Source organism: Daphnia magna, linkage group LG9 (genome assembly GCF_020631705.1).
Source record: "Daphnia magna isolate NIES linkage group LG9, ASM2063170v1.1, whole genome shotgun sequence".
NCBI classification, from domain to species: Eukaryota; Metazoa; Arthropoda; class Branchiopoda; order Diplostraca; family Daphniidae; genus Daphnia; species Daphnia magna.
The window spans coordinates 5,954,904-6,026,670 of NC_059190.1; the positions used below are offsets into that span (position 1 = coordinate 5,954,904).

The following is a 71,767-nucleotide window of genomic DNA, read 5'->3' on the forward strand; positions in this document are numbered from 1 at the left end:
TGTATGTAGACAATTCATTTGCCTGCAATACAAGACAAAAAAAAATTTTAAGTTGTAAGGTTAAGTTTTAAAAAAATTGGAAAGAGGTGGGGATTTTGGGGTTGCTTTGGACAATTTGTGGGGTAAAAATGGACAAGAAAGGGGCGTGGAGGAGAAGTTTTTCACTTTTTTCAACCTGAAAACAAACCATATGGTCTTTAGTTTACTTGTCATTGCAAAAAATAAAAGAAAAAAGGCAATAAATATGAAATATTGTAACAGTAAGTTGTATTGACGGTTCACAAGACTAAGACTGGGGGCCGATACACGACCACGGGGGGACTATATATGGGGGGGGGGAAACACTGACGTCACACGTCCGGTAGCATTGCATACCGGATCACATAACGTGGTCATTGACAACGTGACATCCCCCCCTCTAGCTGCATTCGTCCCCGAATGCCTTACTAAAAAAAAAAAACACAAAAAAAGATATAAACCGAAAGAAAACCGGGAACATTGGTACATGATATAGGCCACATGACACCCCTCCAAAAAAAAACATCGTCCTTTTTTTTTTCGGCGGTACTCCACCGCCGCGCACGTTGCTTCTTAGCTTCTTCTTCTACGAACTCCTCCACTATCCGTAGGCGTTCCCGAAGGTCGGCCCTATTAACGTCTCCTTTTCTCCCGCGGCACCACTGGATGCTGAACACAGCCACACTGGCCATAAACAACGCTGCTCCCACACCCCATAGCTCGAATGGGTATGTATGATGTTCCGCAGCTCGTTTTTCCTTCTCCGAGTCGTCTACTGAGTCGTCTACCGACCGAAGTTGAGTAGATGGGAAAAGTTCCCCCATCCGCGGTCCTAGTAGTCCTAGCAGAAGGAGAAGAGCCCCCACTGCCACCTGCGGCATTTGTCCGTATCGTACCGGTGGCATCCGGACTCGTGTCGATCGACGCACCTGATCGTCCACCCTTTCATTTCGAGCTTCTTGCACCTCCTCGTCCAGGGGTATAGTCTCTCTAGTTTCAGCCTCTCGGTCACGGATGTCCTTTCCCCTGGCCTCTATTGTCTGCCCTGCTGCCGTACGCAGTCCTAGTTGGTCTCCGGGCCACGAAAAATAGTCGCCATATTCGACTAACACTTCAGGGATCTTTTCTCTGTCTGTCGGCATTAATCCTTCTCCAATCCTGCTGTCAAATTTGTGCTCCCGACGCGCTTTCTTCTCTGCCCCTGCTGTCGCGACGGCTACTGGCGTGTCTCCATCCTTGATTTCGGTCACTGGCTCGATTATTCCTAACACCATCCCCTCTTCGATCTATTGTTTGTGGTCCGATAAGTGGGTTATCGCCATCTGTCCGATTGTTCCCACGCCGCTAACTAGGACCTTACCCGTCGACACCCTTTTCGTCGTCTGCAATGCTTGGGATGGTTCCACCAGTGCACCTTCGCCAAACCCATTCAAATCTAGTGGTTGAGTTGCGACCACTTTCCTCGATCGGGGTGGGACCCCGCATTCATTCTGGACTACTAGTTTCGGTGCTTCCTCCGTCATCTCTTCCACCGGTGCTCCCGTGGCAGTGTCTCCAATGAAGATCTCCGGTAGCGCCCCAATCTTCATCCGCGTTCCAAATTTTTCCAACATGTCCTTCCCCAGAAGTAAGTCGATGTCGCCGTCCAGAACCAAAGCCTCCCCCTCGACGGTCATCCTCCCATCTGATACTGACAGCATTGCGGCTCCTCCCGGTTGAATCTCCTTGCCGTCAACTGATACTAGACGATTTGCGCGCCATGGTGTCACTGTTATCCCTAGTTCTCTTACTAATTTGGGCGAACACACGGACACTCCCGCCCCTGTATCTATCACGGCAGCCACCCGTTTTCCCCAGAACCACACATCCAGTACTACCATCCTCTGGATGTCGATTTTCAGAATTGGCCATGCTAGCACCTCCGGGTCTACATGCTGTGTCCCTACTAGACCAATTACTTGCCTACCCTCTCCAGCGAATCGCACCTGCCGTTGCTGTTGTGGTGCCCCTCCTTCTCGCTGGGAGGTCGGGCAGTCGCGACGTATGTGTCCTATCCCTTCACACCCGTAGCATACGACCTGTCCGTCCGGCGTCCGACCCCTCAGGCCTCCCTGACCGTTTGTTCTTGTTGGACACTCTCTCCCGATGTGTCCCTCCGTTTTACATCTGCTGCAGATAGGTTCCCCATCCGAAGTCCATTTCAGTATCGATCGGTTATCCGACCGATACTGTTGACTCTCCGCTCTTTCTCCTTGCTGTGCGGCTGCCCCTGATGCGTTCCTTAATGCAACGGCTCCCATCAGTCCCTCTAGCAATTTTTCTATTCGATCCATTCTCTCACTTCCCGCCGGGGGTGTTTGTTTTCCGATCACGCCCATCGCCCATTCCTCGTGTCTTGCCCGGGAAGTCATTTCCTGATACCACTTAATTTCTTGATGGAATTCGTCACATGAGTTGGGTTTCAAACTCCAGAGTTTCTCTAGTAAACTTGGCTTGAGTCCTCTCCATAGGTGCGCCAATTTCGTAGCTTCGGACATATTCGGGTCTACTCTGCGGCATAAATCCAGGATGTCATAAAAATACTCGATCGTGGATTCCTCGATTCCTTGTTTGCGTTCTCTCAGATTCGCTTCATTGAATCGATTCTGATTGACTGGCTTGAATTGCTCCAACAGCTGTGTTTTAACTCCTGGTTCAATTGGCGGTCCTGCAACATCGTCCCATTCGGCTGCTAGTTGTCCCGCGACCTCTTTGTATGAGTACCACTTCTGCGCTGCTCCGGACAGCGACAGCTCCACGTGGTCGCGAAGTTCTTCATCTCCCCATCGATTATATCTCCCGATTCTTTCGTATCGATGCATCCACTGCACGACGTATTCCCCGTCCTTCCCCCCGAAGGTGGGTGGGAATTGGAATTTTATCTGTGCGGCCATCGCGTGCCTTGCGCCCACTTGCTGTTGAGCGGCTCTGAATCCCCGGATGTCGCTACTGATATTCGATGATCTTCTTCTCAAATCCGTGAAATCCCACTCTGGCTGCTCTTCTTCGTGTTCTCCCGATCCTTCTTCCTCTTCGGCGTCCTCCCACCGCTCAGTTTCCTCCTCACTGAATGTGAGATGATACTCCTGCCGAACGGATGCCGGTCGCTGCTCCTGTTGGGGTTCGTTAGCCCCGTCCTCTATTTCTCCTCGCTCTTCCGTTCCGCTTTCCCTCAGCGGTCGACTGCGCGTCCTCGCCCGCCCCCGGGATGCACTCCCGATCTCGGGTATCCCCCAACTACCCCGTGCAACGAACCGTCCCCGAGCGTCTCGGATTCTCTCCCCGCTCCTTACGTCCTCCTCTCCTATCATCTACTTCCCGCAATCCTCGCACCGCTTGTTTCTTGCCGAACTTTTCGGCTCCCGGTTCACTTCCCCGCTTCTTGCCGTAAACTTCGGCTCACGGTTCACTTCCCCGATTCTTGCCGAACACTTCGGCTCACGGTGACTTCTCCGCTTCTTGCCGAAATCTTCGGCTCACGGTTCACTGCCCCGATTCTTGCCGAACACTTCGGCTCACGGTCACTTCTCCGCTTCTTGCCGAACTCTTCGGTTCACGGTTCACTGCCCCGATTCTTGCCGAATACTTCGACTCACGGTTACTTCTCCGCTTCTTGCCGAATTCTTCGGCTCACGGTTCACTGCCCCGATTCTTGCCTACCACTTCGGCTCACGGTTTCCGCTATCCACGTTCCCTCAATGTACCCGTCTGCCCCGCCTTAGCCCTTTCCACCGTTTTCCCCCAGGCGTCTCTCCTTCGTTATGCTTCCCCCCATTGCCCTACGGTCGGAGCCGTGACCCCGTACCCCAACAATTTAAGGTGCTAAAACCAGTTGGGTCGTCGACTCTCAGGGGTCCCTGACAGCCACCGCCTCCGCAGCACAGAATCGAACAGAAACACAACCACAAAAGAGACTTACCGGAGGTTCTGCATCTCCACCATGTAACAGTAAGTTGTATTGACGGTTCACAAGACTAAGACTGGGGGCCGATACACGACCACGGGGGGACTATATATGGGGGGGGGGAACACTGACGTCACACGTCCAGTAGCATTGCATACCGGATCACATAACGTGGTCATTGACCACGTGACAATATTTATTCTCGATTTATCTCTTACCTCACCCTCTATCTTGTCATTATCTTAAATTAAATTTTTTTTCCTTATAAGAAATTTTCTTTATTTTTAGGTGATATTTACTAAATTTTGATTTTGTAATTCTTTCCACTATCTTTACCCCCCGAAAAATGTTTTTTAAGTTTTGGTCCATCCAATCCTTCCGTAAATTCCCCTTTTAACCTGGTAAATTCGCCTGTCCAAGGTAACCCCGGGTCGGACAAGAAAGATCGAAACATTCGAATCGTAATGATTATTATATCTGTTGTTAATAAAGCCATAAAAAAATCAGAGGTGGTAGGGAATAGAATAAAGAAACATTTGTTTAAAAAATAATAATTTCTGTATGGGGATAAGAGTTAAAATTGAAGAACTAAAAATGTCCAATATGGGTCCTCCCCTACTGATGCATCTGAGGCATCGATAATTTTTTAAAATGAGAAAATCACATTATCGGGATTCCAGATTAGGGAACTGTAGACCACTGCATTAATACTGCAACTTATTGCCAGAGTTGGGAGTAGCTCACTGATTTGAGAGCGCACTCAGAGCTTTCCGCTCAGTGCTGAAAAGTGAGCGTAGCTCAGCTCTCACTCGCAAAAAAAAAGTGAGTGCGCTCTCGCTCGCGCTCGCGCTCATCGCTCACGTACAAAAAATGCCATATGAAATCTGTATATTTCCGTTTTCATTTTGGCATTACAACTGCATTACAACTTACTTAGAAGATGAATCCGACGGGTTCTTACTGGAATTCCCGGTTTTTTTCAAAAAAACTAATTTGTCAAGAGTGCTGTCCTTTAAGTTTGTACGTTTGGGAACGAAAATTAGTCCCGCCGTGCTAAACAGTCGCTCGTATGCGGCGGACGATGGCAGTGCGCTGTTGTATTCCCTAATAAACATGAAAGAAAACCAAAAATTAGGAAGTACACATCATTTTATCAATTAGCTAGCACGGAAAATGTTACACTTACAGAAATATTTGCTTTATAGTTGGGAAACGATGGACACCGTCGTTCCAGGGAACCGCCGACACCGTCGTTCCAGGGAACCGCCGACACCGTCGTTAAAGTAGCGTTCTACTTCGCTAACATCGGTCGAGGCCCTCTTTTTCAATCCTTCCAAGAATCTATTTCTCTTCGGTTTCTTTCCTTTCGGCGGCGAAAAATCACTGCAACTTCCTTCGTCATGGCTGCTTTGAGTTCTACTGAAGAAATAAAATAAAAATTAAAAAAAATGACCATACAAGCATGGTGAAATAATTGCATTGAGTTCTGTTCTAATTAGTGCTTACATAGCTTCTTAGTCCTTACTCAAGTGTAGCATTCCCACGTCTTTTAACTTCTCGCTTCAGGAGGTGGGTGTCGTACGCTTTTTTTTCTACAGAATTCCAAGTCAACTTAAAGTGTGGGTCGCTGATCACTGCAAGACGCATAAAGTCGTCATCAAATAACTTGCAAAATCTTCTTTCAACACCATCGATCAAGCAAGTGATTAGAGGCACGCAATGAGTAAAACTTCTGTCTTCTTGAATACCAATGACTTTTTCTTTTAAAAGAGTTAGAACCGGCAAAACGCACCCAACAGACATTTTTAATTCACGTTGGAAAACATCGAGAGCATCAGAGATTGGTTTCATCACTTTGATGAATTCTTTGAGAAAATCCATTTCCGCTGTTGTCATCCTTTTAACTTTAAAATGATCAAAAACCATTTGAAATTCTTCAAATGTGTGAGTCACGAAATGTTGAACTTTACGTAATGCATCATAGTAAGAGTTCCAGCGTGTAGCATTATGAATCACGAACAGTTCTCCCAAGATCTTTTTAATGTTTTTAATGCGTCCGACCACGCCAATGAGCTACGGCTTTGTCTATTCCAGATGGAAGATAGTTTAGCATGTAGTTGTTTCTTCAATTTTGAAAATCGTTGATTCACGATGTTTTTAACGTCGGTCGTGGCTATCAGATTTATAGTGTGACACGTACAGCGGAAATGACGTGGAAGACGGATCTGACTTTCTTCGTTGTCACTGTTTACATCGTCCTCTCCTATATTTTCTTTTCCAATTGATATGTTTTGCTCGTGTTCTTCATCACATTCCATCTGCAGCTGATTTTGTCCATGATTTAGAATTTCGCCGATTTCAATATAAACAACATCTTCCTCATCATCTTCTTCGTCATTAAACTCATATTCTTCATATTCATCACCATCGGATCTTCGAGACAAATTATCTTTATCTTGGGGTGTTACACTTGAAAACATTTTGAATGCTTTAAGAAAGTTGGAGCCGTTATCGGTAATTGTACAGTTCACTTTGTAGGAAATATGAAATTCCGCTTGAACATCTGAAATTGCCTTAGCAATGACATCATGAGTATGGCATCCGTAAATCCTTCGTACTCCAAGGCAAGCACTTCGACGTACGATTTCTTTCGAATCTTTGTCTTCTGAATGCCAGTGGGCCGTCATTCCCAACAAGCTTCGCTTGTGAGCTGCCAGCAGTCTGCAGTAGTACATACGTACTCTGCTTTCTGAAGCTCGGCAATCAAATTATCTTTGGTGGATTGATATTTCTTGTTCAGCAGTTCCATCATAGAACGCCAACTTTTAATGACAAAAGAGCCAATTAAACCACCAATGAGCTCTTTATATCCCTCTTTCTCAATTTCACTTAGCGGCAGAAGATCTGAGATGATGTGATTCTGTATAAGAAAGAGAATTATAGTCAATTTTGAATCGTCATCTAACTCATCTTTCAAGTTTGAATGCAAAATTCTTACCAGTATCATATCGTCAAGCTGTTTTTGTGTTTTTATTGGCTTAGATTTAGAAGCACTGGAACTCAAGTGCTGATCTAGCTTACTTTGAAAGACATTCCCTTTTCCAGCACCAGCAATACTAGCATTACCATTAGTATTGTTTCCATCTTTGATTTTCTTTTTACATAATCGTTCAAAATCAGCAAGACTCTCAGGATGTTTTACCTGGAAGTTGAACGACAAAGATAAAATGGTTTAAAAGTCTGAAGGTTCTGTTACATTCAATATTGTTTACCTTCATATGCCTTTTTGCATTGTATGCAGAGTTGTTAGTTATTGGTAGGTACTCTGGTTGTCCATTAGAGGCATACTTTGTCTTAAACTGATGACACAATAGGCACTTGACTTTGAACCCCTTTCCGTTCTTCACATCTTCTATAAAAGTAAAGTAATTTGCTGGTAGTTGGATTCTTTTACTCGTACAATGGGTTTCAGCACTAGCAATGACTTCCATCTCAACGACTTCCTTATTCATCCTAGAAAAAGTATGATAGATTAGAACTGACAGTACATAAATATTAAAACCAACGTTATTTTGTTACTTCCAACGTGTGCGAAACATCAGAATGATCAGACGATTGAGAATTACAGTCTGTTTCAATTTCATTAAAATCTCTTTCACCTGTCTTGTTACTTCTCTGATTGGAAGCCATGGATAAATAAAATGCCTGTTTGGGCTGCTTCTGAATTACTTGATTGGCAAATTTGGCACAAGCACAGAACGAGATGATGAATATGATTTGGAAATATTCCGTCATCCAATTAGTTTTAAATATTGACCGCTAGATTGCGTTGCAGTCATTGAGCTTCCGCTTAGGAGGTCTTCGCTCGTGCTACCGCTCACGTTTTCCCAGTTTGAGCGACTTCGCTCGTCGCGCTCTCGAAAAGAGCGCGCTCCCCCCAACTCTGCGTATTGCTAAACACTCAGATAGCATATTTACGATTTATGTGCATGTTTCTCATTTAAAAACTTAATCGAAAAATGAGCTTAAAATGCGTATAAATCGCCGTATTAATTTTTCAATAGATATTTTTTTGGGACTGCCTTTTTTCATTTTGTCCTATACCAGTTTATTCAATTTGAAAAATAATAGCCACAAAGTATTTATCTCATAGAAAAAATTGATTAAATTTCTATTAGAAAAAATGTTAAATACTGAATATATTTTACATCTTATCTATTTCATTGAATGGGATAGAATTAAATTCGAAAATCAGGGAAAATGTGAAATATTTTCAGTGGTTCAAAAAACTTGAAATGTATAGTATGAAGTTATAGCTAAGGTAGTTTAATGTTTAATAAACATGACTATTACGTTTTTAGTGTTAAAATTTATTTAAATTTTTCAAATGCGCTGACTTTTGTCATTTTTCTTCTGGAAGTCATAAGCTTTATATGAACAGTAGTTTAAAATTAATGAACCGAGGCAATAAAAGTATAGTCTATACTGCTTCTGTGTTGACGAATAATTGTTTTTAAAACTTACATCATCAGTGTCATCAATGTTTAGAATTCCGGTCATCTTCATCAGCATGATCGCAATAAAACTCAAATTCATTTGCTGTTGATGCCGGAAATTATCCTAACTGAAATACTGAAATAAGAGAAAAACAAACTTTTAGAAAATGTTCCATTAAAGCAGGATTTTTACTTATTGTTAACTGACCACAGAGTCATTTGTTGATCCATGATAATTTGTATGTACAGCCCTTTCTGATGAATAAGCTCGATTACAACTTCCGCTATTTGTGGTGTTTCATACTAGCATATATAAAATATAGTATGACAGCAGTTCTTATCCAGCTAGTAACTGCTAGCTTGTTGCATCGCTTTTTTTGAAATTCTGAAGGATCCATAGGGGCTCGCAACCAGGTAAGATTTCAAATTCTTCCAGGACAAAGCTATCAGAAGGTGAAAATTTTCGACTGAAATGAATGGCAATGATCGTCAAAACAGACTGTTTTACATGGAATTACTGCAAAATATAATACTCTCTGTTTGACGGCCATATTATGAACACGTTTAAATTAAGGAAAACCGCTGTCTGCTTTGTAACTTTAATAAAGCTAAATGACGGATCCTGTGCTATACTCCCTCCCCTTGAATTTAACCCATTTGAGGACATAAAAATCGCCATGAGACTTATCATATTTTGCAATTGTAATGAGCTACTCGTTAGATATATTGTGGTAGGCTTCAAAACGCTTACACCAATATCGCAACGATGGACCATTCTCCCTTATAACGACTGGATAATGTACTAAATGATGGAATTTGTTTGCGGTGAATTCAGTCAAATAGTAATTATCTGCAGGTTTAATGCAAATTTTTATTTATTTTTTGTTTGTTTTAAGAGGGCTTGGTAAAACTTGTTGATACGAATCCCTTTATACAAAAATAATCCTGACACGTTTAACGGATGTCGAGCGCTGGTGATCAAACCTCTTTTTACATTTTTAGCGGTATAGATTTAGGGGAGGCGTCGATTTTTTTGTAACAAAGTAAAAAAACGGCTTCTGTTCGTGGCAAAGTGGCAATTAAATTTAATTCCAGTGAGATGGGTTTGACTAGCCGTTTTTTAAATCTGGCTTTCTCCCAGCAAATTCACAATTACATTTACTGCTGCATTTTCAAATCCTGAAAATGACCTCATTTTCTATACTTCTTCCATGCTAAAAAAAAATGAAGTTTACAAAATGAATGAAAAAACAAACAATTTGTGAATGCCCTTTGTGTCGCTGCTAACAGAGGAAATTGAAATATGGATCTGAAATCCTAGTATTTTTGCAATATCTAATAAAATCCCTTCTCTAGATCCAAGAATTTTGATTTATTTATATAATTCGTAAATGATAAATTTATATTCACTATCTTTCAAATCTTTACTAAGCATACCGCAAAAGTATGAATGATTGCAAAACGCGAATTTTCTAGTGGAGTAAAATTTCCGATTTGAAGGTCAAACATATTTAACTTATGTTATTTTACTTCCAAATAGATTTGTTACTTTATTTTCTTTTTTTAATTGAAAGTGAACTACAAAGGGAAAACTTTTAAAAAAGAAAAATTTAAAAATTTTTGTTGTCCCGATGGCTTCTAATAAAACCACCTTCACTAGTTATTTATTTTTTAATATTACGATTTTGGAAACACTACGTTGTATTCAAGAACAGTAAGAGGAAGACTGAATGCAATAGATGATTACATGGCGACTATATATGGGTAGATCTGACGTCTTACGGCCGGTTATATTAAATACCAGCCGGATCGCAAAGCATGGTCATTGACCACGTGACATCCCCCTTTCTAGCTGCAACCGTCCTGGAACGCAACAAAAAAACAAAAAACAAGAAAAACATACTATATGACGTACACATTTCCTCTTAAATGGTAGTTAACAATAGACCAAAAATTTAATTTTAAATTCACTAGAATACCGCTGCATAATGTAGGGAGCAAAAAAAAAGGAAAATGCGGAAGTGCCTTGTTAGGTATGGTTCTTTGAGATCGCCTTTTCCCCACTTTTTTTCTGCTTCTCCTGTATCCATTGCTGTCGTGAGGAAGTCCATGACACGTTCTTCATCGTGACGGACCCCTTAGTCCTTCTTTCATTTTTTCAATCCAGTCTAATTGCCCTGTTTTTGTTGCTGGTGCCACCTTCCCACCCCTCCCATCGCCCATTTTTCTCCTTGTGTTCGGGAGGTCATTTACTGATACCACTTGATTTCCTGTAAGAATTAATCATAAGAGTTGGGTTTCAAACTTCAAAATTTTTCCATTAAATTCGGCTTGAGTCCTTTCCATAGGTGCGCCAGTTTTGTAGCTTCTGTCATATGGGGATCTAATCTACGGAATAAATCCAGGACAACGTAGCAATATTCAATCGTGGACTTTTCGATCACTTTTTACGGTTTACCAGTTTCCTTTCGTTGAATTGATTCTGATTGACCGACTTGAATTGCTTCTAATCCTGGCACAATTGGAGGTCCTGCTACATCCTGCTATTCAGCTCCCAGTTGTCTCGCGGTCTCCGGGTATACGTACCACTTCTGTGTTGCCCCTGTCAGTGACAGACGTGATCACGAAGTTCATAATTTCCCCGTCGATTATTTCGAGGAAAACTGCCTTTTTTTTCTCCAAAGTAACTTGGTAAACGCGAGAACAACGAAATACTTGATATGTGTTAGTTAAGATAAGCAAATTTCAGAGAAGACGGAAACATCAATTTCGAAAAACAGAAGACTTCAGTTAAACTTAAGATTCTTTGTTAAAGAAACAAACCGTACTGTCCAGAAAAGGTAAGAACCGAGCACTGCGAAATGATGCGAATAAAAAATGAACATGAAATTCAACAAAATGATGGAACAAGATGAAGAATGAACTGAATTCTGTTCCGCTAGATGCTGCCTCAGTTTTCCCTTCGTCTTTCAGTGTAGGGAAACTCAATAAAAGCAACGAAAACATTTTTGGATCGGCTTTCCGAGCGACGCAAAGAACCAAAAGTTTGAGAAAATTGAAGTATGGGTCCTCGAAATCGCACCTTGCTCGGATTGGATTTATGGCCGTTCTATAAGAATTCCTGCAATCTAATCTAATCCGATTTATCTGCTCAGAAGAAATTTCGTCCGATGATACAGTTTCTTCAGCCAGGATGACTATCAAAAGTAAAAGAATGAGGTTAAGCCAAAAAGAAATGCTATGGACTTAAACTTACCAAGGTAAATATGTTCAACCACAAGATAATGCTCCTCCTCCGATGGGTCAAGTTCCAGTGGATCAATGTCGCGTACGAATTCCACTTCCATAAAATTACTTGCAAAATCACGGATGAGGTCAGCGACTCTGTTCTTCAAAGTATACAAGAGCGGGGATTCGGCTTGAAAAACCGTATTGAACTCGTTCAGGCATTGAAGCGCATATGACAGGAATTTCAGATAGAGCTTTGTCGAAGGGTTGTTTAGAATTTCTCTTATTTCCATGAACTGCGAAACTTCTTCGTCATCTTTTCGTCGGTGTCGGTGAGATAAATTTGTGATGCTGTATATTGTTCAATGTACGGCTTACAGCCGCCTTCAAAGACAACCAGCGCGTGGTAGCACTTGATACCATAGAATGAGGTTTGACTCTGGCAATCAATTGGAACTCAGCGAATGGCTTCCTTCTACCAGAGCTTCTTGAAAAATTGTTAAAGATCGATTTTAAAGCCAGTTGAAGTAATTTGGGTATAGTGCCGGTCCACTTATACGACCGCCTACTCATACAACCAACCCGGTTATACGACCACCCTTCTGCTTGCACCACTTTTTGACGCGAACAGCCCCTGTTCAAACTTTTATGCCGCTAAATGTACCGACAGTTGGATTATTTTAATCCCTTTTTGAGGTCTATTTTTTTTAATTATTATTGACCTTAATTAAGGTGAGAGGGCTGGACTTTTTTGAACAAAAGTGCATTACGTCAGCCAGTGTTCTGTTGTAAGTGGATCAGAACGCATAGCTATTGTACTCGTGAAGAATGGGAAAAGCAAAAGAAAATGTAGATCCGCGTAACAAGACTCTTAGTGCTAGACAACATAACGGTTTTAAAGTTAAGAGATTAAGAGCTCCACTAACTGTTAAAGATAAACTGAAGGTGATTGACATGTTAAAGAGTGGTAATTCCCAACGCAAAATTGCGATCGAGTTCGACATTTCAAAATCCCAAGTGGAGCAGATAGGAATAAACCAAGATGAAATTTTAAAGTGTAGATAGTGGTGATTTAAAATTGTCGGCTAAGGTCCGAAAACAAAGAACTCGACGATGCAGTTTACTCCTGGTTTACAGAGATGCGCAATCCAAAATTTCAATGCAAACCCTTGTCGATTTCACGTGCACACATTCCAGCTCGTTCGTTACGTGAAGCTGAAATCCGTGTTGTTTCTGGGTTTTCAGCATCTGATGGTTGGTGATACGGTACGCTGGGGTACGGTACACTTCCCCGCCAGACACATGGGGAAGCTACGGTAAATAAATATTTTCAAAGAGGATTTACTACCTCAAGACATCATTTGCACCCACATAAACTAGGTATGGTTAAATTCGTCTAATTAAGACGAATCTTTCGATGCTAATTATAAGTTTCTATCTAAAAGTTCGGGATATTAGGATACTGCCCAGTAATAGAAAGTGGTTGAATAATGAACGGGGCAAACAGTTATGAAATAAGACGACCCCTACATAGAAGAAAATGACTCTGTGTTCTGACGATTCCCAATATGGAAGTTCTTTAATACTACGAGGTTGAAGGGTAAATACTGATAGAGAAATAAATGGCTAGATCATTTCAAGAAATCTAACAATCTGCTCAACGTCCACAGGGGTCAATGTCACACCTCGAATTCTTTTACGTGAATCAAGACCACACAAGATCGTTATTATTTTTTTTGTACATTGAGATCGAAAAGATGAATCGGATCTAAAGGCAGATCTTGGATCATGTCCACATCGTCAAAAATTTTCTTATATCGATCGACAGTGATGGTGATCTACACAATTTTTTTTTCCTGAAAGAATCATTGGTTCTTAATTCCCCCAGAATAACACCAAATCCTGAACATCTAGCGCAGCCATAACGGTCTGATGAGTGGCTTTTTACGCAAGCTATCATTGCTTGTGCGGGAGCATCTCAAATGAAGGCTTCAATTTTCAATTTGTAGCAGTTGCCACGATAACTAAATCCTGTTGTGTACAGATGCTGCGCTTCCTCCACTAATTCTTTAAAAAAGTTGTTTGATTATTTTGGTTTAGTTTGGCCATGGTTAACACCAATAAAGAAAGGCACAGAGTCTTTAATAAAAGGTAAATAGCCAACGAATTACCCAGAATTCGCTCCTTGAACTTTTTGTTAAAGGTACGCCGTCAATACCAATAAAAATTTCAACAGGGTCATCAAGAATGAAGCCTCCTACAGAGGTCAAGATGGACAACAACCTTTTCTCGATTTTAAAATGACAGTAAATACCATGGTTAACGTATCTAACTAGAACTTTTTGGAACGGAGTACTCAATAACGTTTTCGCGGGTTTAGGCAATTCTGGGTGATGTTTACGAAGAATATCTAACAGCTCTCTTCAACTTGGTTAATTGGAACGTAAAATTGGTTTTCCAGCCTCTTAAATCGGCTGCAAGTGAATTTTGCTCATCACACATGGAATCACCAGTGCCATCCCCATAACACCCTTCGTCCTCACTGTCAATTTCAGTCTTCCAAGGAAGCACATGTTGATGAATATTCAGGATCCCCATCACTTGACATGCAAATGTAAGATTCAACATCAACTACAGCCAAATTAAATTCGGCCATCTATTACATAAAAAAAGCAGGTCACTATGTATATAACTTAACACTCTTAGTACAATTCAGTTACTTATATTTATATATATAATAGTTATTATAGTTATATATGTAATAGTTATATATATAACAGTTATATATATAATAAATATTATATTATACACAATAAGAATCATACAGTGTAATGTCGAAGGCTTCCACAACCCCTCGTGAAATAAATAATGAAATGACTATATTTACGTCAATGATTTCTACCGATTGTCCCATGAAACTGTGCCCAGTCTTATCGCCATCTGAAGATTCATCGGTCGAATCATATAGGCGATTTACATGTTCAACGTCAATGACAACTAGGGGCGCGTTGTTTTTCTACTTGAAAATCATGCAAATTTAGGTAGCCTTTGTTTCCAATTGCGTGAAATCTCACAAAGAATGGCTCATACCCGCGCCCCTAGTTGCCGCATGTAGAACTATTTTGCTGACGGGAAAAAATAAGAAAATTACACATCTTAAACAGCACGCTGACGTCTTTTAAAGGATATTTATTCATCCTAACGGCACTAATAGGATTTCTTTATTCTGTCCTGAAATCCTACAATGACGACTTAAATACGATTTTAGTAGGTTTTGAGGACCGGCAAAAACTGCTCTAATGCACGTATTTTTCTGGTCAACAAAGCTCTCATTTTGGCGTTCACTGGGACGACTTTTTGCTCTAAAAAAATTTGCAATAAGTAGCTTTTTACAATGGGATTCGTACACGAATATCCCGCATGGCAGTCGAGTAGTCTACCGTTTTCGCAACATTCATTTACATTCAGATAATTTTAGACTAAAACATATTACAGTGAAATAGTTTTGGCTTCCATTATTAAGAAATGAATTTTTGAATAAAATTTTAGCATTTAATAAATCTACACCTTGCGCTCTTTGACCAAAGTTTCGATCATTGGACTCCCGCATCCTAGACTGAGCTTCTTCTTGTTAACCAATCACTACGTATTGAAAAAGCAATTCTGGATTATTATTTATTTGATGTGGTGTACGTTATTCTTACAAAGTTGAACCCCAACGTTACACTGTTAAATGTGGAAACGTGGCTTTTAAAGAAAAGGATCAAAATAAGACGTCTTCAGAGGGACGTGATTTATTTTTTAAATGGACCTTGGTTTAAGTGCGTCCTTATAACGTCCTTTGGCAGTCCAGTACTGCACGTCCTAGTAAGACAGATTTAGCATGAGTTCCTACCATAATTAGTTATGTGGGGTAAGAGTAATCAATATTTAAATCTTGAATGTGATTTAATTACCGTGATTCTCTTCGGGCCGTCAATAATAACAAGTTGGAAAAGATTGGCGACGCAGCTGGAACCAAGACGAGAGATGATAGAGTATTCTTCTTCAGTGTCATGTAAGTCGGATTCGGCCTAAGGTATTGCTTCATCTAGTCCTAACTGATCATCTTCAGTCTCCAATTCATCATTTCAATCTTCATTAGTCACACTTATCACGTCTATTCCAACTTCCGAGAGAATGCGCCACATGGGATTGTTTTGTGTGAGGTTAATATCCACGCTCTGATCCACTTCGATGTCGTAATGTACGTCAGACGAAGTGTTTGGACTTGGAGAGACGGAAAAAGATCCAGCTTCTTGATCTGAGACGGGATCATCGGTGTTTATCCAGCCAGGAATGACTGTCAGAAAGGTGTTGGCCACCATGTAACTTCATCAGTTTTCACCATAAAACCCTTTCAACAACAAATGTTAGGCACACAATATCTTTATTTAGTTTAAAGCAAATTACTTTATTATTCAGAATTTTGCAATCCAAAAAACTTCTTCATATTCAGCAAGAATGATTGTCGCTGTGTGTCGATCTATCATCTGTTTCACACACAGAAAAATATGAAACTTTTCAAACTCTTTGTTGGTTCAAATGACTTCAAATCCATTGAATCCCATCATGCTCTTAGATGACCAAATGTCCAACACGATTGTGAAAAAGGTACAAGCACTTATTATTTGATTCACCTTTTCTTTTGCCTTGAAACCAATTTCTAGAAACAGAGAATTTCTCATTCTATCACTACTAGGTAGCTTATACCCCACCATTCCATCCTGAAAAATGCAAATTTTAAATAAAAAATAGGACGAAAAAAGGTTTCCTCTTAAGTTTTCTTACATGAATCCATTTCCGAAAATGAGGGTGACGCAGAAGGTTTAATGGAATGTTATAAATCGCCAGACACAACGTTAGCACAGGTTAGTGTCCAGCTCTTTCTGCTGATTTTTGGTCACTGACGTTGGGCGCACAAATGTGTTCATTGTCTTCTGGGAAGGGATGGCTTCAGTATTAATGCTTTGATTTTCTTTTAATTCAATTCATAAATCTTTGTGGCTGCATAATGGGTGTTTTGTAAAGTTGGTGAACGATGAAGATGCACCAGTAAAGTAATGGGGATTTTTTTGATTAGCACAGTCTTCAGTTTTGCAACGAGCCCAGACTTTGCTTTGGCAGGATCTGTGACGTTTTGCTTAAATCTCCAATCAGTGAAGAAATTTCTCCTCCATGCTGCCTTCCAGCTAGAGACTGTAAATTTTGCTATGGGTTCAACCGTTGGAGACTGCCTCTGTGACTGTGGGAGGCTTTCCATTTCAGAGTCACAGTATGATTGGGGTTGTTCTTCCTCCTAAACATGATAATTGGTACTACTATCACTTCTTTGTGATACATTAACCACAGTTTCAGAAATATCTTCATCACAAATTTCTAGTGACACATTGCATAGATTGGCTTGACTAGCTGGTCTTTGACTATATGGTGTTTGATAGCTTGATGGCTAATCGGTTTCTTAATAAGGAAGCTCCTCGAATACCTCGACTGCTTCTGCGTTTTCTTTTCCGTCCACCTGGCATTGTGAGTTTATGACTAGTTCTAAGGATAATTGATAAAGTTTTAATAAAGTAAGGATGAACGATTTTGACGTTTGCACTTACCTTGTAAAACGAGAAATTTTTACACGAGAAATTCTTTGGGAGGTTGCACTTCGCGGGACGCTTTCAAGCGTGCATGGTATAAAGTTTTTTCTATCAAGGTTATGGCTTCGATGAATTAGGAGGGAAAAGCGAAGCAAGGCTCATTGCTAAAACGAGGCCTTAAAGATTCGATTATTACAAAAGCAGTTTTTGGTATGTATTTCATGAGTATTATTCAAATAATATTTTTTGCGCTCTAAATTATTTGTAGAAGGTGTCCGAACCCCATCACGCAAGCCAGATAATTTTGAATTGGAGTCAATTACAAAAAAGATTTTGAAGGGGATGCCTGAAAAATACCGCAACAGATGTGCGGCAGAAAATACAATCATCGATGATCGTGGTATTGTAGATCTGCCACAATGTTTTGGTGGCGCTGTGTAATATCTTAATTGGTAAGGAACTCTATTTTTTTTTCTTTATTACTTTGTCATTAATTTATTACAGTTCGTTACCGTTTCGTTTTTCAGGGCTTAAACGGGAATAGGAGAGAATCAGCTCCCATTCTCTTTTTTTTTCAATTTTGAGTAAATTCCGTTTGTTGGACCCAACGTCCATAATTTCAGAAATGAAATAATCCATATTTATTCTAATTGAACTCGGAAGTTTGAAAAGAAAAACACAGAAGTTTAAAAAGAAAAACACAAAAATTGAAGGAATCGTCAGGGACCGCAGCTACAGGTTTTTAAAATGTTCTTATTCCATTTCTTGCTCTATATAAACGAATTATCGATGGAAATAGGATCTGGGAATAGCTGGGATGAGAAATATAGCCCCAAATTCTGGAAACGAACCGAATGTGGCTTTAACAAACGATCCCCAGAAATATAAGCTAATCACGCAGCCACTTGTACGCTTACTTCATTTTCACAAGTGCTAGCGAAGTGAGAATCAAGCCAATGGAGAGGTAATTTCATGAAGTATCCTTCCCACTTCCATTTTTTATTCTTAATATTGGCTTTTTGGGATTCTGATATGGTCTAATGTTCAACAGTGCCCTCTTCGAAACACTGCCGGGCGACGAAGAACGTTTTGAGGATGCCTATGCCGTTATTACCACCACAACAGCAGCAGAATTCAATAGTTCCCTTTGCATCGTCCTGGTAACTGGCAATAATTCTTCGTCAGCCATTTCCACAAGTGATTGACCTGTTCTTCCTGGTGCCATAAACCGTTGCCCGAATCAATAACCAGTATTGCAATCTGTAATTATGTATGTTGGTATTAGTAAAAATTAAAGGTGTTTCCGAAAATCATTTTCGATTTATATTTATTTCTTATACTAGCATCCATTGCCAGTATGTGTACATTTTTGAAACAATATAGTTGACACAAAAAAAACCTTATTTTAACATTAAATGTCATATTAACGTTTAATTTGGGACGGCCGATGGATGTCATGTTTGGATGTCCAACGGAGAGGACATTAGTACCGTCAATAAACTGACGGCGGGCGTTCGCATTGGATGTCCAGTTCGGAAGATTTGGACCCATTTAGAACACCCATGGGACGTAAGTGTGTTAGTAGGGCCAGTAATAGGCATGTGGAGCACATTAAGAAGACTGTCTTAAGATATCTTTAAGACGTGCAGAAGACAACCGATTTTAGTCTTTGAAATTCACTGGTAAAGTCGTCCAAAGGTGCTCTGGTCTAGGCATCTTAAAGACATCGTTAGGCCATCCTATAGACATCTAAAACACATAAAGAAGACCTCCTAAAGATATCTTTAGGACGTCTAGAAGACACAAGGTAGTCCTAAGAGGACACCTTTAAGACGTCCTGTTTTTAGTCTTCGATAGCATTGTTCTAATGTAGTCCTGAGAGAATATCTTTAAGAAATCTTGTTTTTCGCCTTCGATAGCTTTATCCAAAGGAAGTCCTGGGCAGACATCTTAAAGACGTCTTGTTCTAGTCTTCCGTTGCCTTGTCCAAAAGTATCCCTGACAGGACATCTTAAAGGCTCCTTTTTGTAGTCCGAGGAGGCTTTGTCCAAAAGTATTGTCGATAGGACATCTTAAAGATACATTTTTTTGGTCTGTGGAAGTGGGAACGGGCGGAGCGAGAACCAAAAAGACCCCTCCAGTCTTCTTTTGTTAAAACTGCAAAGGGGAATTCAAACCCTTTAAAACATCTTTGCGGAAAAAGGAAGGTCCGCTGGGAACTGCAGCTTGTTAATATAAACAAGTTAACTGCGCAACTTCTTGTTATTATACTAGATTTTGTTCTTACCTAAAGAAACCTTTGAAGTATAACGAAGGTCTACAAATACATTTACTTATGATACCCACATTTTATTCTATTATGTTTAGTCTCCCTTGGTATATAATGATGTTCAAATTTTACTCTCGCATATTTACTCTTATCTTGCATATTATTAGAATATTGCATTCCGCATAGCAGCCATTAGTCATCGACATCTTAGCGTTGACCCAATTGAAACCCTATGTCTGACTTACACGTGCGATACAATAACGCCACTAAACAAACATCCGTTGATTGGTAACACGTCCGACGCACATCACACAATTAAATAAATGTCCGTTTGAGTGGTCGCACGCCCGACGCCAACCAATCCATTAAAAAACACCTTCTGATTGGCTGCACGCACAACATAGCGACGCGTCAACAGCATCACGCCACTTTGACGACATGCGAGGTTTCATGGTGAACCCACAAATCTGGGAAAGATCAAACAACTATCAGCTTGCGAAGTTTCAGTTACCTTCAGTAAAACTAGTTCTCCTCCTAACTTGCCTTAGTTTTTTCTCTTGGGACAAGTGTTTCACCGCCTACTTGCTTTCTATAGGTGGCTATCCGAGTTGTATTTCCTATCGCCTCTTTCTGTCTTTAATTTTCATCCGAATCGCTCACGCTACTAAGATTAGACCAAATTACGTTGTCTCCATTTCCACTTTTGTTTCCCTTATTGTCCTCATATTCTTGTCCCCTTGTAGTTAAGTGAAGGCCCCGTATATTTTATGGCCTAGTCTATTAATTAACAGTCTTCATTGTGGGTAAACGCCTCTGAGTTCCATGTTAATATAAATTTGAATTAATCCGTAAAGTCGTCGACCAGAGAGGGAGGTTGCATTAGACAAGTAAAATGAAAAATATGACGAATACTATCCAGTTTTACTTTTTCTATTGGCTCGGCTACATCTCTCCGTTAAAAATGCCTAAGAAGTGCAAAGAAAATCTACCAGAAAATTTTACTCCCTCCGGGGACTTATGTCGAAGGGGTCTGAAGTGTAAGGTACCTTTCTAGCAATCTTTATGATCTTCTTTTCAACTCAAATACGAACTCTAATGTATTTAAATCAGAGCCATTGTATGAAATGTGAAAGCGAAATACAATGTTTTAAAATGAATTTAAAGGGGATGCAATCTATTTTAGCAAATCCTTGACGGTGAATAAAAACTTCGTTTTGATTTTCACCACCGTGTTGCGTGATAGGAGGGTTTATTACGTCATGAACGTTTGATCCCAATATCATCGTCATCCAATGGCTGATTCCGACAAAAACCTATATTATATAAAAGATTGCAAGCTATTATTATTACGCTGTAGAACAAAATCGTTGCTTTCACAAAAGGTTAATCTAAAACACTATTTTTACAAATATACCTAGAAGCTCTACTAGGAGTTAGCCGGAGTTCAACATGTAGACAATAAAATCTTTTTTTCCAAACTCCTGAAGTACGTTTTATCGTACAGTATCCTGCACAAAAATCCGAACACCGATTTAATTTTATAAAGCCACCTATTAGGCGGGATAATGGGTTTTTGTTTGTTTTTCTTTAAGAGGGAGGGTAGACGGGGTGATGGACACATAGGGCAGGGTTGGGTAAGTCTAAACCTTAAAAAAAATGCCTTAAGGTATTACGCTTTAAGGCAAGTTACAGGTCAGGACATTTTTGCAACCCCCAGGGTGGTGTGTTTTTTTTACGACAGTTGGAAATTTAGGGCTTGGGCTTGGAAATGTTGCTTACCGAAACAATTTAGCTTATGCTCCAGCTGCCTGTAAATGTTTGTGTCGTTGTCAATGGCGTAGGTGTAGTCTTTCTGAATGTGATGCTGGAGATCGGTGTTCGATTCCACATAAGGTGATGAATAATTGTGGTTACCTTCTCGTTCATATATAAAACAAGTTTTTATCGAGTGTTGCAATCTTCTCAGCCGACGAGCGGATTCGACTAATCAGATTGGTTAAATTACACGAATAAATAAGTACACGACAAATAAATTAGGGTGCTTACACGAATATATTAAACACAAGAAACACAATGCACGCGAAGGAGCCAGGTATTGGCCAAAGCTCTCTCTTAAACTTGCTTACGACAGTAAGACTTACGGACTCAACTGCTACGCCAGGTCTAACTGTCCTACTCGTGCGCCGGCCGGCTTACGTCACAGTCACGCCAACTGACGGTCACAAGGGACAATCACAAGGGCCCTCAGGGCACCCAAACAATACAGAAAGGGACTCATAGGTGGAGTAAGGAGACAGACGGGGCCGTCTGCAACACGAGCAATATGTGCTTTTTTTGTTTATTAAATAACTTAAAAAAATGATAATTCACTTCGTTCTAAAAAATTTAATCAATCATCAGCATATTCGAATGAAGATCAGAGTTGCCGCGATCGATTTAATGATCAAGATCAATTGATCGATCGATCGAGATTTTTACGATCGAGATCAATCGATTGATCAAACCGATTTATCAGGATCGAGATCGAGATCGAAAGGGGTTGAACGAAATCGATCTCGACTGTGGTGACACCTAGTGGTGGATGCAGAAAGTTTTTAAAACATTCATTAATCAAACGACATAAAACTTTTTTAAGATTTCAGATAGTACACAAACTTCACGTGTTGTTTTTTTTCTATTCCTAATTCTTGCTCATTTATACATTATTAATTTATATTTAAATTTCCATTAGGAAGTATAATAGTGGTCTTCCTTCTTCAGCAGCTAGTGAGAGATTATTCGGCAGGCTTAATTTTCACTTCTAAGAGATGCAAGCTATCTGATTTGAATTTCAATATGTTGCTGTTTTTGAAGTTAAATGGGTCCTGCTGTCGTGAGTGGGAAAAAACCCTCAAAAACGTCTGGTAACCCCACTAAATAATGCTGTTTATTGCTGTGTAATTGCTGGAAAGATTCAAACAGAAATACAATGATAAAAATTTAACGTGATCGATTCGATGGATTTCGATCATCGATCGATCATTTCATTTTTGATCAATCGAAACGATCGAAACGATCAAAATTTTTTTGATCGAGATCAATCGATCGTGAACTAGTGATCGAACGGCAAGTCTGATAATAATCTTTAATGAAGATTATTGTAAAGATACGAAATGTTTCGCAATTCTTTATCGGGAATCGAACACTGACCTACGGCGTCACATCCAGAGGCTCTACACATATGCCATCGGTATCGATATCATTGTGCACAGGCAGCTCTCTAATTTATTTTGGGTAAGGAATATTACACAGCCTAAATCCAACATTTCCAACTGTCGTTTTTAAAAAGCACATCACCCTGGGGGTTGCAAAAATGTTCCGACTTGTTACTTGCATCAAAGCGTAAAACCTTGAGGCATAAAAAAAAATTCTAGACTTACCCAACCCTGCCCTATGTGTCCATCACCAGATCTACCCTCCCTCTTAAAGAAAAACAAACAAAAACCCTTTACCCCGCCAATAGGTGGCTTTAAAAAATTAAATCGGTGTTCGGATTTTTGTGCAGGATACTGTACTTCGGGTTGCCTTGTATGCTCGACTGGGAGCTGCGGTAAAACTTAATACTAACACAAGAGATACCTGTCAATGTTGTTTATTGTCATATATGTACAAATGAACATGTAGACTGCAAATATGAGAGACTCAAGAAGGGAATAAAACATCTGATGTTTTGAACATAATTTTTTCGTCTTCTGGTCTTACTGTGTAGCTGGATTGGTAGGCAGTTAATTCAACAAGAATGGCCTAGCTGCCATCTTTCCTCGTCTTTCCTTCATGCTTAATGGTGTTTGCTGCTGTTTGGACTGGGATGGGAAGGTTGATCTCGATGAAGCCTTTGGGAGCTTGAGCCTTGTGCTGTCGAGTAAACTTCAGATCATCTTTCAAAGCCAGAATTTTGGGATCACAAGTTGCCATCTCTGCTTTTTTTATTTCTTCTCTGAATAACGCCTCTATTTCATAGGCTATGGGGGCCAAGCGTATTCTATAACCGCAAACATTGTCCCAGGTCCGGAACCAATTAAACGAAAACGAATTTCGTCGGCGCCGTTTGGGAGGACGCAGAGGATGATGACTTTTTCTTGCTCTGTTACATGGATTTTGTAAACAGAGACGACGATTGGTTGATTTAAACCTCGAGTCCAGATTCACAAAAGTAGTAGCACCTTCTTCTTCGTTTAACTTGGCAACTTTTGTTACACCTCTACTGCTGCTGCTAGACTCATTTGAGGCAGTCACTTCAGCTTGTCGCTTCCGCACTGAATAAATTAAGATAAATGTAATTCAAATACCAAAAAAATTACAAGCCAAATGCTTACATAACAGACCAGTTGAGCTTTTCAATTCGTTGAACACATTACGAAATACACCCAACGAGAATGGTTTAAAGATTTCATGTGCGTCGTAGATAGTTTTAGGTTGAGTAGTACCTTCAATGGTACCGTCCTGAAACAATTTTTCGAGAAAAACATGAGCCGGATTGCTCGAATCACGAATCCAACGCGTAGGCACCAAAGCCATGAAAAACCAAAAGAATTGAACTAATATTTGCTGCACACGTGAGAAAAAACTAAAAGACTATACGTCGTTTGCTCTGTTGTTGCCAGATTTGATAAAATGAATGAATTTTTTTTTTAAAGTCAATATCTCTAAAACTAAAGAGTACTTATACAAAATGTAAGCGTAAGTATTTTTTAAAAATAAGCTTTAACAAAATGATATCGAGAAAGAAAAATTGGTGTTGTTTTTTTAAATTAACTTGTGGTGGGTTTCGAAAAACTTGCAAACTTTTGCTCGAAACTGAAAACGCAATCCACGCAAACTCGATCAGTAATTGATAAATTGGCAAAAGTACAGCAAAAATTTGTTCTCCAGATCAAATTACGCCTGTAAACATAGTCTTGCGCCTTCAAATTAATCCAAACCATAATTTGTGCTATTGCAAGAACAGCAAAAGTAGAGAACGAGAGGGTTTTGCTGTTCTTGCAATAGCACCATAGTTACCAGTTGGTGCTTTCGGGATTGTGAGCTGATGAATCTCTTGAGATGTTGATTGTAAGGCCATAATCTATAAACTAGAGGTCGAAGAACTGTTGTCTGCTTGCTTTTGCGTCTGCTAAAGATTGAGAAAATTTTGGGGCATCCGCTAGCGGTGCTGACTACCCGGGTTAGTCATCATTTTGCCGATTTTACCGCGTAAGGCAAAGCCTTTAGTACAAAATTTACTTACTTTTAGGGTTTTTGTTTTATTCAAAGCAAACGAAATATGCGGAATACGACTTTAGGAAGAATACCTAATATAATATAATAATAACAAATAATTCGACGCTTGATCATTTATCTCAAGATCTCCGGCTTTTTATTTAAACTACCATCATATCAATGACAATTTATGTAACTTTAGATTCTTTGTTTTCAACTCCTAAATGATATTTTTTGTACCGCTTAGCTTCGATGTGTTACCTTATTTCTACGCATTCAAAAATCAAGAAAGGGACCGTTTTGTTGGTTGTGTTCAGAACAACAAATTTTGGAAAACCCCCCCACCCATCTTTCGCAACTGCAGCGATGATCTGATCAAATTAGTTTCTTATGAAGGCGTTGTTGGTTTGAAAACATCGTCACTTGCAAAATGATGTGAACATACTTTAGAAGAAGGTTTCAAAGTTCCCTTCCTGTGGATGAATTCATTCCAACGATTCGATAACTTTCCATCCTTAGGTGCACTAAACATGGTAAATTTACCAAGATATTTTGGGTAATCTGGGAAACCAGATTACATCCGTGGACATAACAACGGTTCGGCATCCTCTTTGTCCTATTGCAAGGAAATGTTAAAATATTAGATTGAGAGATAATAGCACAGCATAAGACTTGGGGATTTATATATCATGCTCATAGTGTCACTCACATCAAATGAAAACAAATAAACTAGAGCTGATTACATAGGATATTGAAAAATAGATAAACAACATGAATTCATTTGTAATTATTTTAGCTTAAAACCGATTTTTTCTATGATTAAACTACACTCAGCCGTCACTCTCCATGGTTTACGCGGCAAAATGATGACTAATCCGGGTAGTCAGCGCCCCTAGCGGATGCCCCAAAATGTTCTTAAGGTTTAGCAGACGAGACGAGCAAAACAGCCCTAGCAGACGACAGTTCTTCGACCTCCAGTTTATAGATCATGGTCAGGCGTACTTCGGTTTGAGCAGGAGTTAGGCGAGCATGAATTTGAATATATTGTCATGACTAGATTAACGTGACTAAAACTAAATCAGATAAATAATTTGATACATGGATGTAGCATTTAAAAATATCACAGGCACACTTACTTGGAAAACTTTGTGTCAATCGGCAGACTGTCTGAGTGACTACTGGCCTTGTTAAGGGTCCAGCCCTAATAGATTCAGTCACTTCACTGTCCTTCAGCACGCTGTCTCTGTCCGAATCACTAGAAAGCAAGTGTTAATCATAATTTGAAGTCTGCTGTGATGACTGAGTGCTGGGTTGTTGAACACTTGTACTTTTTTGTTGTTGAATCCTTTTTTAACCTTTAGATCTTCGATTCCTACCACAACTGCTCAAAAAAGCCTCGACAGACCCAATTATGGAAGCTTCATCATTTCTTTCAAAAGCTTTTTCGAATGAATCTAAAAAAACTTACAAATTTGTTGAGGAGTAAAATGTTTGTCTGCACAGATGACTTACTGTGATTTGACAGAATAGTACAGACATGGCGCTGCCACGACATTTCGAGAAACGAACATTTTTTAGCTTCTTAACGCACATTTTTAAATTGCAAAGCACACTTGCCTTTATGAAACCAAGTACTTGGGATAACTTTATATTCCATGGTTTCACCTTCAAATTAAACAACTAAGAAGGTGGTCATTAAAAACATCATTTTTCACCAAATTCAGTTGCGACTTCTGCTCTATTCAAAAACAGCCGACAGTGCGAGAGAAGGGGAGTTTCGGTTTAAATAACCATATTGTTTAAGGCAACTGAATTCCTGATGTGGGTAACCCGTTGCTTAAACTGATTGTTAAAATATGTAAGCTCATGCAGTTTTACAACGACAATTTGTCGTATTGCCTATTGCTAAATTGATTTACTGGAATACGGTTAGTCTCAATACATACATATTTGGCAATATGATATGTTACAATAAATCTTTGTCTTAGATTTAAGTTATTTCATTAAAATTGTAGGATTTTTGTTTGTTATGTTTTTCAGATCAGCAAGTTTTTATTCATTTAGCTTGCTTCTACTGTTTACACCCACCTGATCAGTTGATGCTTGTCCGGCTATCATTGATACATCAAACAATTTGTTTGTTTTTTCGTGGATATCCTTTTTTAAATTCGATTGTTTTGATTTAGAAACAAAAGACTGTAACAGAAATTACAGGTAGACGAAATAGAAGGAAAAATCTGGAAAAGATTTCATACTTGAATTTCATGTATGGTAATGAAACAACGGACGGATCGTCAGTAACATATATTCAAATAGACAGACTTCTCAACCAAACGGTTATTAAAGCCGGTATTTTATCTGAACCTCAAACTCATAATTCTCCAACGTTAGAGGTAATTACACATAATTACACATCAGAGAATTTGTAGATTGTGTAGCTAAGACTAAACCAATTTTAATTACCATTTCATTCTTAAATGGGGAAACAGTACCTTGCTCTGTTTTACATTTTTTCGGTGATGAGTATTCTAATGAAACACAACGAGCAAGGTATTGAAACCCGTACAACACAGGAATCTAACGGCGTGAACCAGTTCCGAATAATGATTTAGCTAGTGAACAATCACTTACAAAGCTGGCTACGTGGAAAATCGAAGAGCTCTGTAAGGTGTCTTTATGATTTCTTTAAGACATTTAAACCGGACGAATTTGGAACAACTTTACAAATAATTTTCCTGACTGAAATTATATGGCTTTAAGATGTCCGATCAATGTTAAAAGAACATCCAGAAGACACCTTAAGAATATCTCTAAGACACCCAAACGACACCTTAGGTTATTCTCAAAATTCCCTGAAAAACCTGCCACTTATTTGGCTTGTATATGCATCTTATAGACACCTTAAGGATTTCCTTAGGACGTTAAAAGATAATCCTGAAGACACCCATAGAATATCTTTAGAATCAGCTTTTACCAGCTTTTACCGTTCAGAGAACTATAAAGAGAAATATGCGACTTATATTGCAAACAGGCCACTTATCAGTGAGTTGGCTGATTTTAAATTTTTTTACATGTCTTTTACCGTTTGGCAGTAAATAAAAAAACAGCTGTACGTACCGCCATAAGAAGCCGTATAAATATAGAAGAAAAACTTCAGGGTGTATATAAGTTTGGCTGGGTACTGTAATGCATAGTAAAATTTGTCGATTAAATATTTCAGATTGTTCGAGTTATTACATATGGCAGTTCAAATATGCTTGCTCTGGTTTTGATATTTAGCTGCCTTCTTGGCAACCTTTTCTACTAGGTGGAATTCCCAATGCTTCATGTTAGTGATCCTAATTCAAGTTTTCGATATTGCACCTGAACTTAATGGAAAACGGAACTAAACAAAAAACATGGAAAACTGAAGCCATTTGAAATTAAAATCATTAGATAGTTGATTATATAGATATTATGTTCTCGAGATTTGATGCATGTTTGTTAAAACTTTATAGGCATACAAAATTTGAAGAAACATCCGTTATTTCCTTATGTTTGTGATCCATACAGAAAGGATCAAATATGCTCACAGTTTTTTTCTTTTCGTGGCTTGCGGAGCACATTCCAGACATTTTAGAGGATAAAATGTAATTATTGTCACCGATGACGCAAAAGCCATCGCCAATGCAGTCTAGAACGCAGTGCTAGAAATTTGTTTTGCTTCTGGATTCACGCGTAGTAAAACATAAAACCTTTGTTGGAAAACTGCACCATTAGAGATTAAGTATCCAGCTACAATACTAACTTTATCAAACTTTTAATGCAAAAATCAGAAAGATGTTATAAATACGTTCTTGCCGAATTTTATCTGAACAAATGGAAAAACGTTATTCAAGTTGTTCTTTTATTTATCTTTAATATTTTTTTTTACACAGAGCGCGTTGCATTCTTTAAAAAAAGCCAGCAGGGTGAGCATGAGTGCGCTAAAAAAGCCTCTGAAGAACGGGGGGCGAGAGATCGCTCACTTTTTTTTCCATCATACCAAGCCTGTGTATATACTGTACAGTACCCACCACAAGGGTTCGAAAATGTGCGAATACCAGTAAGCCTCCGTGTAATTACCTCGCTGATTTGCCGAAGCTAGATTTAAAAATTTTTTTTTTACAAATACATTCGTTGAAAATGTATTCGTAAAAAAAATCAGAACTGCACAAGCCTCCTCTGAGACTGTACACGGCTTTCCATAAGTAATAGAAAATTTGTTTTTTGTGTGGATTTCTTATGGCGGGATGGATTTTTCCAGCGTCCATATCTTTTGTTCCGATTAAGATATGGAGCCGGGGATTCTTTTACAAATTGCCCATTGGGCACTTTACATCGCCAACATAGAGGTGGTTCAATAATGGCTTGGAAGGCAATATCTGCTCATGGTGGCCATTAATAAAAATAGAGGGAAAATTGACAAAAAGTATTATCACAATATTTTACAATGGCATGCAATTACTACCAGCACCGCATTGATTGAAAGAAATTTGTCTTTCAGGAAGACAATGAATCGAAGCATGCATCTGCGTATTGCCGTGTTTATCTCGACAAAAAAGAAAAACTATGTATTTAGTTTCAGTCAGTAGTATAATACCAGTTTCTTCATTATTTATTTTCAAATAATTAAAGTAGTTCTGACGCGAACGACCACGTTTCTAGTTGCCACAGATGTTGACTGGTCTGGAACGCTAGATTTACCTTGATTTAAATAACGTGGCCCCGGATACCTTCTAGGTCCTTGATACCCATAAAATCTTGCATTCAGAGTCCTTCCGTAATCTTTGGTGTTGGGTGTTGGAGCGCAGCTGACAAGGGAATCTCTGCATGAATTTGTTCTCTTGGCGTTGACTTACAAGTCGGTAACCCTCTCAGGAAGTCCAGATATCTTGCATAATCAGCGTTCACTTGAATGTTGGTAATGGCTACAGCTTCAGCACGGGTAAGATACCTGATTCGATACTGTAAAAGCCCTCTTCATAAGCACCTAGTTTGGAATCAATAGTTACCCGGTAGGGCAATGGCCTGTATTCAGTTTCTACAGGTTGAGTGAAACGTGGGCAAAATTCTTCAAACTTGATATGAGCATGAAATACCCCGAGTCTTTTAATTCTGTTGAGATATTGTTCGGAGGAGGATTAGCACACTAACTTAAAACTACCTTGTTACTTAGATTACATTGATACGCTGAGATGCTCCAAGACTAATAGGAATCTCTCTCGGTTACATCACTGGAGTGGCTGAATTCAGCTTTAGACTAACTTCTTTCGAAAAAGAGTGATAGTAAGGATAAACAATACTTAAATAATTGTAAATTATTAAATATATTAAAACTAATGCTTATGCAAAATTATATATAGTATTCTATTATATATAGACCTTATTAGTATACATAAGTATGGGTCAAGCCGACCCCCTAGCGGCGCGTTGCAGTGTGAAGGGGTGCCGTGAACAGCCGCTTTTTAGGGTGCGTTTTATCGTCAACCTGTAGTTGAGCTGCTCAACTTTTTTCGTTGACCATAAAACGGTTTTTACGTTGGTTGAGTAGAACTTTTTGGTTGAACTACGCAGTTAACCATAAAACGAAAATGGATCTCAACATGTGGAAAGCTCCTCCTCCTTTCCCATCCCTTTCAGAAATGCTTAATTGTAAATTTGATAGAAATTTAAAAAAATAGTTGCTTTAGGAAATAACGGTGTCTATAAATTTTTCAAAAATATTTATAATAGTATTACGTCGTTTATTGAAACTTGCAAAAATTTTTAAATATATTGATTAGTGTGGAGTAGCAGACGTAAAACGTCAACATGAAACATTTTTAACAACAAAATGCAGGTGACCCAATTTCTTCAATGTCTATTCAGTAGTTATTTACTTATCTCTAATCTCAAACTTCTGGAATGGTAATAAATGTTAATGAGGAATTATTCCAAAGTTTAACATATTTTTATTTTATATTTTTTTATTTTATATATTTTTATTTTTTATTTAATATTTTACCTCTTGGCCTTAAAACACCATCACACTTTCTATTCATTATGATAAAAAAAAAATTTACAAACGTGTACCACGACCCACGTGCCACGTCCCTATCTAAAGAAAGCCGTCTGCTGTGATGGCTTGAACAAAAAAAAGGTTGCCAGATTAAAGAAAATAAGAATTATTATAAAGTGGGAGGGTCAACCAACTTGAATTTAGTTCAACCACAGTCTGGACTGTGGTTGAACTTTTGTGGTTGAGCTCGCAAAATTTGGTCGAGCACAACCTTGGTTGAACTTTTTGTTAACCATAAAACGGAAATCAAGCTCAACTGTAACGAATTGGTTAACGAAAAAATACGGATTGAGCTCAATTTAGGTTCGGGTTGAGCCAAAAAATTGACGATAAAACGCACCCTTACTACGACGTCGTCGTCAACATGTTTCGGTTGGTCGTCATGCCTTTTTCATGTAAGTAAGCTTAATTATTTTAATTATTAAAGTAACGCATAATTTTAAAATTCTTGATTAAATTCTTAGGTTAAGCACCACTCTGAATGCTTTTATTTCTGATTTCCATTTGTAGTTGTGCAGCACAAGTGACCCATACTAGTTGCTGCTTGCTGCTTCGAGTCATCAACATGTAAGCATTAACCATATTAATTGACGATGTATTACCAAATTTAAATTACTGTTGTTTTAATTTTTAGGCAAAGTACCAGATAGTCGATTCCTTTTTCTAATTATATACTGTTGTGATACCAACTGCTTCAGATCGATTCTGATTCTCACCGATTCCAGCTTATCATTCATTCATGTTGGTACACATTGCAATGCTTGGTTATCGTATGTTGCCTAAATGTAACCACTGTTGCTTTTACTTATAGGTAAAGAACCAGACTTTGGATTCCGATATTGAGGGATAAGATTGGTATTGTCCCTCACCTGCTTGAGGAATAGTCGAACACCAAATGTTGCTCTGAGCCATTACATTGGTAAACATTCTAATACTTGTTTATCGTGTGTTGCCTTAATGTAGCCACTGTTGCTTTTACTGTTAGGTAAAGGACCAGACTTTTGATTCCTTCAATAAGAGATAAGATTGCTATTGTCCCAACATTCAGGAACAACAGTTGTTGCTATGAGCCACCATAATGTACGTTTAGTTATCTCATTATACTAAATTAAATTTAACAACTGTTGATAATGTTACAGGCGAGTTACCACACTATTGTATTTCCATTTTATAATGGTCATTGTGACGGTTTCACAGCTTGCAGTTTCATGAAGAGTTACTGTCTACGATAACATTAAATCAAAAGAATTTGAAAGGTGTTACGGAGTTCTATTTTTGCAGTTTCATGACCTTTCTTTTCTTCGGTTTGTTGTATACAATTGGTTTTTTTTCAAGTCGTACACGAAATCGTTTTTCCTCTGTTCGCAAAATAGCAAAAAGCAGTTATCCCAACTTCTCCCTTTGTAGTTCCCGTATAGCTGACAATTGTGTTTTGACAGGGAACCGTCAGCAAATCATGTTCTCTGATAAATCTATAAGTTGTTGGACTACGTCCTTGAATGGCAATGGAATACTTTAGCGTCCATTGACAATAACGTATTCTTGAGGGTGCCTCGATGAAATTTAAAATCTGAAACGAAAAACAGTTAAAGAGATTGCTGCAATAACTTTTAAATGTCACTATTATTACTTGACACAACAGGAACGAAGCTTTTGCATTTCTTTCCGAATGTTGGTCCGCCTCTTCTTCGAAAACAGCTACTAAAGATTTAACAGCATCCTTCATCCGTCGATCACGTTTGAGTAGATTAATTGTTGGTTTCCCAACCAAATTTTTTATATTTCTGTAACTGCTTTTGCAGGTTGTCAACTTTATGGCGAAGCTTCCGTACTAACATACGATTGTTCTTTAATGGATCTTTTGACAAGATAGTTTTTCTTCCTTTCAGTATTTTGACATCCTTAGTTCTTCCAGAATTTTCAGTAGTAGTATTTGTTGCATCCATTTCTGTTACGGAATGGACTCGTTGAGCGGAATTAATTATTGCAAGTAAATCTTTCGTCCAGAAAATTTGCATCTTGACATTTCTTGCCAAATCGAACGAGATCCAATAGACCAGTTGGAAACGCTAGACCTTTGAGTTCTTCAAATGCGAGAAAACATCCCTGAAAAAATTGAATTGAAGGATGTTAATAGAAACGGCAAGAGATATTAAAGGAAAAAATACCTTTTTAATGTGCTCCATGGTCACAAGATTTCGAAGGACAAGTGTCATCAAAAGTTTAACTAGTCTGTTATCTCGTGTTTCACTTAGGCCTAGGTCACTGACAGCCTGCATCAGTAATTCATGAACCATTTGGTAATGAAGAGATGGTTCATTTAGTGTTTGTAAGTGAAGAATTGCCGCTTCGACATTTCCAGAGGAACGGTAGTTTTCAAGAATGAAATAGACTCCCCTTTCAAAAGCATTTTCGAATACATACTTATGACAAGTATTATCTAAATCAGGAATAATGGAATCCATCGATTGATTCTCCTGTAAATTACATACCAATATTTGTAAATTAATAATGCAAAGAATAGTAAAACCAGTAAGTATGCTTACAGTCAATTTAGAGGATTGAAAATCTCCAATGCTATCACACATAGAGTAGTCCCCAATGGATGTGGATCGACCATTGAGAGTTGGATCGAAGTGGATTTCCATTGACAGGTCGTCTTCCTATACAAGACAACAATGGTATATAGTTCCAAATTTTATTGAGTTCTGCTTGAATTTGAATGCTTACGGTAAGTTGTGAGAATTCCAAACTACGATTGAGGTCTACGGTCTCGGATTGGATATACTTCGAAAGAGATGTCGAACGACCGGTATTTGAATCTGACGTCTGATAAAAAAAAATAATTAACTTTTTCTGTTTTTAACGAAATATTATTCTAAGAAAACAAAATTATATAATTACAGTCACATTTGACAATCCCGAATCTGCAATACAATCAGTCGTGGAATAAGTTCTATTAGATGTCGAAGTACCATTGGAATCCGCAGGTGGATCGAAGTTAATATCAATTGACAGGCCCATATCCTTAACATGACAAAAATGGTTATACCGATGGTTGGATTATACGGAAATTTTAATGATTACGGTTAGTTGTGAGGATTCACTATCACGACCAAGGTCACTGGTGTGTGAATGGCAATTGCTAAGATGAGTTGTCAAATGACAATCATTGAAATCTAATTCTGCCATCTTGTTATTTCATCAAAAAGAAGCAAAAAATTACTGCACATTATTTATAAATATTCTTCTAACTAAATAAATGCAATGCTTACAGTCAAATTCGATAATTCCAAATTTCCAGTAGAATCAGGTGTGGAATAACTTCTACTAGATGCGGACCTACCATTAATGGCTGGTGGTGGATGGCAGTGAACATCCATTGGCAGGTCACAATCCTATTCAACACAACAATGGTGGAATACATCACACTTTTGAAAAACATGTGAATTGTTATGCTTACGGTTAGTTGTGAGGATTCAACTTTGCTGTGTAGGTCTGTGGAATCACAACGTTTATGATTGGAAAGAAACATATCAGTTGAATATGGATCTGCTTTCTTCTAAAAATAAAAACATAACTTATTTCAATTTATACAAAATATTATGCAAATGCTCTTTTATTAGATACTTGCCCGTTTACAAAACTGAAAAATGGTAGGAACAGCGTTCTTCCCCAATCTTCTTGTGTTTTCGTGAACATATTTACTTTCGAAGTGAAGACTGCAAATCCGTAAGTTCTTATGAACTTTGAAGCTCTTCGTAAATCCTGTAACAGAGCTATTACACTCAAATGCCCTGATCCACAGCTCAATAACAATTTCGTCCTTGGGCCATGAAAAGAACTTCACTTTATGTTCGTTTTCAATGTTTGTTGAGTTGAAACAAAAACGGACACAACACTTCACTGGCATTTTAAAAAAAATTATAAAAATGATTCACTATCACTATCAGGCCATTACCACCAATTTACAAAAAACACAAAACCATCCAAATTACTAAACAAAAATGGATGCAACTCGGTGTATACACGCCAGACCACGGCCTACGTAGCAGCATGCGCAGCAAAAATTCCCAAACGGTGGAAAGATGGTTTGGAAAGTGGAACATCTCAACATAACTTTTGGCCCTCTGGCTATGAAAAGGGGATGGGAAAGGCTGGATCCCTTCGGCAACACAGGGATAGCCAGCCTATAGGCCGTTACTAGAGTAGGCCATGGGTTACTAGGGCTCGTCCCCGGTTTGCCTCAAAACGGGAAAGGTCCCGGTTCGTCACAACAAATTACCCAACCCAACCCAAACCGTTTGACTATTTCTCAAATGGGTAGGTAATGGGTGGTTCAAACGGGTAAATGGGTCAACCCACCGCCATCTTGGAAAATGGTGGACGTCCTGGCGCCAATTCAAAAAATAGGTCGAAACATGAGTTTTTTTCCGAGAAATTCGGACACCAGGTGGCATTGAAGGACCTGACTTGACAGAGGACAAATAACAGGTCAGCTCAGGGTTTCCACACTTTCGCTACGTTAGCGAATGAAAATAATTTATATTACAAATTTGATTAGCTAGTGGTTATGTAGGACAATTTTGATTAGCGAATCGGTTCGCTAATGAACGGGTATTAGCGAAGAGGTTCGCTACTAAAAGCCGTCTGTCCAGTCTGAATAGCGCAACACAGTCTCAAGGACTCGACGCCAACCTCGGACCTTTTCATGGTAGGCGATTAGGTACGAGGGTAGACTAGAGTCTGTGGACGGTTAGCGTTGTTTGGCCACTAGGGTGGGTACTTTTTGAATTGAAAGCCGTCACGGCCGTCAATTTAAGAAATTATGCATTGATTTATTAATAGAAAACGCTGAATAATGGCTTCAGCTGATCGTTCAAATTATTTTTATTATTTTTAGAAATTTTTAAGAGCTACAAGCTTGCGATTCACGTTTTGTTTTATTTTTTTTTTAATTCAAGAAACTCGTTTGGTCTAACCGTTTAGTACCACCTTATTTCATTGTGTTATTGTTTTGTTTTTCAATTTTGCTCATTTTTGAATTTAAAAAAATTTTCTTTTGGCTTTCTTTGCTATATTCCATAGTGAATTCAATGAAAAATGAACAGAAATCGTACCCCACTACTACCATCTTTAAAATATTCTTAACCTAGTCTGAATCCAAGTTGCAATACAAACTCAACAAGTCGCCAATTTTTTAAATTTACTACCTTTAGTCTGAATAATTTTATAATTATTACATTCAAATCGTTTAAGGAGAAAATCACGAATGAATAATTTAGTTCTGTATTTAACCATACATTGATGTAAGAAAGTTTCTCTCTTAGGATAAATTAATTACAAACAGCATGTGCGTATTTCTTCAAGGCACGACGTTCCGTATTCAATTTACTTTTGATAGCCAATCTAATGGGGCATTTGATTTTCGGCAGAACATCTCCGTAAATGTTTTCCCAGGTTTTTCTGGCAAACACTGTCAACATATGTAAAATATTTTTATAAATGAAACATATGGTTCACACTTAAGTCTTTTATTACCAATTATGTCCTTGAGGTCTTCTTTTGGAAGACCAGGTCTCCTGTGCTCATTTGTTGAAGCTTCATTCTTCTTCGATTTTTTTGGGCATCCTCCTGACAAGGACCGACTTCCCAAAAAACTCTTGGAATAAATGGCTTCCAAGAGTCTGTTGACCATGACATTTAATTTATCTTTAGAGACTCTTCCAATAGCTTTCACTTCTTCTAGTTCGGATCTTTGAACTGTGATGAATTGAACAAAAGGATCATTTTGAAATATTGGATCACCCCCGACATGTGCTGCATTCGTTGTCCCTACCCGCGGCTATGCCGTCGGGTATGGGAGAAGGTCGAACGGTGAGAAAGGGACCCACGTTACAACCAAGTTTCCCGACGGCATAGCCGCGGGTAGGGACAACGAATGCAGCTCATGTCGGGGGTGATCAAATATTTCAAAATGATCCTTTTTCCCATATAACAACTATATTTTTTACAAATTAAAAATCAGAAAGATAAAGACTAGTTCTTTATCTTTCTGATAAAAAAAAAATTAACCTCGTACGAGCAATCTTAGTATTCTCTTATCTATCTTATAATCTTATTATTATCTTAGATTTTTCCAGTCGTCACTAGATGGATTGTAATCGATTTTATCACATTTGTTTATTGACAGTTGTTATTATGTTTCCATTTTTTCAAATGTTAAGGAAAGAAAATTCAATTTTTGTTCGTTCAACAGCAATTGACCAATTTAACAGTTGTTGGCACATCCACCCAAGGATTCCCTTAATTTCGACAGAGGATTATTGCGATAAATCCGTAATTCCGTATTCATTAATGCAAAACGATTTATAACTTTTATTCTTTTGATACATGAACTCATTGATAGACATTGCTAAATTGGCTTATCTGGTGTTACTATTGAGCCTATTTTACTTTTCTTTGATATGCATTTTTTGCTTTTTAATTTTTAGTTTTCTTAGGTCTCAGTTAAGGTAACAATAACTAATGCTCATGATGTTGGAATCTAATTATCAGGAAGCTGAGGGATCAACAGTTACATCTATCAGCAATTATTGATCGGGTCTTAAGTTGTTGTAGTCTTGAGTACTAGTCCGTAACTGAGTGTATTGAGGCTCTGTGTTGGCTATCACCACCCCATGCTGACTCACCGACAGGTGGCCACATCTGGTGGTTGCTAGCTGAAGTATGATACATTACAACATCTCCCTTTTCCACGCACCAGGAGTGAGCGAAAGCGAGAAAACAAATGAGAGAATGACCATAAGAAATGTAAAACGAAATGATCAAGACAGCAAATAGGATGACACCAAATATGAAATTGTCGAACGACAGCGAAGATTGAATGACGAGCGTTGTGACGAAGAACGAAGACCAGTAACATCATAAGTGGAAACGAACCGGATAAGAAAAGAACAAAGACATCAAACATATAGGATACTGCCGCCCAGATCAGAATAAGAAAAACACGACGACAGTCTCACTTCCTAGTAGGAGGCATGCCGATGCCGAAGCGGACACCGGACCGAGTTGTTCCAAACGGCTCCCTCGCCGGCGTAGTACAGGAGTCACCGGAAGGCCCAGTGGCCGCAGGAGATGGAGCCACAGCAGAAGATAACGGTGCATCAAATAGACGAACATGCTGGGCGCCAGGACTAGCTGCAGTGCGCACACGACCACGGTTTGACGACTGCCGGGTGGACGGGGTGGTTGGCTCGGCACGTGTTGACTGCTCCTCTACCCGGACAGGAGTAGGAGCTTCGCTTACTGGGTTACCGGGCACATCAGGTGCCTGACTAGACGGCCCACAACCATTGGCCGACTGTACAGACTGGACATCACTTGGGACTCGATAAGAGAACATGGCAGCAGAACCCAGTGAACGGGGCTGTGACTGCATCCCACGGTCAATGTTGATGGCCCACCGCGTACGCCGAAAATAACGGCCATCATCCAAACTAATCACGTATGATTGTGGCTCAGTACATAGTGAGTGAACTTTTCCACGGAGCCAACGACGGCCTATGAGGGCTCGTACGGGTTGACCGATATGAAGCGACGAGGCACGCGCGTTAGGCACTCCCGCCTGAACAAACGCTGCCTGAGATTGTCGTGCCGATAGCTCCCTCCTGACGACTGACGAAGAAATATACTTAGGTTGCAACTCTGCCGGAAGGAACGGCAGGTTCCCGCGTAGATTACGGCCTTGCAACAAAACAGAGGGGGCCGGGAGAGTGGACGACACCGGAGTGGAGCGAATGGCTGCCAAAGAGTCCCAGAGAGACTTTCCATCCGCGAACATTTTCAACAGAGTACGTTTCACGGTTTGGACGTGTCGTTCAACTAAGCCATTAGATTGGGCGAATTCAGGGCTGGACGAGACTTGTTGCACACCCATAGTACGGCAAAACTCTCTGAACTCGGCGCTGCTGAACTGTGTGCCATTATCCGATTCCAGCACTTCCGGCCGGCCAAAATCGCAGAAAAAACGAGTCACTTCACCTATTAGCGCCGCTGAGGTTGTCGACTTCATTGGAACGACACAGGGCCACTTGCTGTATGAGTCCACCAGCAGCAAATAGGACACCTGAGAGAATTCAAACAAGTCAGCCGACACTAGCTGAAAGGGATGATCCGGTATACGGACCGGAAACAGCGGCAATCGCGGGTTATGATGACGATGTTCTTGACAAATGGTGCAGCTAGCCACTGCGTTGCGCACTTGTTCCTCCCACCCCGGCCAATACACAGACGACCTTGCCCGCAACACACACTTGGATTCGCCAAAGTGTCCGTCATGGACACCATCGAGCGTCTCCTTGCGTAGCGAAAATGGGACCACTAGCCTTGTTCCAACAAGAAGAACACCACCCACTGCCGTTAGATTATGACGCACGGGCCAAAACGGTTTCACTGAATCAGGACAATTGCGCCTGCGTTCCGGCCAGCCCTCTTCCATCACGGACTGAAGGAGCTGCAATGTTGGGTCTCGAGACGTAGCATCTGCATAGCGGCGACGAGTTGACTCAGCCGGCACAATGCTGGCGAGAACATTGTGGACTTGCTCCTCGCAATCCGCTGTAGCATCATCATCATAAAGACGAGGTGACGGGGCACGGCTGAGAGTATCAGCTATAAACAGTTCTTTTCCCGGTTTGTATACGACTTGAAAATCAAACCGCTGGAGTTGGAGTCGCATCCTCTGGATCCGTGGTGAACAGGCAGCGATCGGTTTGTCCAGTAGGCCCACCAACGGTTTGTGGTCCGACTCCACTATGACACGCTGGCCATAAACTATATTGACGGAATCGGAGTAGTCCAAACTGAATCGCCAACAGCTCCTTTTCAATTTGGCAGTATCGGCGTTGTGTTGGGGTTAGGGTGGTGGAGGAGAATGCCACCGGCTGCCCATCCTGGACTAACACAGCTCCGAGCCCTACTGGAGAAGCATCCACTGATACTAACACCGGCTTGGACACATCAAACAATCGGAGCACCGGTAACGACGAAAGGACAGTTTTCAGAGTTGCCATTGGCCTTCATCTGCTGTTCATCCCAGCACCAAGCAGCATCCTTCTTAAGGATGTCACGAAGAGGACGTGTTAGAGTGGCTAAATCTTTGCAGAATTTATCTAAATAAGTCACCATTCCCAGAAGACGCTGTAGACTCTGCTTGTCTGTTGGGTCAGGCATGTTGACTATGGCATCCACTTTTTCGGGGTCAGGTCGAAGAGTCCCATGACCAATGACATGGCCCAGCCACGGTAACTGCTGCATGAAGAAACGACACTTTTTAAGTTGTAGCTTTAAATTTTTTTTCATGGCACCGCAGCAATACCTGTTTCAGGTTCAGTTCCAGTTCCGCTATAGTTTCACCCGTGACCAAAAAATCATCAAAGTAGATGATAACACCGGGAAGATCACCGAAGAGATCCGACATCACCTGCAGGTATACTTCCGGCGCGGACTTTAGGCCAAACGGCAGCCGAAGATATTGGAATCGTCCTTTTGGAGTAGCCATTGTGCACAGGTAGGATGCTTCCTCGGTCAGCGGTATCTGATAAAAACCAGACGCTGCATCTAAACTGCAAAAATACTTGGCTTTGCCAACCTTGGCAAAGAGTTGCTCCACTGTAGGTACCGCAAAATGCTGCCGCTGTATTGCCCTGTTTAATTCTGACGGATCTAGGCAGATCCGCACATCCCCATCAGGTTTGCCTACTACCATCATTCGACTCACCCATGATGTTGGTTCTACCACTGGAGCGATGATCCCATCTTCCATCATCTGTGCCAGTTTGGCATATACTTTGTCTTCAAGCAGAAACGGCAACCGACCTGCCGCACACACAACTGGGTCCACAAAATTGTCACCGGTAGCTAGCTTAATGTCATATTGAACCGGAAGTTTTCCGATTCCTTGAAACACATCCACAAACTCCTTCGCGACGACTGGCAGCTCCACTGGTTGATCTACTGTCACAGCATGAACACGTTTGATGAGTTTCATTGCTGTACATGTTGGAAGGCCCAATATAGGTGGCTGGCCAGGTTCATCCACTACCACAAATTTCACTGAGTGCTGAGCGCCGCGACTGGTCACCGAGCCGACAAACACGCCCATGACTTTGAGGTAGCCACCTTTCGCGCCATAGTTCCGCACGCGAGGACCAGCACTCAACGCCACCACCCGTTGAACACGGCGAAAATCCTCAAGGGGAAGCACGTTGCAAGTGGCGCCAGAGTCAAGCTTGAATCTAATTGGGGTGCTGCCATCTATCGAGAGACTTTCATGCCATTCTTCTCCCTCTTCGGAACTTTTAAGTTCATGTGTTACATATTCCTCGTCCAGGAAACGGACATCTTCCCGTGGCAAGGCTCCTTCCGCTTCCACAGCATGCAACCGCTGCTGCATATACGTTCCTCGTTGGGCCGGCCTCTGACGAACAGCCGTCTCCGATTGGTTGGCACCTTGCGCCATCTGACGAGCAGCAGTGGAACTCGGGCGATAGGGTGGATTCTCAGCTTGAGAGCACCACCGGGCAAAATGACCGGTCTTGCCACATTGGTAACACGTGATGCTGTTTGCCGAGCAATTACCTTTCGCATGCTTACGGCCACAATTGGGACACCCGCCAAAAACAGAGTGCTGCTGCCCACTGGTTTTGTGCTGTCGATGTTGGTGGCGTTCGTGACTCGGCTTGTCTTTAACAGCATGAACAGCCTCAGGTGGGGACAAAATTTGGCTGAGCTGAATTGCTGATGTTTCACACGCACGAACGATTCCACAGGCACCGGCAAGAGACAAATTAGTTTCATATAACAGCTTCTCCCTAACAGGATCACTCGCCACCCCCAACACAATCTGGTCCCGTAGGATAGAGTTGACCATCGCTTCAGTGCCATAGTTGCACGACTTCACCATGCTCCGCAACTCCACCAACCAAGCATCAAAAGGTTCACCGGGCTTTTGGTGATGCTTATGAAAGCGGAAACGGTCAAATACTTCACTTTTGAGGGGTTCAAAATAATCAGACAAACGGTCAAGTACAGCTTTGATCTTTTTGTCATCACCCGGCGTGGCAAAGACAAATGTTCCATAGATCTTTAAGCCCTCTCTTCCCAACAAGGACAATAAAACACCAACCAGAACGTCTTCATCTTTCTCACCTTTGCGAGTGGCTGTGATTAACCACTCAAACTGAGTCCGCCATTGTTCCCACTCCAAAGCCAAGTTAGACGCTGAAAAATTAAACGGGTCTGGAAACTTCAACGAGGTTGCCATCGTGACTCATTAAAGAATGACCAGGCACGAGATAAACAAGAACCAGTAACGGATGGCTCTGATATAACTGGCTACAAACGAAGGAAAACCACGTGTGAAAACTATGGACTACAGGCGTACGTGCACCACTTCTGACACCATGTTGTAGTCTTGAGTACTAGTCCGTAACTGAGTGTATTGAGGCTCTGTGTTGGCTATCACCACCCAATGCTGACTCACCGACAGGTGGCCACATCTGGTGGTTGCTAGCTGAAGTATGATACATTACAACATAAGTCCTATCAAAAACATCTCTTAGGTAATGGACGGGTCCTTATTTATATACATCATCATATGTTGAAACTTAACTGTTCTTGCACTTGTGTGATTAACAGGTATATGAATTATATAAAGAATAGTGTGTCTTGGTTCATTACAGCTCATCTCATGACTTCTCATTTCATGATTCATGTATTTCAACACTCTCAGTTTTCAGGGGATATTCTAACCCTCTACGACGGGTATTCCATCTTCGAATACCCTTGCTTAGAACAGGTCTATAATAGGTTCAACCCTATTCGAAAGCATCGAATACCCATAGAAGAACCCTATGCGAATTCGATTACCGCTCGAATCCCCAAGTATTCGAAGGACAAAGAGTGGACGCATGCCTCACCCCTCTATTCTAATAGAATAGGGGGGGGGGGATGATGAATTTTCTTTTAAAGAAAATACCCGATTAATGGGCCGTATACGTACGATCGGTAATACACGTTGCCATCCGAAAATTTATCGCATTTATTTGTAAAATAACACTTGAAAAAATTATTTGGGAAAAAGACTCGTAAAAAGATCTTTTTATATATATTCATGATCATGATTATGATGCTGTGCACAGCAACGTTTCATATGTATAATTGATTATCAAATATTTGTTAACATTGATGAAATTTGGCAAACAGCATTACGCTTAGTTATTGAGGCTGTCATTGGAGACAATGAGTTAGTATTTGTGAGATCTTTAATGGATTCAGGCCCCATCTCAACTCTTACTGCAGAAGAATTGCAGTTGCGTTTCCAGTCAAGTAACATCCTTCCAGCTGTGATTTCTGACAAATTGTTCGGTAAGCAATATACCAATAATTTTATCTTATAAGTCTGTCAATTTTCGATGTTTGTTTTGTGTGTTACCCACTATTTTAACCATCTAATATGTCTGAAAAATCATTCAAATGTTTCGTGTGCTTAGCTATAGTGAGAGGTACTTTTTCCAAACTTACGAATCACTTACGTCTCTTTCATGGATTCCTAAAAACAACTGGGCGTAGCCGTAGAACTTTATATTGTGGGAATAATGATTGCAAAGCCGAGTTCAATAGCTTTGATAAATATAGAGATCATGTTCTAAACTGTACTGTGAAAGAAATTTACCCAGCAGTCAATGCTGAGGTAAACAATCATTTGTCAAGTAATAACAGTTTGCCCATGTCCGAACCAGACGATTCTGTTACAGATATTCAAGGAAGTGATGTAGATGTAGATACTGATGTAGATAAAAGGGCGACTCAAATATTTGCTGATTTTTTTCTTGAATTGAGGGCTAAACACAACGTCAGTCATTCTGCTATCGATTTCATTGCTAAAAATATTGGTGGGATATTTAATGGAATTGCTGAAGTCTGTGACTTGAAACAAGACTGGACAGTAGTGCTACCGATTGTTGAAAGGGTCACCCTGAGATTGAATTCTAATGTGAAAAGAAATCGTTATTATACAAAAAATTTGGGATTCGTTAAACCAGTACAAAAGTGTGTGGTTCTCGTCCTGAACTTTTTGTCAATAGCAGAGGGGAAACACATTCAAAATCGAGTACCTTTCAGTACATTTCTATTAGGGAAACTTTTAGTACATTGTTTTCAAACGCCGAATTTTACAAAAAATATTTCAGCGAATCTTCAAGTACTGACGGTTTTATTCGTGGGCACCGAGACAGTTCACATTTCAAAAACCATGAATTATTTTCTAAGGTTAAAAATGCTCTTCGTTTGCAAATTTTCTTTGATGAATGCGAGTGAACTAACCCATTGGGTTCAAAAACAAAAAAACATGAACTCGGTATGTTCAATTTTAAAATTTTAAACTTGCCTGAATGTGAAAACTCCCGTTTAAGCAATATTCACAGCTTTGCTGTGTGTAATAGTAAAGATTTAAAAGACTCCGAATTTCGCTTTGTTATTGACGAATTTATGAAAGAAATTAGATTACAAGAGTCGGACGAGGGAATGCTACTCGATATTCCTGACAAACCTGCTTTCAGGCTCCGAGGAGCTGTAGTTAACGTTTGTGCAGATTCAAAAGGCGCCCATCAACTATTTGGATTTGCCGGAACATCATCAGCTAAGTTTTGTCGTCTTTGTTTAATATCTCGTAAGGATTTAGAAAAAAGTTGTAAAATAGGAGTATTAAGAACGAAGGACAACTACAATTCGGGCGTAGTAAAGGTCAGTATCAGCAAAGACAACATTCCTCTGAGTGGCATTCAGTTTAACAGTCCCTTAAATCAATGTAGATATTTACACGTAGCCGAACATACAGTTCTTGATTGCATGCACGATTTCCTGGAAGGTATAATACCATTCATCATCAAACTAGTTTTGTTCATTTATGTCACAAGTTCTGATTACAACATATCTGCAGACTTTCTAAATAGCAGACTGAAAGGGTTCCAATTTAGTTTTTACGATGTAAGAAACAAGCCATCCCCCAAATTTAAAACGTCACTTTTGCGAAAGAAAGGAAATTACAACACCAAACAAAGGGTGTCTCAAAATTGGTGTCTAATACGAATGCTCCCACTTTTGATTGGGGATTTAATTCCAGAAGGAGATCCATATTTTTCATTAATTTTGATTTTACTCGAAATAATGGATATTGTTTTTTTACCAAGTGTTACAATGGAGCAGACCATTATTTTAGAGGATCTGATTCACCGAATGTATTCCCGATTTTATTCATTATTTCCAACAACGAGGCCAATCAATAAATTTCATCACATGGCCCACTACCCAGCAGCTATTCGGACTTATGGTCCAGCTGTTGGGTATTGGTGCATGAGGTATGAAGCGTACCATAACTTATGTAAACGTTTGGTTCATGTTAACTGCAATTTCATTAATATCCCCAAGTCGGTTGCCTATCACCTTCAAACAATTGCTTGTTTTAATCTTGCTAATAATTCACTGTTTCACAATGAGCTTCCCACTCTTGGTCCCAAGTCAGCAAAATCACTTGATTCTTATGAAACTGAATATGGATGGGTGAAATCAAAAGGGTGGCATTACCGCCCAGGATCAGTTATTTTACTCAAACATAGCTTTGAAAATCCTTCGGGATATCCCGAATTCGGCAAAATAAGCAAAATCTTTTATATGGATGCCAAAATTTATTTTGCTGTTTTAGTTCTAGAAACGATAACTTTTAATCAGCACTTTTATTCCTTTGAACTTCAACCTTACAATCCCATTCAGTCAATTCTCATTGCATTTGATACATTGAAACCTATTTCTCCAACATGGCTATTAAAATTTTTAATGATGCTGATAATATCAGCTTATTATTCAGCTTGTCTTTTTCAGACCCAGGTTCTCCAGATTTCGCGTCAGAACTCAATACTCCCACGTTTATTTTTCAAAAAGAAGCTGACGACGAGTTACATCCTCAAAAAGAAGCTGACGACGAGTTACTACATCCTCAAAAAGAAGCTAACGACGAGTTACATCCTGAAGAAGAAGCTAACGACGAGTTACATCCTGAAGAAGAAGTTGACGACGAGTTACATCCTCAAAAAGAAGCTAACGACGAGTTACATCCTCAAAAAGAAGTTTTTCCTCGAAGTTCCTCAAAAGAATATGACGAATTTCTTCTTCAAAAAGAATCTGACATTCCTCAAGACGAGGTTATGAAATGGCAAGGGTATGCCAATAAATAACTTAACGTTATGTTAAAGGAGTTTCAATTAGGAGCCATGCGAGCTTACAGTTGCAAGAAGGACAGCATCGTCATCCAAGCCACAGGAGCGGGAAAATCAACGTGCTTTCAGCTTCCTGCAGTGATGCTGAAAAATAGAGATATTGGACTGGTTATTGTCCCTACCGTCGCATTAGGGATGGACCACCTTGAAGCCTTTAAAGAATTAAAGATGGAATCGGTCTTCATCAGTTCTACTTCAACGAAAACTGACTATGACAAAGCCTTCAAATTATCTTCACGCGTCGCGAAAGTGATCATAGTAAGCCCGGAACATTTATTTGGGAATGACACAAATAGCGGAATATTGGACAGGCTTCTAGAAAACCCTGGTCGTTTGAAATTTATTGCCATTGACGAAGCTCATCTCATCTTTGACTGGTCAAGTTTCCGGAAGGCATTTGGTGTAGTGAAAAAACTTAAACAACTTTTTCCGGATTGTCCAAAAATTGCGCTTTCCGCAACATTGAAACCCAAACATCTGTCTGTTATGAGAAACGAAGTTTTGAAGCCCTGTCACCATTTCAGGAATAATCGATCGCCCCAATGTATCAATCAATGTTCGTGGGTACCGGAAATATTCTGTAGCAGAAGTTAGAAAACAAAATTCCAACGTGTGGGACAGCACAGCAAAGCAAATAGAAAAACTGATCGACGGCGAGAAAACGATTGTCTATTGCTCGTATGCATTGGAATGTGAAGAACTATCTTCTGCTCTTAACTCGAGAAATACAAACGCGTACGTTTACACGGGTAAATATCACATTTTAAAAAGTGATTATTAGTTATTTAATAGTTTTTTATAACATTTTAGGAAAGAATACTAACGCTGAAAGGAAGGAAGTTTACCATAAAATGAAGAACAATGAGATCGACATTATCGTAGCCACAAAAGCTTTTGGTTTAGGAGTTAACATTCCTAGCATCCGACATGTTGTTCACGTTGGTCTTCCTGAAAGTGTATCGTTGTGGATGCAAGAGTTTGGTCGGGCGGGTAGAGATGGCCAACAAGCCTACGCTCACTTGTTTTTCTGTGAACGCGAAGATTTAAAAAAAGTTAAATATTGGGCTAATTTGCGCCGACAAAGAAGAAAAAGACGCACGATTTCATGACTTCATCGACGTGTTGATCTATAAGTCAAGGTTATATACGGGGGATTGTCTGCGAGAATATCAGCACCATTATTTTGAAGAAAAAAGCATCTCAGCTCCGGTGATAAATCCCGACTTGTGCTGTACTGGCTGTCAAATCAAGAACTCCATCCCGTTAGAACCATCTGATAAGTTACTTTTAGTTGCCCAAACTTTATTTTTCCTTAAGGTATTCATTGATTACATTTAAAATTATGCTTCACTTTCTAATAATTTATACTTTCATAATCAGATGCACAAAATAACTCGAGTTTACGAGTCTCAAATCTTGGCTTGGATGTCCGGCACAGAAGAAAACTGGATGTGGTTCTATTTAGACTCCAGGATCACGAAAGAAGCAACTTTTGGATGTCTAAAAGAGATTCCCGAAACTGTACTCAAGTTGACCATAAAGGCAATACTGCGTCAGTGTCTATCACTGAAGTACGTTAACTTACAATTAAACGTTGTGCCCGGCACTCAGAACTTGGCAAAATTCTGGACCTTATCCGCCGAAGGAACAAAGGTTGCAAATGGAGAAGTGAATGCCCCAATGTTACCGGATCCCGTCAGTGTTGCCACTCGTCTATCACCGTATTTATTCTGATTAATTCTATACATGGACAAACTGATTAATCACACTTCTTCTTTTTCCTTAATTTAGCAGCGATGAAAACTTAATGGAGACTCCGAAAAGAAAAAGGAAAAGGAAATGTGATCAAGTAACCAGCAGAATCGTTACGATGATGAACGATGGACCTAAAACTTGGATTCAGCTAGAAAGAAAGGAACAATATGAAATGCTTGAATTTCATCATGACTCTAGAAAATTACTATACGTGAAGGACTACACACTACTAAAAGGATGCCCAATCAAACCGAAGAAAGATTACTTGTGGGAGGATATTAATCTTTCCAAAAAACAAAGTTTTCCTGTATTCAAGTTCCAATTCAAAGACAATCAGTCAGAATCATCCAGCTCCACGGAATCCTCTGAGTGCACAATATTGATGTACAGAGCCCCTTGCAATGGGGTGAAGGTAAATATGATTAAATTTGTGAAAACTACGAATTAAATAACATCTTGTGTGTTGCAGGTGTGCGAAGGACAAACTGAGGGGAAATGTCAATTCTCTGTTCCTAAAAGGGTACATATCAACAGATGTGTCGACCACCCCAATGCAAAGTTGATGGACAGCGGCCCATGTGCAGGCTATTTTCTATATCTTCGCCCAGAATCAGAAAAAGATAACAGAAGATGGCTCGCATTTTTATCTGCAGAAGGCTTAAAAGCAGTCCATTCTCACCCTTGCCCAGTCAGGTCGAAGTTGGGTAGTAAGCTGGAAGAGGTTATACAAGAAGCTGTGAAAAACGATCCGTCTAAAACCACTAAAGAAATTAGCAAAGGTATTATTCTTTATATTTTTGTGTGTAGGACTATTCTTAATTGCCATTTCATCGGTAATTTTTCTTTCATAATCTTTAGGTGTGGGTATGCCATGCAACCCTGCCAGTCTTTCAGCGGTTGCTTCGAATTTAGGCACCCTAGCCAATTGCGTAAAAAAAGCTAAGAGTGGCCTCTATTCCGGTGCTACTGATAGATATGTTATTGAAAATTTCAATCTGCTGATTAAGAATTCAATCGACGAAAAAGACGCTAAAAATGCGGAGAATGAAGAAACGGCCAAGGAAATATTAAATGCGTGTTCTCCGTATTGCAGGTACATCTTTCTAACAGAGTTTCATTGAGAATAACTGTCAATTTAACATATTTTTTTTTTTAGATTTTCTCAATTTGGTGAACCGTCCAACTTTTGCATTTTTGCCACACCGCAAATGCTTGAAGTGCTTAACGAAGCAAGGGTCGTTGAAGTGGACGTGACCTTTCCAGGTGCTAAATCTTTTCCCTATGTACTGAATATGGTGTCGTTTAATTACGAAACACTGAACTATCAAGTTGTAGCAAGGGTGTTGATGACCAGCCTCACGGTTTCCGCCTATAAGATGGCATTTGGAAAAGTTCTCGTAAGTAAAAATCAATAACTAAGTTTAAAGAAACATCATAATTGTTTAAAAATAATTTAGGAATTAACTACAAACATTCACCCGGAATTTGAAAATGGAAAGGATGTAAGAGGGTGGATCCTTGATTTTAGTTTGGCACAACGCCAAGGGCTAGAATCCAACCTCGTCGAAAAAGCAGACTTTATTCGAGGATGTGATGTCCATTACAAAAGAGGTGTAAAAAAATTGCCGACAAAGTTGCGGTTGACGTTCCTTCCAAATATCTTTTTAAAAAAATTGCTCATGCAATTCCGGTAAATGAATTTTCTTAAATTGGTGTAACGTGTGAATATTTTATACTGTGTCTATTCATAGGAACTACAAACACTAGACAATGTTAGAATGGCGTTTGAAATTCTGTGCGGGAAATTGGATTTGTCTAAGGCGAAAACATTCTTGTTGAAGGAAATTAAATGTTGGGCTAACGAAATCGATAGTGCCAACAACCAAGGGTGGGCAAAAGCCTGTGCATGGGCAGATTGGTGGGGGCAACCGAAAATTACCCAAATGTTTACTAAAAGCTTTACTGAAATGTCGGATGCTGATTGGGCGGTATGCCCAAGAACGACAAATGCTGTTGAGTCTCAAAATAAAAAGGTGATAAATTAAATAATAATAGCATTTTGTTGCTTATTGATTAAACTAAACTAACATCTTATTTATTTATTCAGGGGTGTTCAAAAACCAAATCCTTTCGTGATGTTGTAAGTAACTTTTATCTTGAAGACAAATCCATTTGTTTCAGCACCTTTGCTGTCAGAGAAGGAATTAAAACAGGCACGCCAATCGCTAGAAGACAAATTCAAAACGAAAAAAGGAGACTCAATCGCGACCGTCCCAAATTAATAGAAGATGACCAATCGCCGTGCATTACTCCATCAACGACAGAAGGAAAAAAATCTAAGTCTAAGAAGAGGAAATTACCAGCAACTCAAGGCATTTTTTTAAAAAGTAATTTCAATGCAACTTTTTTTTATTTTAAATATTGTTTAGATGCCGCTGAAACAAGTGAAGATGAAAATTTAGGAAAAACTGTTGTCATAGACACTTACGGAGCCCGTGGGAGGAAGTTTGGTTGGTGTAAAGCCACCGTCATTAAAAAGAAAGGCGAAGGATACGTAGCCAAGTATATATCGGACAAGAAAACAACATTTATTCCTGATATTAATGACTAGAAATTTGTCCGGTTTTATCAAACCGAAGAACTAGAAGCCTGACATACCATTCTTTAAATTATTACTCCATCTTTGCGTTTGTTGTTTTATGGTCAGCAATTGCAACAATAAAAAGAAATTTGTAACATCAATGTTTGGAGGAATTCTTGAACAATGGTTATTAGCGAGCTGACTCGCTATTTAAATTTTGTGTGTGGAAAGTGGCCTCGAAATTATGATTTAGCGAGTTCATTCGCTATAATTGGCAAGGACATGTGGGACCAAGTTTTGGTCCTAGGACCAAAAATTATTCAATAGCGACTGCTTTCGCTATTGAAATTAAATTAGTGAGTGCAATCGCTAATGTTGTTTTCGACAATGTTGCGACCAATTTCCGCAATTATATTACTTAGCGAATAGTCTCGCTAATGGAGTGCGCATTTGCTAGTGCATTGGCTAATTCACACACGTTTAGCGAATGCTTTAGCTAATGAAGTGACGATTAGCGAGTGCATTCGCTAAAATACACCGGATTAGCAATTGCATTAGCTAATCGAAAAGTTCCTTAAATAGTCTCGATTAGCTAATCAAAAACATCTTTAACAGATGTCGACTAGCTAACTTAGCTAACCAAGAAATCCCTTTTGAGAGACCTGCGAGGTGTATAAGCTACAGAACGATATGTTATGTCATATCAGATCGAGCATCTTCCTTGCAGAGTCACTCAAGTTTCTCTCGTGTTTTAAATGGTATGTTGTTTTCATTCACTTTTTTTTGCGCACTGTTTGTAACAATTACTATCTCTTTTGAAAAAATGAGATGGCTTGAAAATCTTTCAACGAGCGGAAGTGAGGACGAGAATTCAGGCGATGATGTCGACAACGTAGTACGTGTTGGAGAGATTGTGAACGTGACTAAGATCAAGGGAGAGAGGAAAGACAGTGAACTCTACAAGACGGGCGACATGTTTTTATTCCATACTGCTAAAAGATTGTAAGTTATAATCATTCAAATTTTTCTTGACTGATGTAAGTTCTACTAAAATTTCTGAATTGTTTCACAGGAAAACATCTGTTTTGTACCGTTGTCGGTGCTACAAATCGCATCATTGTCTGGCCCATCTAATTAAAATAGACGGTGTTTACCGCAAATCAGGGCTTCCACATAGCCAAGTGAAGAAGAAGATATCGGGAGAATTGAGTTTGTGAATGAGTGCTGTAAGCGAGTGATAGAACGACGTGCTCCAGGGGGCCTTAAAAGAATTTTTGAAGAAGTTCGACACGAGTAAGGATTCGCACTTGGATGTTTTATTTATTTCACGTAATAAATAATTGATTTCTTTCTAATCTATAGGCGCCCAGAAGTTATCGTCGGATTTAACGGAGCGCTTGAAAAACGGATGCAACGGACCCAACAAGAAAATAAGCCGCCACCTCCAAGGACATTCGACGAAGCTGAAGCTTTGCTTCGTGAGTTGCCACAATATCGGTAAGAGAAAACGATACATAACAAGTTATTTTTTTTTCTAATTCTGAAACTGGTTTTAGGAAAACTCGAGATGGTTCTGATGAATTCTTTAGGACCCGTGTTTCAACAGCTACGGGAACGGCTTTTATCTTTATTTCCGTGGCACTTTTGGGGGCTCTCCGTCGCACAAAACAAATTTACACTGATGGAACCTTTAAAACGGTTCCAAATTTGTTTTATCAATTGTTTACTCTGCATCTAAAGGCGTATAAAAAGGTCTGTATTCATAATTTGTTTGATTGGGTGCAAATTATTAACATTTTTTTTCTTTACTTAGCCATTTCCAGTAGCTTACGTTTTAATGAGCGAGAAAACGCTACCCCTGTATAACCTGGTTATGGAGGAAATAATGGAAGCTGTCCGTGGACTTGGTGACGAAGAAGGTCTGGCTTGCGAAAGAATCATTTCTGATTATGAAAAAGCCATTTTGTCTGCATTAAAAACATCATTTCCGGCTGCGCATGCGCGTGGCTGTTGGTTTCACTATGGACAAGTAAGTAACAATCATAATTTTTACTGTGCTTCGTTATATTCAGTATTTTTCTGTAATAGGCAGTTTACAAGAGAGCTTGCAGAGAGGGTTTAACCGTCTCCTATAGATCGAGACCGGTAGTAAAAAGAATTGTAAAGATGATTATAGCCCTGGCGTTACTTCCTGCTGACCAGATTTACACCGGTTTTTTGGTAAGAAGAAGAAAATTTAATTTTTTATTGAAATTTCATAATAACGTAAAAATGTTATTAAATTGCAGACAATTCAACGTGAAAATGCTGCCGATTTACGATTGGAATCTCCGGAAATTTAGGAAGCTATGCAGTGATTTTTTCAGTATTGGGCAGGTTACTGGCTGGTTACTCAAACACCAGCTCGTATTAGCGTCCATGGACGACGGAACCGGACCAATAATGACGTGGAGTCATGGAATCGTTGGTTTAATGCACGCTGGCATGGACATCGACAAAACTTTTGGGACTTTGTTTGTAAGTATAGTTACTACTATAATCAATTATGTTTTTTTTTATGTTTATTCACTCTTTTATGAATTTTTAGTTCATTTTCAAGAGTGTGAGGAATCTGCACGCCTTGATTTCATCGCTCTTAGTCAAGCGCAAGACATTCGACGAGAGGCTGTGTCAGTACAGGCGGCAGAACGAGAACGACTGATCATTCCGATGGGAACAAGACTTAGAAGATGGCCTTATATCTCAATATGAATTCCTACATCAATCAATGTCCTGCTTTGAACCTGCTGAAGTAAATATTACTTGAAGACTATTGAACTAGGATTTTCCTGAAGATCGTCCTGAGGCTCCAGCTCGCCTGCACCGTCACCGTCAGGTTCACTTGAACGAACCAGTTATAACACCACGAGCTCGAGCAGTTCAAGCTAGAGTAGGAGCTGCTCATCAACGAAGAATTCCTCCTCTTAATGATGAAGGGCAAGCTGTTGGTCAACGTCGAAGAGTTGGTCGTCCTGCTCGACGAAATCCAAATCAAATTGCTGATCCAATAAAACAGCCAGCAGCTCAAGAGCGCCCTGTACCTGAAGTGCAACCTTTGGTTGTTCCATAGGTTCCCATTGCTGAGCCTGTCGCTGAAGAGCATCCTGTACCTGAGGTTGAAGTGCAACCTTTGGTTGCTGCAGTAGTCCGTCGACGTGGTCGTCCTAGACGAAATCCGCATCCAAATGCTGTACAACCTGTCGTTGAAGGGCATCCTGTCCCTGAAGTTGAAGCGCAACCTTTGGTTGCTCCATTGGTCCGCCGACGTGGTCGTCCTCGACGAAATCCGCTTCTAATTGCTGAACAACCGGTAGCCCTGCCAATAGCTGCAGATGAAGTGCAACTTGTTGCTGCTCCTCATAATATACGGTGTGCCGTATGTTTATTTAATGCTGTAAATCGTATTTTTGTACCTTGTGGCCACACCTTCTGTAGTGAGTGTGTTGAAAGATTTACTCGCAATTATCCTTTCTCACAATGTCGTACGCCATTTCAAACAGCGTTGGTGTTTTTCTTGCCTTAATCACTCTAATGTATTTAAAAATTTGTAATTACCCAGAAAATAAAATACAGCAAATTAAATATAAAATATTGTTCATTATCTTGTTCCGGAGTGCAATGTAAAAGTTCGTCGCTATAGGAATCCGAAGTGCATTAGCGTCTTTGGACACTTGAATCGGCTCTACTGTCCATGAAAATAATTTTAAAGTCGTTGTGATTTCTATTGTAGGGCATTTCAAATATTTAAAAATTAATGGAGTTCTACTGTCAGGAACAAAAAAAAATTAAAAAATCGTCGGAGTTCTATTGTCGGGCAGTGGAGTTCTACTGTCGCGTACTGGAGTTCTACTGTCGGGCAATGGAGTTCTATTGTCCGATATTTTTAAAAATATTTACTGCTGGAGTTCTTATGTCTTTGGAGTTCTACTATCGTTGGGGTTTCTGTCGGGTCAATTTTTTTTAAATTTAAAAACTTTTCGGGTTCTGTTTTGGTTTTTGGTCTTTCCCGGGCTTTTTTGTGTTCATAGCTACTCAATATGCTTTAATATTTCTTACTAGCGCTAACCGATGATGATTTAAATTAAACAGAAACGATAGCTTCTATGAAAAGCTATTGATTGACGTTATTTTATTGCTGTAGAGTTATAGTTACTACTTGGTAATTTCTGTTACACTTATGGCAGTAAATTACTTATTAATTTAAAAAAAGTTTACGATTCTAATTACGGCATAGCAATAATTCAACATTTTACGTATTGTGTATAGAATTTCGCGCCCTACAAGCTGACGATTATAGATCTGGTACTCTTGAACTGTATTTTAATAAAATATATATTGAATTATTTTCTCGCATCCTGTCGCGGTCCCCTTCCATCGCTAATATTATTACCACTCACACGTACAGCCAGGGTATGTTCCGATAGCTGTTATTCAATTTATAATCATTACGTTTATTCATCGATATCGTTAAGCTTGAAAATATTAATTGAACATCATAATTATATAAAACCTATCCCATTACTCCATGGCAGAAGCAAATCTATACAGCTTCATTATCGCATCTGCATGATGCCCAAGGGGATCAATACCACAAGCTTTGCATCCGGCCAAAAATCGAAGTAATAGTTTTTTTTGACCGTGTGACGGTTAAATTCAAACTCTTTACGGGCTCTGTCAATCAGAACTCGGTTGATCGTATTGATCTAAATAGAACAATTTGTTCACATTATTAATACATTTAAAAAATTTATAACAAAACCAACCCTATCGTGATGACGAGACATTTCTTCTATAGCTCCGACGAAAAGGAGGAAAAAGAAGACGACAAGTTCGACTCCCTAGTAAGGCGGAATACTTTGCGCCCCTTTGAAGAGTCAGGGAAGAGACAGTGGCCGAGAGAGAAGAAAGAAGAGCCAGAGAAAAGTAGGAAAGAAGAAGAAGAGGAAGTTGTCGGATCGGCAAAAAAAGAGGAAGAACCATTACAATTTCGAAAAGGAAAGAAGAAAACGAGAAGCCGCAGCAGCAGCAGCCATTTCTTCCGGGCCAGCTAGATCCGTGGTATTTTCCTCAACAGGTCCGTCTCTTATTTCTGCCCTTCATCTTCCCCGGTTGTTACTTCTACCCCGTCGTCTGCCCCGTCTGTTATTTCGTCCCCGTCATCTTCCCCGGTTGTTTTTTCCGCCCCGTCTGTTGCAGCTGCTCCGTTTGTTATACCCGCCCCGTCTGATGTAGCTGCCCCGTTTGCTATATCTATCCCACTTCTGACACCAAATGTAGAGAAATAATCCAATGGCGACGATGTAACACAGTGTATTCGCTTTCGCGCCCAAACAAAAAAAGGAATTTACACGGAATAGAGCGACCTGAGCTCCGACCGCTTCGAGTTTCCTTCAACGACTCCCGAACTGACTGTGGGGGGTCCCCTTTTATACTACATCAGGGATAGGGGCAACATAGGACAAGGGGAGGAGCCAATCAGGTCACGCCACGTGACCTGGAATATTCTAAACTGAGTGCAGTCTCGCGCCATCTAGCGCTCGGCCGAAGAATGAGGACAACATCAATCTGACACATCATAACACTCGTCCATTTCTGACAATTTCAAGGCTCCTGCCTTGAATCATATTATTTAATCTTCAATACATGTTGAATCTCTAAACATCACATATGCAAAATTACTCGTTACACATACCAAATTACCAATTGCACATACAAAAATACATATCGCACATACAAAATTCATATTGTACATACAAAATTGAATAATTAATTTTAATTTAAATCTTGCTGACGCCAAAAGGGAGGACGTGTCCGTCTTCCGGCATGGGTTAATGTTCCAGCGGGCAGCATCGCAGGTTCATCCATCGGCTCGGAAATTATTCCCTGGTGGTTCATCGTTTCCGCTTGCGGATGAAATCGGGCTTTCTGCAATGGTTCCTGTGTCGCTTTCGAGTGGGTAGATTTCTTCTTCAGTGTCGCTATCGGACGAGGAGTCTTCCGGCAGCCATTCTGTCTCGCGAGGGAGGTAGAATGGTCTCATCTGCGCAACATGCGTGTTAAAACACCGCCACACCATCCTTTTTCTTTTCGTTGGAGAATCTTCAACTAGGTTAGTAGTAGGACAGACCCTTTTGATAATTTCGAATGGTCCGATGAATTTAGGAAGTAGATTCTTAGTTCTTCCATTTCTTCGGATGTTTCGTCGTACCAATACTAATTCTCCTTCCACATATTCTCGAGCGTTTCTTCTATGTGGATCGAACAGCTGTTTACTCCGATCTTGTGAATCTTGGATATGTTTATTTGCTTCCGCTCGCCAACGAGCAACTCGACGAAAGAACTGTTTGACTCTTTCTGGTGGCTTTATCCAGCCAAGGGAAGGAATTTTCGTGGGACACGATCGGTATTCTTCCGTACACTAGCTCGAATGGGGAGCGCTTAGTTGTTGACTGTCGAGCGGAGTTTATCGCTAATGTGGCCATCGGTATATGGAGATCCCAGTCATCGTGGGCCAGGTTTACGTAACTTTTTAACGCGGACACCAAAGTCTTATTCGCTCGTTCAACTTGCCCATTGGTTTGAGGCCTTTCGCAGGTTGCTAAAACGTGATGAATGCTGGATTTTTCCATGTCCATGGCGAAGGATTCTGATGTGAATGCAGTTCCTTGGTCGGTGATAATTCTTCTCATGAAGCCATGTTGTGGAATTACCGCCTGGTTGAGAATCTCTACAACTCCCCTTGTTTTGACGTCGGGACATGGAGCAACGATTATCCATTTACTTAGGTAGTCCATTATAACGAATGCGTGTACATTTCCTCTGGGGGTTTGCCGAAAAGGTCCAATATGGTCCATGCCGAGAGTATGAAAAGGCGAGCTGGGTAATGGTATGGACATAAGCTGTCCTTCTGTTCGACCAGACACCGGTTTGTTGAACTGGCAGACTCTACACGACGATACATACGCTTTTACTGATTTCCAGGAGCCTTTCCACCAGTATCTTTCTGCCACTCTATGATATGTTTTGGTAATACCCATGTGACCGGACGAGGGATCATCATGACAAGCGCTTAGTACTTGTCTTCTTAGGAATGAAGGAACCACCAGTAGGAGTTTTCGTCCTGTTTGACGATTTTTTCGATACAACACATCCTTTCTTAATACAAACGTATCGCTTGCGGCGGCACCGTTTTCTCTTAACTGCATTCTGATTAATCTTGTAGCTCTGTCATCATGTTGTAGGAGGGCGATTTCTTCCGGAGGATGGAAGCTTCCTACCATGGCACAACACATGGCCTCGGGTTAGTTCGTTTCTTCTGATTCTCCGACTGGGAAGCGAGAGAGAGCATCTGCTACGACGTTTAAGTGGCCCTTGATGTGTTTTATCTGTATTTGAAATTCTTGGAGTGCCAGGATCCAGCGAGCGTATTTTCCATCGATGTCCTTTTTGGAAAATAGCCATTTCAGTGCGGAATTGTCGGTGAAGACTGTGAAATTTCTTCCGTATACGTATGGCTTTAGTTTATCCAAGGCCCATACTAATGCGAGGCACTCTAAAGCGTTGCTGTGGTAATTGATTTTCGCTTTCGAAGTCCTTCTACTAATGAAAATTATCGGCCGGTCCGTTTTCCCTTTGACTCGACTCAGCACAGCTCCTAGACCATGTTTGCTGGCGTCGGTTTTCAAGATTAAGTCTCCATCATCGTCATCGTGTGCTAAGGTTGGAGCCGTCAGGAGGGCGTCTTGCATCTTCCTCATGGCCTGTTGATGCTTTTCTTTCCAATCCCAAGTTACACCTTTTTTGAGCAACTGGTGTAAGGGGGAGGCCAGAAGGGCGAACTGATAAATGAACCTTCGATAGTAAGAGGCTAAACCGAGGAAGCTTTTTAGAGACGTGACATCCACTGGTGTTGGACATTTGTCCAGCGCTGCAATCTTTTGTGGATCTGGTCGGAGGCCATCACCATCTACCAGGTGTCCCAGGAACTTGACGTGTGAGACACAGAAGTTGCATTTTTCCACATTAAGTGTTATCTTTGCACGCTGGAAGGCAGCGAGGACCGCTTCTAGACGTTCTTGATGTTTTTTGAAATTTGCACCGAATACCAAGATGTCGTCAATATACGCGAGGCAGTGTGTCCATTTCAGATTGAGAAGTGCGAGGTCGATTATTCTTACAAACGTTGCGGGAGAGTTACAGAGCCCGAAAGGTAAATATTTAAACTGGAAAAGACCATCGTTCGTCACGAATGCTGTTTTCTCCCGGTCCTCAGGGTGTACTGGTACTTGCCAAAACGCATTCTTGATGTCCATTGAACTAAAGATTACTGCACCGGCCACTCTTTGAATAAGGTCGTCTGGTCTAGGCATTGGATAAACATACTTTTTGGTGACCGAATTCAGTGTTCGATAGTCCACACAAAACCGTAGGTTACCGTCTTTCTTTTTAATAAGCACTACATTAGCACTCCATGGACTGTTAGATGGCTCGATGATTCCTTTTGACAGCATACTCTCCACTTGATCTGCTACTATTTGGCGCTCGTATGTAGAGACTCGCCGAGGTCGTGTGCTTATGGGACGAGACTCGCCTGTGTCGATGCGATGGGCGTAGCCAGCATCTACTCCGACTTTTCCCTCACTGGAGAAGCATTCGGCATATTTGTCCAGGACTGTATATAGCTCTACTTTCTGTTCGTTCGAAATAGTAGTTTGGCTGGTCATTCTCTGTTTTATTTCGTATGATAGACCCGCGTTTTCTTCTAAGAGACTGCCACATATCCCTTCGTTATCTGTTGCGTCTTCGCTAGCACCCCATGGACTAATTCGGGTAAGCTTTTGACCCTTTTTAAGTAGCAGCGGTTCATTTGACAGATTCGTGACTGGAACGCGGACATGAGTTCCTTCTATGTTTACCAGACAGTGCGGTACTACCCATTCTTTGCTGGGAAAGGCTGAATGGGCCCTCTCCACAATTGCCGTATGACTGTTTGATTCCTCGATGCTTATTCAGATGAATTTCATTGTTCTGGCGGGAATAACACATGTCTCTTGCACGTATCTTACGACATGAACGGGTGGTGATTCGGGTGAGAGAGTGATGGCGGCCAGCAACCCGTTTTCATCGTCGATTTTCTCTTCTATGGAGTTTTTAACCTGTCCCGAGCTTTCGGGATTTGCTAAGATATCACAGATAGGTAATTCAGGGAACATAACAGCTTCCATTTGAAACCGATCATGGAGGCTTGGTCGGACACCTACGTTGCTTTTACCCATCCAATCAACACCCAAGATTAGTGGGAACAAAGATTGTTCTACCACCCTTACTTTGTGTAGGTCCACGACACGGTCTTTGAATCTAATTGTTAGCGAGATTTCTCCCACTACGGCAACCCGTTCTTTGTTAAAACTCAACAAAGTCCCTCCTGTTAGATGTTCATCTTTTAGTAAATGGTGAACCATTTTTGTTTCGATTACGCTGTACATGGCTCCTGTATCGACCATGGCCTTTACGGGGCCCACTCGTGCGACATGAACTTCGATTAGAGCCAGATTGGTCTGTTTGAGGACTTTTTGCACATTTATTGCCGCTCCTGCCCCAATGGGGCGGCTTGCCCATTTCCCGAATTCGGTTTTGACCAACGTGGGTTAGGATGGGGGCAATCTCTTGCAAAGTGTCCAAATCCGTTGTAATTGTAACATTGGATTTCGTTTCTTGTACCTGGGGGACGTCGATCAAACGAGACTTGTTTGATCGCGGGTTTCACCGGACCAGATGTAGTAGATTGGTTTGCGCTTCGGTTCAGAAATGACACCTGATTGACGAGTGTTTCTATTGCCTGAGACAAAGAATTAGAATCCTTCGTGCTCATGGGAGGTGAAACACTACTCGCTGACAATGCCGTTGAGTCTGTAGGGGACTCGCTGATAGATTCTAGCCGACGAAGTTCGGTGAGGAAAGCATTAACTGTCGCTGGCGGATTACCCATCATCACTGATCGTATTTCGGGACGGATTAGTCCGCGGATGAGGAAAGGAATCAGCTCTCCATCGTTGATAGGAATAGCTCTGCGGCGGCATAATTTGACTTTATCCAGTACATAAGCCGAGCCAGTTTCATTCGGCAATTGTTTTCTTTCTTCTACTTGTATTTGCCACTGACTTTCCGTTAATTGTATTTCAAAGGTTCCACATAAGTTATTCAGCCAGTCGGCCCATAGTGGTATATTTGTTCCTATTTCTTCGGTGCCAGGTGAGAGCCTTACCGTACAAGGAGCTAATGGCGGCCCTTCTCTTGTCAGCATCTTGCCAACCTTCTGCTAATGCTTTTCGATTAACCAGTTGTAGCCAGTCTTGTAGTGATTCGTCTTTTGATCCTGAATATTTGACATCGGAGTCCAGCGTAGTCCGAATCGCTACCGCTGGGGCCGGTACTGGATTCACGGGGGCAGCTACGACAGGTGCTGCAAGTAAATAATTCAACATTTTACGTATTGTGTATAGAATTTCGCGCCCTACAAGCTGACGATTATAGATCTGGTACTCTTGAACTGTATTTTAATAAAATATATATTAAATTATTTTCTCGCATCCTGTCGCGGTCCCCTTCCATCGCTAATATTATTACCACTCACACGTACAGCCAGGGTATGTTCCGATAGCTGTTATTCAATTTATAATCATTACGTTTATTCATCGATATCGTTAAGCTTGAAAATATTAATTGAACATCATAATTATATAAAAGCTATCCCATTATTCCATGGCAGAAGAAAATCTATGCAGCTTCATTATCGCATCTGCATGATGCCCAAGGGGATCAATACCACAAGCTTTGCATCCGGCCAAAAATCGAAGTAATAGTTTTTTTTTGACCGTGTGACGGTTAAATTCAAACTCTTTACGGGCTCTGTCAAACACAACTCGGTTGATCGTATTGATCTAAATAGAACAATTTCTTCACATTATTAATACATTTAAAAAATTTATAACAAAACCAACCCTATCGTGATGACGAGACATTTCTTCTATAGCTCCGACAATCTTTTGCTGTGAAGTACCACTAGTCTTGTGACGAATGTGGTAATATAATAGAAGCCACTGCTCTTCAAAAAAATAGTTTACATTCGTAACCGATCCCGGCCAATAGCCAGAAAGAACATACTCGGCTACAGTAGGGCTTCGAGATGCATTGCATTTTGTACATTCAAAGACTGTGGAAAAGCAATCGAAACGTCCTACAAAATAACACATCCTTTATTATTATGCATCCTAAAAATAATTCATAAACACATCCCATTACCAAGATGGTTGATTAAAGAGGTCCTGGTGTTGCTAGCTACTGATTGAATGCACCCAATCCCAAAGCAATTCTCGCATCTGCCGGGAACAAACATTGGCAATGGAACTTCTGAAATAAAGGTAGAAAAATATGCATGATTAATACAATTAATAGACTAGAATGACAACTAAATGAAAAACTACTATAATACTCAGAGTTTCTAAGTTCCCCTCATTTGTCAGGAACTCGGTGGACTGAAGCGTGATAAAGGCAGTTGTTAACTTTTACATTTCCGCTGATGAGTGACTTGCTTAGTATGAATGGTTTTGTCACAATTTGAACAGAGGTTGTATCTGCAAGTTTGACACCGTACAAATGCCTGGTTTTGGCACAGTGAGCACAAAGCACCCTTGTTTATACAAGAGCTCTTGATGCTTTCTTCATATATCTCATCTCTTCTTTCCTTCCACCTTGTATCCTGTGCTTCCACAAGATTTTTCCATGTAGTTAAAAATGTTTGATAGTCAGCTCTAGATGTCCTTGATTTCACTATAGGAACATCATCGACTACCATCTCCTCAATATTTCCTGTAAAATTTTTAAACATTTAGATACATTCTTGAATGAATTGAATTGTTTAATTTATACCGTTGAAGAAATCTGAACCTCTACTGGCTGGTGGACAAGACTGAGCCCATTGGACATGAATTTGATTTCCATTGCCATTTTTTTGGCTAGTCGATTTCACTCGAACCCCATTCATTTTGACGAAGCATTTCATTCTTTCAGGATTCCCTGCTTCTTCTCTTTTCTTGACCCGCAACTTTCTTTTCCTATCTGAAGCATTCTTCATTGTAAAGCTTTTTGTTATCGCTGCTAACTTTTCTTTTAATGACGGACCCGGCTGAGATTTCCCTACCTCCATTTTAATAATTTTTATTAAATAAAGGGCTCAATATAAGCACAGAAACTAAAAGATATCGAATGCAAAATTGAAACAGAAAACAATAACACAATGAAATCAGGTGATACTAAACGGTTATACCAAACGAGTTTCTTGAATTTTAATAAAAAATAAAACAAAACGTGAATCGCAAGCTTGTAGCGTAAGCTAAAATTTCTAAAAATAATACAAATAATTTGAACGATCAGCTGAAGCCATTATTCAGCGTTTTCTATTAATAAATCAATGCATGATTTCTTAAATTGACGGCCGCGACGGCTTTCAATTCAAAAAGTACCCACCCTAGTGACCAAACAACGCTAACCGTCCACAGACTCTAGTCTACCCTCGTACCTAATCGCCTACCAGGAAAAGGTCCGAGGTTGGCGTCGAGTCTTTGAGACTGTGTTCGAATAGCGAACTAACTCGCTACTAGCTAATCGGCCGGGCAGCCAACTTCTCACAATAGCGAAGTAGTTCGCTAATCACCGGGCCCAGTAGTCAACTGACTCGCGCCATCATGCGGCCATTAGCGAAGTAGTTCGCTACTGCATATCATCCTACATTTTGAATAGCGTATCACTTCGCTATTATAAGTTCCCTACATTTTCTATTAACGAAGTAATTCGCTAAAAAATTCCCAAATCGTGGCATTTCGCTAATGTGAATGGATTTTGGGAATTTCGGCTGCCCGACCGATTAGCTAGTAGCGAGTTTAATAATAATTAATATTAATTAATATATTAATTAATTAACCTTTGTTTTTCATGTTTATTTATTTATTATTATTTATGTTTACATTTATTGTTTCTAACTTACAATTTTGTTAATAAACTATTTATACCTTTATTATATCGTTTTAAATTTTATAACACAAGAATAAATTAAATATTGGTGTGTTTTCATTACAACTATTGTGAATTGTCACTTACGGGCAATTGGGTTAGTGCGGGTTCGAGAAAAAAGGTTCCAAAACCCGATTTTGGGAGAATCGGGAAAACTATATGTCCAAAAGTTTAAATAATTATAGAAATTGATAAATCTTGATAAGATCTATCCAATTCTGCAAAAATATTGCTTAAGGTGTACTAATTAGGAAAGTAAATCTCTTCGCCATTTTTCGGGTAGGTCGGTGCGGTTTAGCGGGTCAAAGGTACCCCCCCCCCGAAAAATACGTAATATTTCAAAAATGAATAAATTTTGCCTAAATTAATAGCTCTTGGTAAGGGATATCCATTTCTGTAAAATAATTAACATTATTTTCATTAAAAAAAAATTGGACAAGAAGTTGTTTGTAGTTTTTGCGCTCTAGATATATACTAGATCCAATAGACTTAAGTAACAATATGAATTTTGTTAAACTTTTTGTGTATGAATATTTTTTGGTTATTGTTCGTTTATTGTTTTTAACTTAATTTATTTATGCTATTACACTACTTATACCTTTATAAAATCGTTTTTCCATTTATAAAACAGGAATGAATTAAACCTCGGAATGTTTCCATCAGAATTATTGTGAATGATACCTCATGGGCAACTGGGTTGGTGCAGGCTGGAGAAAAATGGTTTCAACACCCGATTTTGGGAGAATCGGGAAAACTCCAAAAGTTTTAACAATTATAGGAATGGATATATCTTAATAAGATCTATCCATTTCTGTAAAAATATTGCTAAAAAATTCCTTATTGGAGAAGTAAATCGCTTCGCCATTTTTCAGGTAGGTCGGTGCAGTTTAGCGGGTCTAAGTTAACCCTTATCTCCCAGTAATACGTGAAATTTAAATAATTTTTTGTGGGGAAACTACAGTACCCACCAAACGATTAGGTACACCCCCGTTTTTTTGGTGCATTCTTATGGCGCTACGGGTCTTAGGAAAACTTGAATATCTTTTTACTGATAATTACTAATTTTTTTTTCTTTTTTCTTCTATCAGAAGAGAAAGTGTTCTAAAAGTTATCATAACATGAAAAAATTTTAGAAATTACAACCAGCGCGCTAAATTATCGTTCACATGATTAGGTACACCACTTTTCTCCCCATAAATGCCATGTTAATACCGGCGTTTCCAAAAATATAAATAAAATACTTCAAAACATCATTAAATAATTTTTTTAATGCCGAAAGACGCTTTTTCTTTACTCTATTAGAATATAGTGCATGTTTTTGAATTATTTGGACTAAAAAAATGCTTCCCTTTACCCCAAAGTGGTTATACTCAAATGATTTACAGAGAAAATTTAGATTTGTGCTTGCGCCACCAGGGGCACTGGGATCAATTTCAAGTGCTCAGATTCTGTTTTCTTTAAACACATTTAGAATCATGTGTCGCACCCTCACTTACAGCTATCACAAATTCCTACAGGTTATGGGCCCAGCTACGCGCTACCTACCTCGTGGATACTAAAGAATGAACACATCAAAAGATGTTTCTCACGTCGCCAAGTTCGATGGCCAAAACTATTCATTGTGGAAGCTGGGACTATGGGTCCTGCTCGAACAACACGACCTCATCGACATAGTTACTGGAGGTTACACCATCCCTGGAATTATGGAAGATGCTGAACGTGATGCTCAACTAGCAATCATAGTGTAAAGAACCAAAACAATTTTTTCTTTATTATTTTCCTTATTTTTCCCTACCCTTTATTCTTACGTAACATTAATTTTTTATACGCCCCTCTTTTTTATGTAATTTCTTCCTTAGACGTCTTACAGACTGATTTACCCTTCAAACAAATTTTCAATTTTTTTTGATGAAAGGCTAATTTTGCCGATTTTTAAAATAAACAATGCCGATCAATCTTTCGTTGCGAGGGGATGAAATCCTAGCCCGGGGGAAGAATAGAAGGGAAAAGCAAAAGGGGAAGAAAGGGGGAACAGAAGTTCCGACGTACGTTTTATTTAAAAAATCGGCAAAAATCAGCCTTTCACCAAAAAAAATTGAAACTTTGTCAAAATGTAGACGACTATGTCGTCTACCGTTTGTAAAAGTTTCAAGTAATAAATCATATATTGGAATTTTTAATAATTTTTTCAGTAACATACACTTTAGCATGGAAACATATGGCGAGCGCGCCGATGTTTCCAAACTTTATACCTATGACTTTGGGGCTAAACTTCTATTCACAAAAATTTCAAAAAATTCATGGTGAAAGGAAATTCTTTCCTCAACAAGAGGATTTTTTTGGATTTGCTTTGCGATAACTCAAACGTGAGTTATCGCGTAAAAAAGGGAGACACTTCGGCCCGTAAGCCGCCGTGTTAAAAGCGCGGAAAAACTCGTCGTGTTTCCAAACTTTGTGTGGGTACTGTATATTATCTATTTATGTAGTTGTTACAACAACGACTGCTCATTGATTGTACAACTGCACACCAAATGTGGACTACGCTTACGGCTCAACATCTGGAAAGGGGATCTGACAACCAACATGACCTTTTGATGCGGTATTATGAGTACAAATACCAACCTGAAACCGACATGAAGAACCATATTGCCAGCATAAAATCCATTGCCCACCAATTGGGGGAAGTTGGACGCCCCATAGAGGAAAGAGAGCTAATCACCAAGATCATTAGCACCCTCCCGTTTGACTACAAAGCTTTTGTCTCTTCATGGCAACATGTGGCAACAGGAAAACAAACATTATTGACCATCACCTCCCTCATATTACAAGAGGAGAGAGAGTTAACGAAATGGAGCCCAAAGCCAAGTGATAGCAAGGATTCTGCATTTCAAGCTCAAAAGCAGTACGAATCCCAGAGATCCTCGGGTCATTATCAGAAACGTAATTATATAATATAGTTCTCATGATTCAATTTATCTAAAGGTCTTAATATTCTCAAACAAATAAAGAAAGAGGAAGGGGAAAGAACCACTCTCAACACCCGAAAGGTCTGAGTCAGAAAAATGGACAAGACCGGAACAAAGGAGACAAACCGATGCACTGCTCATACTGTGGCTTGACAAACCATGAGCTGGAGAACTGTTACACAAAGAAACGTCATGAACGAACTGATTTCGAACGTGCTGAACTAGCCAAGAAGATGAAGATGGGCGATGGGTCTGCCAATGTGGCATATACTCAACACAATGAAAACATTTAAACTTGAATCTAAAAATTGTTGTGCTACATTCCAGAAATACAATGAAAATCAGAACTCCAGCTCGTTTCCTAACACCTCTCACCTTGAAACTCGAAGTACTGGTGATTGGTTTGCCGATTCTGGAGCGACACAACACATGTCGGATCAAAAGGATTGGCTCATGGATTTTGTAACTGTACCAGATGGCTCCTGGAATGTCGATGGAACTGGTTCGACCAAATGTTCAGTTAGAGGCTACGGAGATGTCAATATTTGGACTGAAGTAGATGGCGACAAGAAGACCGCAACCATCAAGAAAGTCTTATACGTGCCAGGGCTAGGTTTTAACCTATTTTCTATTGCCGTAGCAACAGACCTTGGATGGAAAGTCACATTTGTCGACACCATGGTCCACATTGCCTCCGAGAAAGACATAAAAATCCTAGTTGGAGAACAAGTAGGCAGGAATTTATATCTCTTAGCCATTCAAGCTCGATACAAGGAGGAGCCGACAAGTTTTGCACTGGCATCCTCTGTTTCACCTGCCATTTTCACGTGGCATCGTCGATTGGCACACCTAAACTACAACACCATCGTGAAAATGTCGTCAAGTGATGTAGTAGAAGGTCTGGACCTAGCAATAAAACCATCCCACCAGAACCCTGCAACGGTTGTGCATTTGGCAAGCACCAAAGATCACCTTTTCCTATTGGTTGGACTCGAGCAACTTACACTAGAGAAATGATCCACTCTGACCTCTGCGGCCCAATGGAAGTGGCAACACCAAATGGGTCCCTCTACTTTGCCCTATTCATTGATGACTATTCAGGATGGCGATTCATTTCATTTCTAAAGACCAAATCTGAAGCTGTGGATTGTTTCAAAGAACTTATCCATGTCATCCGTGGAGAAACAGGCAACCTAGTACGCATCTTCCAGACGGACCACGGTGGAGCATGGTCCAGCTACGAGATCACCACCTGGCTGACCCACAAAGGCATCCGCCATGAGACTAGTGTCCCAAATACACCTGAACAAGATGGTGTGTCGGAAAGAGGCACCAGAACAGTGACCGAAGGCCTGCGAAGTTGTCTTCACGATACCCAGACCCCATCGGAACCCTGGGACACCAAAGTGGTTAATGGAGCGGCAAATTTAATCAAAGAAAGTTGACTTCCAAAGTATCTCTGGGCTGAGGCAGCGTCCTTCACCGTCTACACACTCAACCGCGTCTTAAGCAAAGTCTCGCCCATAACCCCTTTTAAAGCCTGGCATAACAAGAAGCCCAACTTATCGCACCTGCATGATTTTGGCTCAATCGCTTTCATCCACATTCCAAAAGCAGAAAGACGAAAGCTGGACCCAAAGAGCATTCGTTGCATTTTCATTGTCTACAGTCACACACAAAAGGCCTACAGATTATGGAATCCGAAAAATAGAACAATTAAGATCAGTCGAGACGTTACGTTCGATGAACATCATCACCTTGTGGGTATACCCTGGGAGCCCCCTGCCTGCAACCACCAGAGAGCTCACTCACCGAACCTCGTCCACGTCCAGGACGAGCCATTGGTGGCCACCAACAAGGACACCACCACCACTGGTCAAGAACGACCTATCATCCATCTAGATAGTGACCCTCAGGTTCATCTAAATGAGGAGGTGCAGCCCAACCAGTCCACTGAGCCCAATGCTCATGATGAAGTTGACGTAGAACAGCACCCCCAGCCACGTCGCTCCCTCAGAGGTCGAGTCCCCATCCGAGAGTGGAAGGCATGCCCGGCTATGGAACGATCCGAGACCGACAACTCTTATATTCCACCCAACTACCGAGATGCAATGAACTGTCCGGCTGCCGAGAACTGGAAGGCAGCGGCTAAGGAGGAGTATCAGTCGTTGATAGAAAATGGGACCTGGTCCATTGTCTCCTGTCCGAAAGACCGAAAGCCCATCAAATCACGCTGGACGTTTGACATCAAGCCCGGATTGAATGGTGAACCACAACGCTTCAAAGCCCGATTCGTGGCTAAAGGCTACAGCCAACGCCTCGGGATTGACTTCAATGAGACCTATGCCTTTGTCGTCTCCCATGACACCTTAAGGATCCTCTTGTCAGTTATTGCCGCTGACGACCTCGAAGCACTCCAGATCGATATTAAGACTGCCTTCCTCTACGGCCCCCCTTAAGGAGGAGATTTTCATGGAGCAACCTGAAGGATTAATCATCCCAGGCCAAGAAAGCAAGGTGTGCCGTCTCCACAAGTGCATATACGGACTCAAACAAGCATCCCGTGTCTGGGGAGACCTCTTTACCGATTTTATTGAGCATCATGGCTTTCAAAGGAGCGAAGCTGACCCATGCCTCTTTTCCCGAGTACGCGAAACAGAAAAGACTTTTCTAACCCCCTGGGTAGATGACGTCATTGTTGCTAGTAATCAGAAGCAGGCCATTGACGGAATCTTGATTGTCCTTGGTGAGAAATTCTAGTTCCGATCCCACCCCGTACAACGATATGTGGGAATCGCTATAGCTTGCGATCGAAAACAGAGAAAACTACATATCTCCCAACCAGAATATCTCTCAGATAGTGAAGAAATTTCATATGACATCATGTTCTCCCAAGTCAATCCCGGCAGACCCAAATGTCCACCTAGTCAAACCAACTGAGACAAAGGAAGAAAAAAATGCTTTCCCATACCGAGAAGCTGTTGGAGCTCTACTCTATCTAGCGCTAGTAAAGACCTGACATATCATTCGCAGTGGGTCAGGTGGCTCGTTTTGTTGAATGCTACAACCTATCCCATGTCAAAGCTGTTCGATAAATCATATCTTACCTTCACGGAAACCCTAACCATGGAGTATGCTTCGCTGGATCAAACCGAAGCTCTCTGGTTGGGTATTCAGATGATGAATATGCGGGCTGTCTAACAACTCGACGCTCAACAACTGGAAGCGTCTTCATGTACAACGGAGGAACAATTTATGGTGCAGCCGCCGCCAAACCTGTGTGGCCCTGTCCACCACCGAAGCAGAGTACGTGGCCGCTAGTGAGACAGCAAAAGAAGCGATCTGGAATCGCCGCATTTTACCAATCTTCCAACAGAGCCCAGAAATGCCAATTTTCATCAAGTGCGAAAATCAAAGTGCCATTCAACTAGTATGCCACCGTGACCAGCGCCCAAAGACGAAACACATTGCTATCCGCTATAACTTCATTCGCCTGCAACAGGAAAATGGAGAGATCAAAATGGAGTTCACCAGATCGGTGAATCAACTACATTTCAAAGTTTTCCTGACTTAACTAGTTTTTTTTTTAAATGTCTTACTGCTTCCATGATCAATTTTATTCTGGCACTTAATGCGATATGTGATTGACTTGGAGTATTTGATCCTCTCTCCTCCGCCTCATCCGAAGAATTGCCAGAATCAGCTGCCTCACACGAATCGGCACGATGGCGGACGCCTGCAGCCGTCCTCGCCTTTTTTATCAAGCTGACGATCTGCGGTACAGTTATTGATTTTGCTTCCATTTCGCTTCTCTTTGCCCAGCACGTTGTTAAGGTGACTGAAAATACAGCAACAAAACAATTCTTAAAAACTTTCGGAGACAATTTGAAGGTACGAGAGAGAGATCTTACCTCCTAGGATAGCATTTACGGTGAGTAATGGTGATAGACCAGGGCGTTTATCTTTGCCCCTACAGCTTCCCTTCCACTGCAACTTATTTGCGGCTGAGTCTGCAACTACAAATCCAAAAATCAAGGACATGGCCTTGTTCATAGTTTTGACAGTTTCCAAGCAGTGACTGTTGGCAAAGATTTTCACCAAGCACACTTGGAGATGAATGTTATTTTCTATTGCCTTATCAAAGGCAGCCAATGCTGCTGGTGTGGTTGCTGGTAGGCTTTCAGAAATTTCCCCTACAACACTAGCACAATACTCGTCGGTTAGATCCTTGTTTAAGGATGGAACAGCCTTATTTAACTGTTGAGAAATATGTTCCAGCTTCGTGTTCATTTCATTGAAAATAGGATGCAACAAATTTTGTAGCTCAGATCGTATCAACTGTGATATCTCATTCCGCATTCCTTGTGACATAATGGCATTGTCTGTCACCAAATCAACAGTTGGATGATCAGGCTGCGGAAAAGCTGGATACATGAACTGATGTAATATTGCTGGATTATTCTGTACTGTAAATACAGATGTAGACTGTTCTGATGTTGTTGGATTCTTTAGCACTAGCCCTGAAGATGAAGATTGGTCTGATGTTGTTGGACTCTGTTGCACTGCACCTGCAGATGAAGATTGGTCTGATGTTGTTGGACTCTGTTGCACTGCACCTGCAGATGAAGATTGCTCAGATGTTGTTGGACTCTGTTGCACTGCACCAGCAGATGAAGATTGCTCGGATGTTGTTAGATTCTTTAGCACTATAAATGCAGATCTAGACTTCTCTGATGTTGTTGGATTCCTTTGCACTGGCTCTGCAGATGCTTGGTAACCAGTGTCAGCCAGAAAGCTGGATTTATTCTTTTTAACTTCTTTCTGTTTTTCACTTTTCTTCTTCAATTCTAATGTTGTCGTTCTGGCGCCACGTTTCCCAGGAATATTTCTCTCGTCACTCCAATGCTCCCTAGGGACGCCGTCACGTAGCCTTTTCACACATTTCAATGCTTCTGTATGCGGAACTGAAAAATCAGATAAATTGAATTATTAATTAAACATCGCCACTTATTACAATGAGCTAACCTGGTTGTTCTCCACTTTCAATTGTATGCGCTGTATACTCCATCCAGTCGTCATTTGGATAGTAATAACGCCTGAAAGTGTTGTACGCCCAGTTATATGC

The 71,767-nt window shown here is 40.2% G+C and overlaps 4 protein-coding genes, 1 long non-coding RNA gene and 4 pseudogenes across 6 annotated transcripts; 5 read left to right on the plus strand and 4 right to left on the minus strand.

Annotated features, from left to right (window-relative positions):
* Positions 1-23,262: 23,262 nt before the first annotated feature.
* LOC116930585 lies at positions 23,263-24,163 on the minus strand (annotated as a pseudogene).
* A 7,076-nt stretch (positions 24,164-31,239) lies between these two features.
* LOC123475735 lies at positions 31,240-32,277 on the plus strand. Of its 2 annotated transcripts, none has more exons than XR_006651029.1 (6): positions 31,240-31,293; positions 31,363-31,465; positions 31,533-31,643; positions 31,710-31,817; positions 31,884-31,978; positions 32,038-32,277. It is a non-coding gene; the product is annotated as an uncharacterized LOC123475735 (long non-coding RNA). The 2 variants fall into 2 exon arrangements; XR_006651028.1 differs by having other exon boundaries at positions 31,533-31,639.
* A 12-nt stretch (positions 32,278-32,289) lies between these two features.
* LOC116928402 lies at positions 32,290-34,887 on the minus strand. The gene is made up of 9 exons (XM_045178748.1): positions 34,362-34,887; positions 34,174-34,296; positions 33,986-34,090; positions 33,803-33,925; positions 33,629-33,727; positions 33,445-33,561; positions 33,067-33,375; positions 32,529-33,004; positions 32,290-32,468 (listed from the first exon to the last, which is right to left on the minus strand). Exons 1-8 carry the CDS (start codon positions 34,431-34,433, stop codon positions 32,876-32,878), a joined length of 1,077 nt encoding a protein of 358 aa, XP_045034683.1. The 5' UTR covers positions 34,434-34,887; the 3' UTR covers positions 32,290-32,468; positions 32,529-32,875.
* A 3,032-nt stretch (positions 34,888-37,919) lies between these two features.
* LOC123475977 (uncharacterized protein K02A2.6-like) lies at positions 37,920-39,638 on the minus strand. The gene has a single exon (XM_045179241.1). It carries the CDS (start codon positions 39,636-39,638, stop codon positions 37,920-37,922), a length of 1,719 nt encoding a protein of 572 aa, XP_045035176.1.
* Positions 39,639-39,919: 281 nt separating this feature from the next.
* Positions 39,920-41,778, minus strand: LOC116930742 (uncharacterized protein K02A2.6). Its single transcript, XM_032938149.2, has 3 exons — positions 41,540-41,778; positions 40,278-41,495; positions 39,920-40,210 (listed from the first exon to the last, which is right to left on the minus strand). Exons 1-3 carry the CDS (start codon positions 41,756-41,758, stop codon positions 39,920-39,922), a joined length of 1,728 nt encoding a protein of 575 aa, XP_032794040.2. The 5' UTR covers positions 41,759-41,778.
* Positions 41,779-45,320: 3,542 nt separating this feature from the next.
* LOC123475978 lies at positions 45,321-47,014 on the plus strand (annotated as a pseudogene).
* Positions 47,015-47,084: 70 nt separating this feature from the next.
* Positions 47,085-49,582, plus strand: LOC116930504 (annotated as a pseudogene).
* Positions 49,583-49,955: 373 nt separating this feature from the next.
* Positions 49,956-50,647, plus strand: LOC116930741. Its single transcript, XM_032938148.2, has 3 exons — positions 49,956-50,021; positions 50,096-50,132; positions 50,418-50,647. Exons 1-3 carry the CDS (start codon positions 49,956-49,958, stop codon positions 50,597-50,599), a joined length of 285 nt encoding a protein of 94 aa, XP_032794039.2. The 3' UTR covers positions 50,600-50,647.
* A 745-nt stretch (positions 50,648-51,392) lies between these two features.
* Positions 51,393-56,522, plus strand: LOC116930503 (annotated as a pseudogene).
* The last annotated feature ends 15,245 nt before the right edge of the window (positions 56,523-71,767 follow it).

What these genes read in the sequence shown, in the direction of transcription:
- LOC116928402 (XM_045178748.1), bottom strand. Translation starts at nt 34,433, where the DNA reads ATGTTTCTTTCCAATCATAAACGTTGTGATTCCACAGACCTACACAGC. An exon ending in GTGAATCCTCACAACTAACC is followed by an intron (nt 33,926 to 33,985) that starts GTAATCATTAAA and finishes TGTCATGTTAAG; the next exon opens with GATATGGGCCTGTCAATTGA. An exon ending in TGGAATTCTCACAACTTACC is followed by an intron (nt 33,562 to 33,628) that starts GTAAGCATTCAA and finishes TGTCTTGTATAG; the next exon opens with GAAGACGACCTGTCAATGGA.
- LOC123475977 (XM_045179241.1), bottom strand. Translation starts at nt 39,638, where the DNA reads ATGCGACTCCAACTCCAGCGGTTTGATTTTCAAGTCGTATACAAACCG.
- LOC116930741 (XM_032938148.2), top strand. Translation starts at nt 49,956, where the DNA reads ATGTCGGATGCTGATTGGGCGGTATGCCCAAGAACGACAAATGCTGTT. An exon ending in TTGAGTCTCAAAATAAAAAG is followed by an intron (nt 50,022 to 50,095) that starts GTGATAAATTAA and finishes TTATTTATTCAG; the next exon opens with GGGTGTTCAAAAACCAAATC. An exon ending in ATCCTTTCGTGATGTTGTAA is followed by an intron (nt 50,133 to 50,417) that starts GTAACTTTTATC and finishes AATATTGTTTAG; the next exon opens with ATGCCGCTGAAACAAGTGAA.
- LOC116930742 (XM_032938149.2), bottom strand. Translation starts at nt 41,758, where the DNA reads ATGAAACTAATTTGTCTCTTGCCGGTGCCTGTGGAATCGTTCGTGCGT. An exon ending in TGGCCGTAAGCATGCGAAAG is followed by an intron (nt 41,496 to 41,539) that starts GTAATTGCTCGG and finishes CAATGTGGCAAG; the next exon opens with ACCGGTCATTTTGCCCGGTG. An exon ending in TGGAACTGAACCTGAAACAG is followed by an intron (nt 40,211 to 40,277) that starts GTATTGCTGCGG and finishes TTCTTCATGCAG; the next exon opens with CAGTTACCGTGGCTGGGCCA.